The following is a 62,432-nucleotide window of genomic DNA, read 5'->3' on the forward strand; positions in this document are numbered from 1 at the left end:
CTCGACTTTCTACACTCTGGTCTACTCTACACAAACGCTTGGAAAACTGTCACCGTTTTAATTGCTTTCTGCAAAGTCCTTGATCAATTGTGGTGTAGTTTCTGTGTCTTTTTGTAGTTGCGAATGACTGTATCTGCGTTGTGCTACTGCAAGAACACACAAGTCACAGGTAAGCATTGGTGTTGGGGGCAAACACTCCGTCCAGCCTGTCCATATACTGCAAATATCGTACAACTCATCTGGATTTTGCATATCTGGTTTCTCACCGTGCAGCCCTGACGATAACTTAACAAAAAAAACAAAAAGGTTCGGCCGTGAGGAGCACACGAGAGGCGAGTGTGAATGGGCTGGCTGTAAATTCAGACAGGTCCTCTCAGATGTCTCCTTCCTGCCCTGGTGCTGTTTGGATTGGCCCCCCACTGTGACTCTAAGCCCGTGATCCCATTTTAGGTGTGCTCGAGCGAAGTGAGAAGGAGGAGAAAGAGTATCTCGCGGGAGCCATATGATCCGAATGTGTTTAATTATTCCTCATTCCTCAGTGACAGAACATGACAGGACACCTAATATGACTGCTTTGATGGGCCGCACTCCCCAAGAATGTAATACTAATCTGACTGTGTTAAAGGTGCTGGGCTATGTTGGGATGTTAGTTCATTCCTCAAACATCCAGGTTCAAAACACATATAAAAGGTAAATACCAAGACATTTCCCTTATTCCCAGAGCTGTAATTTCAAAGTTGAAGAAGTCATTGGGGTTAAAAGAAGCTGAGGCAAAACTCACATGAACATTCATTGAGAGAACGATTAACTCAAAATGGCAGCGTTACTTCTTGTGCTGACAGATGCTGTTGATACAGGAGGAGTCTTTTATTTAAAAATGTTTTGTGTCACATTTGTTGTGCCGTGGTATAATGTAGTATTTTCAGCATTTTTGAAATAATAATAACACAGATAGAGACTCAGTTGTGCTGGAAAGACACATAATCCACCAGGAAACGTCTTAAAAGAGGGAGAATGTTGCGTCTCCAGTTTTCCTCCATCAGGACGGGCTGCTGTGTCCCAGATGAAAACTCATGACTAATCAGAGCGTTCCTTCGTCAAAGTCGTCCGCCGGCCGCCGCTGATTACACATGCAGTCATTTGTTCTGCGCCGTCCAACGAGACACAACTGCGTCCATCGAGGGCCGATGACACGGTCCAGATCAAACAGAAACACTCGGCTTCATGCGGGCGACGGGCGGATTGGTCTGTATTGGGCTTTAAACTTCAACCAAGACATTTACGGGCACATTTAAGCACAAAGATTGTCAAAATATCATCTGCACATGGTCATTGAGATGTTCATTGTAACTGAATGTCAATATTTTTCACAGAATCAATACAAAGTTGCAGATGGCAAACGTGTAACACTGACACACTGGACTTACTGGGGGAACTGGCAAAGGGCTTAAGAAAACCACTCTAATCCACAGGTGATCTCCTTAAAACATGGTCCCCACCCCCTCCCCATCTGGGCCTGCTGCCCCCTGTAAACACACCGGTCACACTTCCATAGACTAGAGCAGGAGCCCAAACAATAATCAGTCTGAAAAGTCTTCCTTTTTCACAACCACAAAAATTTGGGCCGTCAGCTTGGAGATTAAAACTAGCAATTTAACTAAATTATAGCCACAGGAAGCGCCACAAGTCAGTCCCGGCATTGCAGTGAATCACGGCCGAGAGCACAGATTATAAAAGTTGTAAAAGACGAGGCAGATAATCCACTCAGAATGTGTCACCTCTTATTAAAGCGTCACTCCTCTCCTGGGATCCCAGCGCTGACAGATGCACCTGCCTTTAAAGGCCACAGCGCGGTGGTGAGGTGCTAATGTGAGTACTTACTGTAGGTGCCATTGTGTTTATTTTTAACCTATAATAACTGTGAATATTACACATATTGCTTGTTTGTTTATTAGGGTCCCTATTGGCCAATGCCTTGACAATGTCTAGACGGGATGCAACGATCGTGACAAGTCAACCATAAAAAATAATTGTAGTCATAATCTGGACTATACAGACACTTACACACAAAGATAAATGTCATAACAAAGACAGTAGCCTTATTAAATAAAGTCAAAAAGAGAAAAAAAAACAATTCCCGACAATTTACTGCATGTCCTCGCTTCTCTCTTATCCCCCATTTCACGCTGTCTTTCCTGTCTAATGAAGCCTACGGGGCAAAATCTTAGAAAAATAAATCTTAAAATAGAAATAATAATTTGACTAGTCAACTAATCAAAAAAAAAAATCATTGACTAATTAACTACGGAAATAATCTTAGGTTGGTTGCAGCCCTTCCTTGGATCTTCAAATATTATGCCAAGAAGAGAGACAGAGTTTTGAGTGAGTTAAGATAAGATATTGAAAAAGTACAGCACTTTTACACAGTTAATATTCTTGTTGTAATTGTCATTCAGCATTATACAGATTACATTTCAGTCAGCGGTGTAACCACTTCAGTTGTCAGCCTTACAGTTCGGCTGAGTTTAGGTTCAGCTTTTGAACTCAATCTTTAAAAACTGTGTGGGAGTGTGAAGGCGTGTGTGCGTGGAGTGATACAAAACAGCTCCATAAATCAGGCCTGTGGCAGAGCTTTCACTGCAGACTCAGCGCACACATCTGACGCCATCGCATGTAAAGATCCTTGTGTTTGTGAACGCTAATGACTATGATTATAAAAGCATGGCTAAGGTTTGAGCTTTGGTTGAGCCTGACACAGACACACGAGCCGAGACACACAACGCAAAGGCTCCTATAAAGGTCCACAATGACAAAATATACGATTGTGTTGTGTTCAGAATTGTGCGTCCGCCTTACCTGCATTTCTACAAACGCTACAGTCAAACATTGCAACACAAACGTACAAATGACAAACGTATTAAGGCGAAACAAATGTGAAAGTAATGGATCAAAAAGCACTGACAATCCAGGGGTTCACTTTAAGGACGCTGCTGTTTTTCTGAAGTCCATTTATTCAGACGCACCACAGACACACTTTTTATCATTGCAAGATTAAAACACAACCTTTTCTAATAAAAGGAACCTGCCAAGACCATTCACTCAGATACAATTAGGCTCAAATGTTGGAACAAGTTGCTGTGTAATGTTGTTGCAGAGAGGACATTGCCCAGACTAAATAAATCACGGAGACACTCGGGAAGTCGCAACAGGTGGCCGTCAACTTAAAGGGTCATCATCCACTTAGGCCCGGGCCACAGTCTGTCTGCCTCTGCCCAGGATTCACTAAGCAGGCCCAGGTAACAGCAGGGGCACTGACTGTGGGAGTCCTCACTGCGAGTTCAGCGGCAGGGTCAGACATCAGTGAGAGCGTCTGTCATTTACTCCGACACGGCTACAATACATGGCAAAATACACGGGATGATTTTCTAAGAACGTAGATGGCAGTTCTTTAGTAAAAGCATGTGCTGTGTCTGAATGAGGGCAGAAAGGTTCATTGCAATTGAATTGAAAGCACAATGTGAATGGAGGCAATTGGCAAATCGCAACGGCTGCAGTTTTTGAAGTACAATATTTCCCGTTATAATTAGTCTTATTCTGCTTAAAGATTGCTAACCCTCTAGTTAAGATCTGTACAAACGTGTTCTGATGCAGTTTTTAATGTCTTGTGTTGTGTCAGTTCAAACACCTATTTCAGTATTTTTGTCAATTCTCCTGGATATGATTAAAATGTGAACTTTGAACAAGATCGTATTATTATTATTAAAATAATAGTCAGACAAATCACAATTAGATTTTCCCCAAATAATGCAGCCCAAGTCTGAAAGTTCAAACTTCACGCTACAATACAAGAGAAGTTCTGAATCACAATTTGATTTTTAGTGTCTTGTCGCCCAATACGAAGAGGTAGTAATAATATTGCAATTGTTGGTCAGGAAATATGCAAATTAGAATATTGAGTATATTTTCTTAAATCCAAACTATAGGAATGACCTCAAAACAGACAGAAACGTCTCGTGTAATCTTCCAAATAAAGGTATAAAATAATACGTCTTCACTTTGGTGGTTCATTTTAGCATCGATTTGACAATTTGTGCTGACATGAACCTCAACCACTTTACAGCCACATTATAGCACATTCCTGATTCTTTGTCAAAAAGATTATCAAGATCATACAGAATATATACATTTTTACCAATATAGCCCACCCATCAAACTATTTCTAGCTCGACTACAACACTGGTGGACAATATCTATTCAAATTGGCCCAAGACAGCGTCATAAAGACTACTTTGCTGATGTAGTAATGTTTCTGCACGTTAAACACAAACACAAAACGCTTGTAGAAAGTTCAGTCTGAATTTGTGGTACTCGTATTGGCGAATAACGATTATAAAAGAAAAAAAAGAGAAAACAAAGAAATCAGAGAGTTTAGAGCTAATAGCTTTTCCAGACGCTGAGTTATTTTTGCACTTGCGGGGGCACAGTTTCCCTCATGTTCTGCGAGATCATGCAGCGCATAAAACCAAAATGAAATTACTGTCGATTTTGCCTCTAACTGTGGCGTTCCGTGCACTTTGTTTATCAATCAGACATCCAAAGTAAACAGAGAGGAAACTGACACGTCTGTTAGTGACGGATAAGCCATTTCGGGCCTAACGTTATTAAAGCTGGACTGGTATTGACTGTGTGTCGTGTGTGTCAGCACATGTGGCCCGGGAGCGCGCTGCATATGGTTTCACTCAGCTCTTTGCACTGGTTCCCTCACATTACTCAGAGACACCGGGAGGCCCAATAAAACCAAGTAACAGAACACAGTAACTCCGAAACATAAAGAAACGTGTTCAAGGCATCTGCTTACTGCCTCCGCTCTTGTTTCAGACGGCGGATCAAAGGCTGGTTGACCTCACAAACAGAGATTTACGTGCCACTGTGTAACTGATTTGCGTTGAAATAGAATGCCTGTATCAAACATTGCTGTGTTTGGGTGAGTGCGGGTCATTTTGTCGCTCACCGATGCAGGCGTGGACTCTGACTGACAGCTGGGTCCGGAGGATAATGCTGTGCTTCTTTCCTCTCCTGAAAAAGAAACAGACTTCAGGTAAACGGTGATGCTTTTCAAAGTGAGGTTATTCAATTCAAGTTCATTTTTTTAGCACATTTAAAACAAATTCTGTTGAAAGTGCTTCACATAAAAGGAGGTTAAAGGACAGTACGTAATTACACTGTACAAAGGGAAGAAAATCAAATAAAATACAGATAAAATAGCATAGATATACTACTTTGTGAATGCAGAGATTTAGAAATGTTGTCCTTTATGTTCATCTCTAATACAGACAATACATACTATGAACCGTAACCGTAGAGTTGTGGGTAAATTGGCATAATAATATATATATTTAAAACTTTTTATCAGCAGTTCAAGGCAAGTTGTGGTTGGTTCCCCTCTTGGATCATATATTTAATCATTGGCCAGTGCTATGATTAGTAACACTAAAGGGACTAAAGGGACTAAAGGGACTAAAGGGACTAAAGGGACTAAAGGGACTAAAGGGACTAAAGGGACTAAAGGGACTAAAGGGTGGCTTGTATCTCTGACCATGCATCTGACCCAAACAATAATGACTCTGCATACAGATAAATACGATTGCACTCCAAACTCTCGCTCTTTCCTCCTCCTTCTATACATATAAGTCCTTAAAATCCCAATAAAATCTAGAGCTGGGTTGAAAAAATCGATTTTCCGATTTTTAATCGATTCACATATTAATGACCGATTATTGATTCGTACGTCCAAAGATCTATTTTTTTTTTTAATATATATATATTTTTTAATATATATATATATATATATATATATATATATATATATATATATATATATATATTTTTTTTTTTTTATTAAAATTATTTTCTACATTTCCCTCAGTGAACTTTAATCTACCTTCAAGAAAGATAATTCAGGACTCCTGGATGATCTTTCTTGAAGGTAGATTGACCCTTAACCTTTTCATCAGTCTTCCATCAGTAACTACCAATACTTGTAAGATTTGCTGTTTAATATTGATATAATACTAGTTTTAATATGTTGCATACGAGAGGGTCGCGTCCCTCCGCCTTCGGGTGGGGGACAGGTCTCTCACTGTTGTGGCGGCCTACGGGCCGAACAGCAGTGCAGAGTACCCGGCCTTCTTGGAGTCCTTGGGAGGGGTACTGGACAGTGCACCGACCGGGGACTCCGTTGTTCTACTGGGGGACTTTCAACGCCCACGTGGGCAATGACAGTGACACCTGGAGAGGGGTGATCGGGAAGAACGGCTTCCCCGATCTGAACCCGAGCGGTGTTCAGTTATTGGACTTCTGTGCTAGCCACGGATTGTCCATAACGAACACCATGTTCAAGCACAAGGGTGTCCATCAGTGCACGTGGCACCAGGACACCCTAGGCCGGAGGTCAATGATCGACTTAGTTGTCGTGTCATCAGACCTCCGGCCGCGTGTCTTGGACACTCGGGTGAAGAGAGGGGCAGAGTTGTCAACCGATCACCACCTGGTGGTGAGTTGGATCCGCTGGCGGAGGAGGAAGCCGGACAGACTTGGCAGACCCAAGCGCATTGTGAGGGTCTGTTGGGAACGTCTAGTGGAGCCCTCTGTCAGTAGGGTATTCAACTCGCACCTCCGGGAGAGCTTCTCCCATGTCCCGGGGGAGGCTGGGGACATTGAGTCCGAGTGGACCATGTTCTCCGCCTCCATTGTTGATGCGGCTGCTCGGAGCTGTGGTCGCAAGGTCTCCGGTGCCTGTCGTGGCGGCAACCCCCGAACCCGGTGGTGGACACCGGAAGTAAGGGATGCCGTCAGACTAAAGAAGGAGGCCTATCAGGCCACTCTGGCTTGTAGGTCTCCGGAGGTCATCGACGGGTATCGGCAGGCCAAGCGAGCCGCGGCTCGCGCTGTCGCAGAGGCAAAAACCCGGGCCTGGGAGGAGTTCGGGGAGGCCATGGAGGAGGACTATCGGTCGGCACCAAAGAAATTCTGGCAAACCGTCCGGCGCCTCAGAAAGGGGAAGCAGTGTCTCACAAACACCGTTTACGGTGCGGGTGGAGGCCTGCTGACCTCGACTGGGGATGTCGTCGGACGGTGGAAGGAATACTTTGAGGATCTCCTTAATCCCTCAGTCACGTCTTCTGAAGAGGAAGTAGAGACCGGGGACTCGGAGGCTGGCTCATCCATCACCCAAGCTGAAGTCACTGAGGTTGTCCGCAAACTCCTCGGTGGCAGGGCTCCGGGGGTGGATGAGATCCGCCCTGAGTACCTAAAGTATCTGGACGTTGTAGGACTGTCTTGGTTGACACGTCTCTGCAACATCGCGTGGCGTTCGGGGACCGTGCCTCTGGACTGGCAGACCGGGGTGGTGGTCCCTCTGTTCAAGAAGGGGGACCGGAGGGTGTGTTCCAACTACAGAGGGATCACACTCCTCAGCCTCCCGGGTAAGGTCTATTCCAAGGTACTGGAGAGGAGAATCCGACCGATAGTCGAACCTCGGATTCAGGAGGAGCAGAGTGGTTTTCGTCCCGGTCGTGGAACACTGGACCAGCTCTATACCCTCCATCGGGTGCTCGAGGGTTCATGGGAGTTTGCCCAACCAGTCCACATGTGCTTTGTGGATCTGGAGAAGGCTTTTGACCGTGTCCCTCGGGGTGTCCTTTGGGGGGTGCTCCGGGAGTACGGGGTCCGGGGCCCTTTGCTCAGGGCTGTCCGGTCCCTGTATGACCGGAGCAGGAGCTGTGTTCGCATTGCCGGCAGTAAGTCAGACCTGTTCCCAGTGCATGTTGGACTCCGCCAGGGCTGCCCTGTGTCACCGGTTCTGTTCATAATTTTTATGGACAGAATTTCTAGGCGCAGTCAGGGGTCGGAGGGTGTCCGGTTTGGGGACCACAGGATCTCATCTCTGCTGTTTGCAGACGATGTTGTCCTGATGGCTCCATCAAACCCGGACCTGCAACATGCACTGGGACGGTTTGCAGCCGAGTGTGAAGCGGCTGGGATGAGAATCAGCACCTCCAAATCCGAGGCCATGGTTCTCGACCGGAAAAAGGTGGCTTGCCCTCTCCAGGTGGGTGGGGTGTCCTTGCCCCAAGTGGAGGAGTTCAAGTATCTCGGGGTCTTGTTCACGAGTGAGGGAAGGATGGAGCGTGAGATCGACAGGCGGATCGGTGCAGCGGCTGCAGTGATGCAGTCGCTGCATCGGACCGTTGTGGTAAAGAGGGAGCTGAGCCGAAAGGCAAAGCTCTCTATTTACCGGTCGGTCTACGTTCCTACCCTCACCTATGGTCATGAGCTTTGGGTAGTGACCGAAAGAACAAGATCGCGGATACAAGCGGTCGAAATGAGTTTCCTCCGCCGGGTGGCTGGGCGCTCCCTTAGAGATAAGGTGAGGAGCTCGGCCACACGGGGGGAGCTCGGAGTAGAGCCGCTGCTCCTCCACGTCGAGAGGAGCCAGCTGAGGTGGCTCGGGCATCTGTTCCGGATGCCTCCTGGGCGCCTCCCTCGGGAGGTGTTTCAGGCATGTCCCACCGGGAAGAGGCCCCGGGGAAGACCCAGGACACGCTGGAGAGACTATGTCTCTCGGCTGGCCTGGGAACGCCTCGGGATCCCCCCGGAGGAGTTAGAGGAAGTGTCTGGGGAGAAGGAAGTCTGGGAGTCCCTGCTCAGACTGCTGCCCCCGCGACCCGGCCCCGGATAAAGCGGCAGAAGATGGATGGATGGATGGATTAATATGTTGCTTCTCTACACAGTCATGAAGTGAAGGAAACGTTCAAATAAATTTTTCATTTTTAATAACATTAACCCCCGGATCGAATCGAAATCGGATCGAATCGGAAATCAGATCAAAATCGGAGCGAATCGGATGGAATCTGAGAAATCGGAAAAAACGTTTTTGAAACGTAAAAATCGGAATCGAATCGATTCTTGAAATTTGAATCGAAACCCAGCTCTAATAAAATCCTTATTGACTCATCAAAATCTGGATCAACTAAGACACAATGGGCAGATTAATTGACTGATGGACTCAAGGACAGATCTAACAATAAGGAAGTACAAAGCCTTGAGTCTATGAAGGGTGGGAGTGGCTCACAGGTCAGCTCCGCCGAGACCATGTGACCTCCGGTCAACAGTTCACAAAGACGTCTACAAAACGCAAAACAACAGTGACAACAGTGACAACGCTGTTATAGTCTATAATGGAAATGGCACCACTTTTCTGGTGGAGGATACGCCACCTTTTTGCCTCCACGCCAATGTTATGTCCCGCAGTGTGGCATTAAAGCTATCTTAAAGGAGACAAGTGGGTGACACAGGAGGCAAACATGATGAATGTTAATCCCACAGAGACGTGTCAAAACATGTTTTTAAACATGTTTAATTATCAGACAAATGTGAACTGTATGTAAAAATGAATCACAAAAGAGCAGAAATATAACCTTATACTCTTGTTTGAAAGTTTGGTACATAACTTTTTTCATTTTCATTTTTAATCAGCTCTTTTTATAGCATTTATTGATCTACTCTATATACAACATTTGCATACCATATCATAAACATCTTTAATCTCGCTACTACTACTGTCCTGTTACAAAGGCTGGCACACTTAGCTCTTGACAGCTCAGCAGATTGAGTTGTGTAACACTTTTAATTGGACTCACTGACAAATAGGCTTTTATTCCCTTCTTACAAAAGCTGTATGTGTCGGGCTGGATCAGGCCCAACAGAAGGCTCTCTTACTTTGTACCGCTCAGATAAGACAGCTCGAACCATCAGTAGCAGAACATTAGCATAGCATCAACGTCGCACTATTCTCATATCACAGTTCAGCATGCAGCAGATTACGTGACAGGGAAATGTGATATGCCCACTGTTCAAATCAAATGAACCAACAAGCTGAGGTGGCACCGACATGGGTATTATATGTCGGTGTCGTTATTATATGTCGAAATGAGACGTGTAACCGAAGATATTTTCCAAAATTCCTGTTATTTCTCCATTGCAACAACATTCTCCCTGTGATTAATCCAGACCTGAGTCTTCACATGCCAACATGGCCAAGGACACGGGTTACATCACGACTGCACTAATGACTGTGGATGGGTCAGAGTGCCCTGAACAAGCTCATTATATGACTTTATTCACCGTGTAACGTTTGTGATGGAGGGTCTGTCACCTGCTTTGCCTGTTCTTTAATTCCATATACAGCATATTGGCATTACATTTAACTATCTTGCATTTATTCAATTGCAGGTGGTTTATATTGATAATAAATACATTGAAAAACACGTATTCTTACTGCTAGTGAGGTCGCCTCTACACAGATCTGACCAGTGGTTGAAAGTAAAAGTACACAAGTAAATGTACTTTACTTTTACAGTGGCTACTTATTACTTTTACTTCATGATATTTGAGTGTAAGATCTGCACTTTCTACCCCTAAATATTATAAAGCACATCTATGATGACATCTTATCTGAAGGTTTTGACTTCAGTTTTGAGCAAACAAAAAAATATAAATAAAATTGTTATTGATTGATTGATTGAAAGTTATTGATTTAGTCGCTGCTGAAAATCAGAACAAATCTTCATCAAGATCACTATATTCGACTCTTAACAAAGTTTAAAAAAATGCGCAACATGCATTTACTTTTAAGTAGATTGTTACTTTAACTTAGTCGATTATTTTATGGGGAATTTTTACTTTTACTTAAGACTATTTTGCTCCTGTATCTGTACAAAACTGAGTACTTCTTCTGGATCTGACCAGTAACATGGTTGTGTCACCTGCTTGTGGCCATGGAGATAGATACATTTAACATACTGTGGAACACCAGAATAAAAAAAAACCTCTATGGAGACAAGGTGACAGACCTCCAAGTTACTTAAAATCTTTTTTCACATTTATTTGAACTGTACATTTCACCTGTAGATGCCGCTTTCTTGAGTAGAGTAAAACCTTCTGTAGTTGAAGATCTTTGCATAACTTTTCATGTGACATTTGCTTGTGGCAGTGATGACGTTGACGTTGTTTAAGTTCAAGTGCGACAGGCAAATGGAGGATGAGCACCTTAAATAGGGCGTGGCCTGCACCGAGCCAAAATATAGATCAGCAGCTTTTCCAGGGAAAGACTCAAAAACAATAATGCCAATCTCTATGAAAAGACAGTGAGCATCGAAGTATATGATGAAAACAATCGATTTTTGTTCTCATAATGTCCCTCAAGTGCACTGCATTCCTCATACAGTAAATCCTAAAGCAACATCGACTGTATCCGTGGACGTCTGCCAGCGCTGCACTCTCTGGCTTTGTCTGAGACTGCCATCCTGATCCTGTGTATAAAACTACACAAATGAGGGACCACAGAACGTGAACGCAAATAAACTAAAGCCTAACTACAGCTTACAGAGCAATTAATAGCAGACAAGAAGGCCCCACCAAGAGCCATTGAATCAGCATTTTTCTTGGTGAACACCTCTTTCCAGCATCAACGGGCACGAGAAAGAAGATGGAAAAATTAGGCACACAATTTACGGACACGTTTTATTTCCCTCGGCAGGGCTCATTCATTAACCATTTACCAGCAGCACTAAGACAACCGGTAACCAATTAAACTCAGCTATTCAATTCTGTTAATAATACACGTAAACTGCTGGGCACACACAGATACAGCGTGTTTCTCCTCGCAAAACCTTAAGCCCTGTGATGTTTGACAACTCCTCTGGTTCTTTTCAAATGCATTTTCCGTTTTTTCCACCCCCCAAAATGAAAGTCTGGTGTCTCTGCTACAATGTCCAAGTGGGTCAGAAAGATGAAAAATCCTGCAAAACTGTCCAGGGCACGAATAGATCAGCCCCAAATACCTGTGGTCTGCAGTGAAGGCGCTTTAATATACTTCTAACTGGTTGTCAGAGAACATCAAGAACACTCAATAAAGAATGAAGAGCATCTTTGACGCGACGGCTGCTGGCTTTCCTGCGTGTTTTTCACATTGTACCAAAGCAGAGGAATTTGAAAAAAAAAGTGTCTTCTGTAGTGCCAGCTGGACGTTTCACATGCGGACTCAATTAGGCAGTCAATAACATGTGATCTTCTAAAGACAAGCCGGGGATGTGTGTCCTTGAGGATTCCACTAATGATATGTCAATCAATGCCAAAGCGAAAGCAATACCCAAGCAAAAGGTGCAACTTCACACACGTATATACTGTAGATGTATAATGTTTTCTTCCTGCAAATCCAACTTTTGGTAAAGAATTCTCATCTGGCTAACACTCGCTGCTCTGTAAATGGTGCCAAATTGTGTGTGTGAAAAGTGACACTGCGCAATAAACGGTTTTTGAATTCATAAGATCTGTGTGTCTGTTTTTGAGTCAAAGATAAGTCTTCGCAAACTGAAGCTAAGAGATCTTCTTGAGTGATTCTCTGTGATTCTCGATATTCTTGCCACCAAGTATCACATTTTCGACTGAAGTTTGTTTATTTTTCAGGAGAGGAAAGAAGCACAGCGTTATTCTCCGGACCCAGCGGTCAGTCAGAGTCCACGCCCGCATCGGTGAGCAACAAACTTTACTTTTTGATCAAAATAACAGCTTCTTGTGGTTAAAATTGGCGAAAACATTTACTTCTGAACAATGAATGTCCAATGAATACATGTATGATTGAGAGGCAGTCATTTCGGCATTGTTTGCCTATTATTAGTGCAATAGGATTAGTGCGTTGGTGGAGATTTTGTGTAAATTAATTTAATTGTATCGATACTTGTCTACAGTCCTTAAAATCTGTGACTACCTGTTAGTACATTAAAAAACATCAACTTAAAGGGACTGTACACGACTTATTTTGTGTAATAAAGCAAGTAAAAATGATTCTTAGAGATGAAATGGCTGTGCGTTGTCTGTATCCAATTATAAAGAACCAGGAAGTGAGTCTTGCGCGCTGCTCTGTGGATCCTAGTTGTTTGCAGAGCTGTGACGGTGCTGAAAGTTGTCATCACGGTGAATAATTAGTGTGCTGGGAAGGCGTTAAGGAGGTGAGGAAGTTGGCAAACAGTCAAAAATGAACTAGTTCTGTTTTTAAGACGGTAAAAAATCTGTACAGCGCTTTTTAGCTGTCCAAAATGAATGTTTGAGCAGCATTTGACTAGAACGTAAACCTGGACAGACCTTCAGCCTGCTAATGTGGTGTGGAAGTGATTACGGCCCTTGAGCTCTTATGACATGGATCTCTTCTGGCTCTGTGACGGTCTGTCAGTGGATTACACCATAATCTGATTGTACAGACACCAGGTATGACACAGGCACCTCAGGAATGTAATCTGTCATTAATATCAATTACAAGCGCAGCCCATGGCCAGTGATCAGGAGAGGGCAGGAACGCAGACCGCTCATAATATGTTTTCCTGTGGATCAGGGCTAAGATTACAGGAAAACCCAGGAGACCACCGCTTGAATAACACGGTTCAAGAAATGTGATGGAGGTATGACTGCTGTGGACAGTTGTGTAAAAAGAGCCAAACATCAAAGAATGATGTGTTTGGACCTCACATCCTTTGGAAATCTTATGAGCGGTAAATCAATGGTAAACAAAATGGACGGTGTCTAAGCAACACTTAAGTTTATTTACCATTGGTATTAAGAACCGTTATTAAGCATCCTTAAGGGAGGAGCTAAATTCAAATAAATGTAGTTTGGACTGATGGTTCTGCTACACCTTAAATATAAAAAGTAACCTTTGGGCAAACAGCTGAGATTTATTCAGAGGTTTATAATGTTATTATGTAGCGCAGCGCTCTAACACAACTGAGTTATGGACCAGTTTTGAATTTGTTTATTTATTCCTGTTTTATGAATTTATGAATAAATGGCAAACATTTAAAAAAATCTATGTTTTAACATTCAAATGATCACTTGAAATTTGTATTTTCCTGTTTTTGTTTTGTTTGATTTTAAGGGTCAGTAGATCCACCTTGTTCCTCAAACCAACCTCCTTTATTTCCAATTGATTTTAGTCATGAGGGCATTATTCTGCTTTCCTGTTGGATTAAAAAAAACATTTGAAAAAAACATTAAATGAGCAAAATAAATACATTTGTGTAATGTGTTACTACTAGTATCAGGGTTTAATATTCAAGCACCCACATTGTGCAAAAAACAACATTTCCACAACATGTACTATCCAGGTCCATAAAAGAGAGCGTCGTCTGTCATGATTCGTTGCCTCTGAAAATATCTTAATAAACAATATTATTGAGCACAGCATTTTATACTGCTAATGCAATAATTCTAGGCAATATTCTCTACTTGCATCAAGAAAAAATATAACAATTAAATAACTTTTGAACTAACCCTAACCCAACTTTTGAACTGAACTAAATTGCTGTAACAACTGTACACAATAAACTTTCAGTCCAGTCTGAGAAAACATATTGTATTGCTTTTTAAAAAGTTGATTTGAGGTCAAATGTAAAGCTGACACGTGAATTCAAACTCGGAATGGGCTTTTTGAAAGTTTAGGTGCAATTATATTTTATGCAAACGTTTCATCAACTGTATTTATACTGCTTTTTGTTTTATTTGCATTTTTATCATGTGTTTCTTTGTTTTGTTGTTTCTATGTTTATTTGACAGGCCACCAATGAAAATGAGAGGTTCTCTCATTTGGTTTTCCCCTGTTTAAAAAAGAAAAAAGACAAGGCCCATTGAGAAATCATAATATGATTTCTCAATGGGCCTTGTCTTTTTTCTTTTTCACAATTTCCATTCAAACTCATACTCACTCATCTTGGACAAATTAATTAGAACAAATAACTGGAGGGAAGTGTCAAACACACAACATTACAGAGGATTCATTTGTCTAATGTCTGCTCTCATCTGCTTCTTTTGAAGTAAACTACGAGCAGAGCTGAGGACAGGAATAAGATCATGATTTCGCACAGCCCTAAATGCATGTATTATATATATATATATATATATATATATATATATATATATATATATATATATATATATATATATATATATATACACAATATCAAACTTTAGAGTTACAATCATTCTGAGAGGATTTAACGACTTATTCACACACGACGAGAAATACCTTTAACTGTCATTTGATCAGCATTCTGGTGATAATGTTACTGTGACATAAATACCACGTTAAAAGAATAGCTTTACATCTAGGTTTACTTTATTGAGCATAGATTGAACTGATCATTTATTTTACTTCAGAATTGTTACATAATGTGTATGAGGGCTGTGCAATTAATTGAATTTCAACTAAACGTATGATTATTGCTCGAATTGTTTCCAAAATTGCATAATTGAGTAATCAAGATTAAAAGCACACGTGAAACTTGCTCGTGGATTGAGTTACATTACTACTTGTCTAGATCATAATATTACAACATTTCTGTGAGAGATGCCACTCCTTTAATTTCATTTGTTTGTTCTCCTCATTTTAGGATTCCCCAGGAATGGAGCTCATCCCTGGGACGATATGCTATTCTCTTGATTGTTATATCTCAGTGTTCTCGCAGAGGGGTTTTAGCATGCCCAAAAGATACCGCCAGGTATTAAGATCACCGCGCAAGTACTTTTCGCGAGCGCCGCCTTCATCCTTCAACTTCAGCCCAGCGAGAAGAACATCTTGACTCAGTGTTTTTCTATTTGTGCTCAAACACAGGCACTTTTTCCACCCACTATTGGTCAGCCACTGCAAACTCTGAGTGTTGTCACAATACTAATATGTACTCTAAACTAAGGAAAAGGCTCGATATTCTCAGTATGTATATTACAACGGCTTACAATAGCTTCATCAATCTTAGCCAGTAATTCCATTAGTAAAAGCATATTTAAATCTGAATATAAACAGCATGACTACTACAGCTAAAAGATTACCGGTACTGGTAATGTTATATTTTGATAAAAAGTGCACCCAAAAGTTACTTATTAAGTTGTTTTAAAATAACAACTTTCCATTTTATTAGCTCCATAATCATCACATCAATAGTACGGAGCCCGAGGGGGTCTAATCTCGAGCACACCAGCGCCAGAATCCACCAAACACAACTGCCCTAGTTCTACAGAATAATTGGCTAACCACCTTCGCCCCGGCCTCGGTAGAACGGCCTGTATGGGTTTAATGACACACATCCATACCTGCCTGTGCCAGCTGGCAGCCCGCACGGCCCGACCAGAGAAGAAGTGGACTCTAACCTCAATAAGCACCTCACAATTTCACATGGAGAGAACTAAGGACACATCTCCACTGTCCAATACAAACATCATACCAGAGAACAACGTATGAACTCCAAGTTGGACAAATAAAGCTTTTCGTGTTTGTGGTACAGCCAACAAGACGCGCTCATGCCAGCTTCGGGGAAGGAGAATTCAAAATAAAAATTGTGATATGTGAGATCACTGTACATGCGAAAAACATGTGGGGTTGATAAAACAATTGGCGAGCACATGTGTATGAGAGTAAAACATTTTAAGGCTTTCTTTTCTCGGTCCAGATCCACTTATGTGAGGTCTAAATCATACTATAAGCAATTTACCCACGTCTGACGCGACGGCTCTGCTCGGGCTGCATCTGATGAGGACACGGCAGTGAGAGGAGAGTGATTACTTACGAGATATGTCTACAGCTCATAAGTGGCCGCATGACTTCACTGTTGCTTCAGGGTCGGGTATTTCAAGGGTCACCAGTGAGCACGAGCCATGGAAATGCAACAAGTGGTGAGAATGTGGAGCACCATTCCTTTCATAGGGCCGACAAACATAGCAGGCTTTTTGAATTGATTGGGTTAATAACCATCATGCCGACATACCAACATTTGTCAGTGTGTTTTGAATGATAGTAATCCATGTATTATCATATTTTTTGGGCCCGTTAGCTTTACTAGACAGTGTAGCGTGAAATGGGGTGGAGAGAGAAGGGAGGACGGGCAGCAAATTGTCAGAGATTCAAACTCAGGACACTGGACCACCGGGCAGCACTGTCATCATGTTTTCATTGCATAGGTTATTTCCTTACCCTCCGTCTTCCTGAAACCCTTCCAGTTCATCTCGCTGCTCTGCCAGGGTCGACTCCAAATCAAGGTAGCTTCCATTATGGGACAACTGCAGGGCACAGTCGTCGGGCTAAAAATACAGAGGATAAATGTTAAAACATAGCTCTATTAAAGCAATATAACCTAATTAACATACACGACTACAATAACATACATCAATGTTAGATGGGAAATGGAGGACTGTTTTGTGGTCATGTGATTGGTTGAACTTAAAGAATGTTAAATGTATGTGGAAAAGCTGTGTTTTGTTGTCATTCTGCCCACTTTATGTACTTTCCGTTACAACTGATACATTATAGCATGCCATGTATTAAGTTACTTGTGAGTTATTTTATATAGTAGAATAACAAAGGTTTCTCCATCCCAGTTTCTCCAATGTCAAAAGACAACTAGATAATATGCAATGGCTGAACAACTGTCAAAAGTAATAGCACACGTAATACTGTGAAAGCGATCGTAATGAGGTGTAACCTGTTGAAATCGGTTAAAGCGTTAAAGCGTTAAGGAGTTGAAACGCACGATATACGCAGACACTCAATTAACTTATCAAAACACTGACAGAGTAATCAGCCTGCACTCCTAATTACACTGACAGTGCAAATCCAGCTTTAGTGATACAAATAAAAGTCCTTAAATCCAGGAAACAGATTATCAGGAGAAGCAGCTCTGCTCAGGCCATGAACCCAACATGTCTTTGTGAAGGCCAAGTCCAGAGACCAGACCACAAGTCTCTCACACCGAGGTCTGGCCTCTCCCTTCATCCCGTGGTGCACTGACCGGGTGGTAGTCAGAGATCAGACTAAAAATAAACAGCACACCATTTCCAATTGATTTTCAACTCAAAATACATCAATAATCTGATGACAAGAAAATGTCACCAATAGCAGAATTGGTCTGGAATTGTGATTCTTTGGTCTGTTTAGGACTGAATTTGCACTTTTAATCACACTGTACATGTAGAGGAGCAGTGGCTCTACTCCAAGCTCTCTGCTTGTCTTTGGTCCATGTCTCTATGACGTGTCAAGCCAAAAAAGGATGTCGTCAGTACTGTCTCAATTTAAAAGCAGAAAAAAGCAGTGCCAAATAACTAATAATTTTGCTCCTTTTCTGTGTACATTATTTATCTATTAAAAACACTCCTGAACAGCATTAATCAGGTTTAACTTTAATACAATGAACCCAGAGGCATAAGCTTATCCCTGAATGCAGTGGGATGTAACTTATGGCCCTCTGCTGAGACACTCAGATGCACTGACCAGCAAAACCTCAGCTCTGCATAACAATGTGCAAAAGAATTTAAAGGAGTCCCAAAAGGCACCAAGAAGGAACCTGTACTTTACGGCGTTTAGCATAACTTCTCATTATGGGACTCTGTAATTCCTGATGGAGAGAAATACAAGAAAACACAGCAAACAAAGATGGTTAAAGAGAGTCCACTCCCAGAACTTTCTCCCATCCTTGAATTTACATTGCAGAAGCCTCAAGGCCACTAAGCCAAAAGCTGCAGACACAGGCCAAGTTTATTCATCTAAATGTGAATGTCAAACTGAAATGTATGAAATAAAGTATATAAATATTGAATACCAGTATCCCGTTGATAAATGGTGCATGCGTTATAACACAAATAGCAGTATAAACAATAGAAGAGAAACACCATGATTTTTTCTTTGTTTATAGGGTCCAAACAGTAATACTTAGTAATGCTTGTTGATACTTACTAACGTGTTATTCTACAATTCTACAATTCCAACAAGTGAAACATTCAGGTAATCAGTGTCTGAGAGGTCAAATGTACAGAAATATTGACGTAACAATAAAACTAACATCCCAGGACAGTGAACCCCAGCCTCCTCCACAGTGGAACTGACAGCGACAGACCAGAGCATGCGTAAGCTGTTTGGACTCCCTCTGCACCATGTGTTAGCAGTGAGCTATTTATACTGGGCCAACCTGGGCATCCACTGAGACAGCCCTGAGACACCGGGTTTGTTTTTTGTGGCATTTAGAGGGTCGCACTAAAGTCACAGCTGCTCAGAATTTTAATTTGTCAGTCCAAACTACATGCAGGTGATCAAGTGCAGCTATTGTTGTGAAAAGCTAATGGAAAAGGTGCTGGAGATTCACTGCTAAACTTGCTCTGGCCTGAACCTGGATGTGTTTGTGTTTTTAATTCCACCCATTTCTTCCCCAAACAGTAGTAAGTGCTACCATCCCGCCCTGCTGCTCTGTCTGAGTGGCCACCAGAATAGAAGCCAGGCTTGTGGTGATCCACAACATCCTGAGGCTGCCGTGACTTATCCAGCTAACTAAACTCAGGACACTGCACCACAGATGAGATGCAGTGAAGAAAGAGCTCAAGTGACAGTGATAAATGGTAACAACAAAAACAACAATGGATTAGGACAAAACTTTGCATCACACAGTTCAAAACATTTAAAGTGAAAACTCATCTTCCAAATGTTTCACATTAACTTTGACATTTGCATAGACACGAGAGCTCATATAGAAACTGACATCCATTATCATTATTATTACCACCACACATTATCTCATTTCTAATTATGTCTACTGTTATTATTAGAGTCAAGTACAATTTGTATTAGCCACATCAGCAACTTCAACTTGAATGCAGACCAGTGGACAACTTGAGAGGCAAAAATAAATAAATAAATGACATTTAAATCAAATACATTGATGGGTTTGCGTACCTTCTGTGGAGCCTTGAGCAGCCTGTGGACTCCAGAGACCTGATTGATCAGAGGGATGTCCTCCCTGAAGGTGTACAGAGGGGGTCTGGTCGGCTCGGGGAAATTGGTGCTGTTGAATGGATCAGTATCATCTAAGAACTGGACCCTGCTCACAAAAGTCGCCATACTGTATCCATGCACCGTCAGACCATCAGAATACCAGACACGCCAGACAGACTCAGCTCCTGCAGAAGCACGACCGCGCAGCCCGGGTTATCCTTGGACTTTCTCCATCGGCTCAACGCAGTGCACGATCCTGCAGACAGTGACTACAACAGTTCAAAACAATGGCCTTGTCCAACCCGGCGCGGAGCAAGTTAAGTGAGAGCGCACACGCACGCTGCCGCAGTGTCCAAGGGCATCGCGGGCGGAGCGGAGGGACTCTGCCGACGGGACAGCTACACTTGGCGCCTGTACTGAGCGCGATGTGTGAGCAGCGGCGCGCTCCTCTCGCTCAAACTCAGCCAGAGGACCCGGAGCCAGAGGGGCTCGGATTACAGGCGCTCTGGCGGCCTCTGGTGGCGCAACAGGGGAGTGCCCCCATTCAAGAGCTTATGGATTACTTTTATTATCATCATCAAAGTAGGATTTCCACATTTAGGCTACCTGTTTGAATTCTGATCAGTAAACAGTGGATTTATGCTGCTAGTGTACAAATTGTGCTCAACAAATAAGCTGTGCCATGCTGTACAATATGATAAGATAAAATAAGATATTCCTTTTTTGTCCCACATGGGGAAATTTCATTGTTGCAACGCAGGTAGATACAGAGGTAGATACAGAAGAAAAGAACAGATCACTTATAGGAAGTTTGAAAAACACTCTCAGTAGAAGATCTCCTATAAACAAAAACTCCCAAAGACAAAACCTCCCATCACCCAACAAGGGATGGAGGGGAACAAATAATAAAGATAAAAATAAATAAATACATAAATACCATTGCATGTGATCACGACAGTAATTGCACATGAATATGTGTCACGACGGCACATGGATTGCACATGAATTTCACAGTATATATTTTGCACTGTGCTTCCGAAGAGTGCACACGCTTTTTTGCTCGCTCCGCTTGCTATCGCTGTTTTCCTTATTTATTTTGCTTTTTAATCAGTTTTTGTCTTCCAAACATTTTTGCTTTAGACTTTTTCAAGTAAACCAAGGATTTTAAGAACATTTTTCCAGTTTTAACGACATATCTGACGCCAGCGACATGTCCGGGAGAAGAAGGGAGAAAGACTGTGAACGCTGTCGGAAATATCAACAAGAAATTAATGAGCTGAAAACACGGATATTTGTTTTGGAATCTGAAAAAGTTCTTCACGATACCATTCCTGTGTCAACCGATGGTAAGAAGACCACACTTTTTACAAGAAAAACTGCTACTTTCAACCTAAACCGCAGTGACTCTGTCGTTTCCAAAACTGTCTAAAAACCAGAAAGACCAGGCTGTTTCTTGGAACAAACTTGGAGCAAAGCCTAAACGATACAAAGATAACCTGAAGTCGCCTAAAATACAGCTCACCAACAGATTTTTACCACTTTCAGAGATGGAATTAAATGAAAAAAGGAAAGATGATGTGGCCAAAATACAGCGAGGAGGATCTGTGCCAGGAGATTGTTTTAGTTGGGGACGGCACGATAAGTCACGTGACGCATGAAAAGATAAACACACATTCTTTTCCAAGCGCCACTGTTTCTGAGATAACGTCACTCCTTCCAAATATTATGGCTAAGCATGGAGGAGCTAAACAGCTGATTGTGCACGTGGGTGCAGTGGACATGCGGCGGGAACAGACTGAAGTTTTGAAAAAAGACTTCTTGAAGTTATTCGACGTGCTTGATAAAATGGAAATCAAAACATTCATAAGTGGACCTCTTCCAAACATCGACAGGAGGATAAACAAGTTTAGCCGGCTTCTTCAGCTGAACACATGGCTGTCCAAAGAGTGTTCCCCGAGAGGACTACACTACATTGAGAACTTCTATCCATTCTGGAAACGAGAGGACCTGTTTAAGAGAAATGGCCCCCACCTATGCAGAGGTGGAGTGAGGGTGCTGACAGAGAACCTGCTCCACGCTCTGAGGCATTGGACTGGGCCTGGACAGGGTCCTGAGCAGATAGTTAGAGAAGAGAGGAATGAGAGAAGAATTCCTGCTCCATCAACCAGAGACCGAGCCAATGTTTCAACATCAAAAGCACCACAACCTCAGCCTCCACCAAAGGATTCATCAGCAGCTGCTCCACCACCACCAGCAAAGGATTCAGCTCCAGCTGCTCCGCATTCACCTCCACCGCCTCCAGCAAAGGAACAATCTTCAAAGGCCTTGGACCCATCTGTGACAAGCCCAACAACATCCCTGTCATCGCCCCTGCCTTCACACCAGCCCTGGGTTCCCCCTGCAACATCTACTCCCACTAAAGATTCATCATTCTCCTTCTCATCTCCACTCTCACCCATGGGCCTTCCCAGCCATTTTGAAAGTCTGATCAAATCAGGCATTAAGATGGCTCCACTCACGCCCAATATAGCAAGGGCTATGTCTTCCCTACACAAGCCGACTACACCAACAAAAGCCCCACCACCCATCCCCCCTCGCCTCTCACCTGGTCCCAAACTCTCCTTGGCTACAAAAGCCCCACCACCCATCCAACCTCGCCTTTCACCTGGTATCTCCCATAGCTAGGATGCACTGGGTCTCAGCGTTGTCGGGACTTATTGTCACATTAAAAATCAAACCAACCCGGGGCCCTATGTAAAAAGAGCCCCCCCTAGTGCTATTTCTGTAGTCACATCATCACAGAGATGGAAAAACAAAATGCGAGTCGGCCCAATCTGAGAAATGTGATTCATATTCCCTGTGAAAAGATAAAGCCCAGTCTCACTGAAACTAGTCTGAAACTTGCTGTGCTAAATGTCAGATCCTTATGTAACAAATCTCTCTTAATTAATAATTTTATTTCTTCTTATAATCTTGATTTTATGTTTTTAACTGAAACATGGCTTGACAAAAACACAGGAAATGTAGTTCTGATAGAATCTGCTCCACCCAACTTTAAGTTTGAATCTGAAACACGAGAAAACAAAAAAGGGGGTGGAGTCTGTGCTGTCTTTAGAGATGAAATAATTACCCGCAGGTTGTCTTTTGGGGTGTTTTCATCATTTGAGTATGTATCCTTTAAAATGGAGCTAAAACGGTCTCCATCTATTCTCTTCATTGTTTTATACAAGCCTCCCCAGCACTGCCAAAGTTGTATTGATGATTTTACTGAGATGCTTTCAGTTGTATGCACAGACTTTGATGGTTTGGTCATTACAGGTGATTTCAATGTGCATGTTGATAATATTTGTGACAGAAACGCTAAAGAGCTTGATGCTGTCCTTGAAACCTTCAGTCTTACTCAGCATGTGAGAGGCCCCACCCACAGCAAAGGACACACTCTAGATCTCATAATTACAAAGGGGGTAAATATTTCAAATGTTAATGTGATCGATGTTGCTCTGTCTGATCATTTCTGTGTCTTCTTTGACCTGTCTGTTTCTCCCCAACCTCCGGTTGGTCCTGCAGTTGTTCAGAGGAGACACATAAGTGATGGCACAGGTGCACTGTTTATGGAAATGATAAACTTTGAAAATGTCTCATGTTCTAATGTAAATGATTTGTTGAACTCTGTTACATCTAGTGTTTTGAATGTTCTGGACACCATCGCCCCTATAAAGGCTAAAATGGTTAAAAATAAGCAGAAGGCGCCGTGGAGAAATGATGATTCGGTCAGGGCACAGAAAAGGGAGTGCCGCAGGGCCGAACGGAAATGGCGCAAGTCAAAGCTCCAGGTTCAAAAAGAGATTTACAAAGAAAAGCTGAACATGTACAACCTAATCTTATGTAGAACTAGGGAAAGATATTTTTCTGAAATAATTGGAAGCTGCAGTAACAACTTGCGTGTCCTGTTTGCCACAGTAAACAGATTAACAAACCCTCCAGCTCAGCTGCCGTTAGAACTCATTTCCACATCCAAGTGTAATGAGTTTGCATTATTCTTTAATGACAAAGTTCAGGGCATTAAAAATGCTATAAATCCCACAATGCAAAAAATTACCCTAAAACCACCAAGACACTTAGAGCTAACTCACTTTGCACCAGTAACTGACAAAACTGTCCATGAGATCATCACCAGTCTGAGTTCATCTACATGCTGCCTTGATGTGTTACCCACCAAATTTCTCAAGTCTGTGCTGAACAGTTTGTTAGCACCATTCACTCACATAGTTAACATGTCGCTTCAATCTGGAACATTCCCAATGTCTTTGAAAACTGCGGTCATAAAGCCTCTCCTAAAGAAGAGCAGTCTTGATGCCGCAGTACTGAGTCATTACCGGCCCATCTCTAATCTACCATTTTGGGGCAAAGTCCTTGAAAAGGTTGTTTACCAACAGCTCACAGATTTCCTCTTAATAAACAACTCATTTGATGTTTTTCAGTCAGGTTTTAGACCTCATCACAGCACTGAGACTGCTCTTGTCAAGGTGACAAATGACATCCGCCTGAACACTGACACGGGCAAAGCCTCAGTCTTAATTCTGTTAGATCTGAGTGCTGCTTTTGACACTGTCGATCATGGGATCCTCTTACAGAGACTAGAGGACTGGGTGGGCATCAGTGGCACTGCCCTAAACTGGTTAAGGTCCTATCTGGAAGACAGGAAGTACTTTGTTGAAATTGGTAGCTGTGTCTCAGACCACATGACCCTGACCTGTGGAGTGCCCCAAGGGTCAGTCCTGGGTCCCCTTCTGTTCAACCTCTACATGCTGCCGTTGGGTCAGTTGATACGCAGTGAAAATGTGTCCTATCACAATTATGCAGACGACACTCAGATCTATGTTTCACTATCGGCAGGTGACTATGGACCAGTAGATTCACTCTGTCACTGCATCCAACAGATCAGTTTTTGGATGCAAAAAAACTTTCTCCAGCTGAACTCAGACAAGACTGAAATAATCGTTTTTGGCCCACAGAAACAAAGAGAAAGTGTTAGCGGTCACCTCCAGAGTCTCGCTCTAAAACCTACAAACCAAATTAGAAACCTGGGGGTAATAATGGACTCAGACTTGAACTTTAATAGCCACGTCAAATCAATAACATCAGCAGCTTTTTACCATCTAAAAAACATTGCCAAAATCAAAAATATACTGTCAAAACCAGATTTAGAGAGACTTATCCACGCGTTTGTCTCCAGTAGATTAGACTACTGTAACGGCTGCTCACTGGTCTCTCCAAACGAGCTGTAAAACAGCTGCAGTACATCCAGAACGCTGCTGCTCGGGTCCTGACCAGAACCAGGAAGTATGAGCACATTAGTCCTGTTCTCAGGTCTCTGCACTGGCTCCCTGTGGCTCAGAGAATAGACTTTAAAGCAGCTCTGCTTGTGTACAAGTCTCTCCATGGCCTAGCACCAAAGTACATCTTGGATATGTTAGTGCCATATGAACCATCTCGGACTCTGAGGACCTCAGGGACCGGCCTCCTGCTGGTGCCCAGAGTCAGGACAAAACATGGGGAATCTGCGTTTCAGTTTTATGCAGCTAAAATCTGGAACATTCTTCCTGAAGATGTGAGACAGGCTTCTACTCTGACAATGTTCAAATCTAAGCTAAAAACAGTTTTGTTTAGCTGCGCATATGACTAAAAGGATTTTTTCTTTGCACTCTTCTCTTTTGTTTGTGATTTTATTAGTTTAGAAAACCAGTTGGATTGATAATTTTTAATTTAGTTAATTTTATTGTATTTCTGTAATTTCTTTGTGATTTGAATGCATTTTTCCTGCTGTGTGAAGCACTTTGAATTGCCTTGTGTATGAAATGTGCTCTACAAATAAACTTGCCTTGCCTTGCCACAGTAATAATTGCACATGAATCACGACAGTAATTGCACATATGACGGAATTGCACATTGTTAAGTCAGTATTGCGAGTGTTCAGGACTAACAGTGTTTGTTATAAAGTCTGACAGCAGCAGGAAGGAAAGATTATTCTTGAACACACAAGAATAAGGCCCATTTCTTATTTTATTTAACAGGAGTTTCAAGATACATTATGATGGATAAATCATGAATACAATTGACTATATAAGTATCTAAATCATGTTTCTAAATTAAAAGGCTAACTGATGTTAGCCATCGTAAGGACCAGATTCCCCAACACTGACCAATGTGCCTTGATACAATCCTGTCTCTGGGGTTCATGGCTTGGTTTGTGCAGTTAAGGGTGGGACCTTACATAGACAGTTGGGTGCTTTTCCAAATCATGTCCAATCAACTGAATATACTACAGTTGGACTCTAATCAAGTTGTAGAAGCACCTCAAGTCTGATAAGTGGAAACAAAGTATGTACTCGAGCTGAATTTTGATTTGTTTTTAAGTAGATTTGAATACATTTGCAAGGAATGCGATCTTCTTTCACTTTGTCATTGTGGGGTATTGTTTGGCTGTAACATAACAAAATGTGGAAAAAGTGAAGCAATGTGAACACATACTGGATGCACTGGATGTGCTTTGGACTTTTCATAAAACTGCTCTTGTCATACTCAGCAAAGGTTCGACAGACCCTATGCCTGACGCCAATAACGTGTGGCACTAAAAGTTGTCAATCTATTACAGAGATCCTTCAGCTGGGACAGTGAGTGCCTCCTGTGGTTTGACGAGAGCTACCGTTATAGATTATGAAGCTTCAGCTCCCAAATCCGGGCCTGGAGGACAGAATCTTGTCCCATGAACAACTGGAGCACCTGGAGAAGGAAGAGGCGGGCGACCGACCCAAGTGGGACAACAAGGCGCAGTACATGCTGACCTGTGTGGGCTTCTGCGTCGGGCTGGGAAATGTGTGGCGCTTCCCCTATCTCTGCCAGAGTCACGGAGGAGGTATGTTATTATCAATATCATTAACATTATCATTATTATGTAGCCAAAAGGTGATGTTACTTTAAAATAATATAATTCCAGTAGAAGTACAAAGTAGATGTCAAAATACTCAAGAATATAATGCGCAACAAAGTCTAATTGTAAGAGTAACTGTCTGGACATAACAACTGATTCATAATCTGGAAACATCTGGTATTTCAAGTAAATGGCTTGAGTAAATGTAATGAATTACTAGCCACTTTGGTTATCCTGAAAGATTATTTAAAAAAGCCTACATTTAGAAATTACAGGTAATAAATATAGCTTGCAGGTTATCTATTGACGAGGGCCCTTGATGATTGACTAATGATTGACTTGTATGTGACGGTCGTCAGGAGTGTTGTATTTGCACTGAAACACAGCACGCTTTCTTTTACACCGTAGGAGCGTTTATGATTCCATTTTTGATTCTGTTGGTCCTGGAGGGAATCCCACTTCTGCATCTGGAGTTTGCAATCGGTCAACGTTTAAGAAGAGCCAGTTTAGGAATGTGGACAGCTATTAATCCCTATCTAACTGGCATCGGTATGTTGACCTTTCTCAGGAAAAAGGACACAAATACAACTGAAAAACAGGATGGATAACGTCTTCAAAACAATTTTCAGGTATTGCATCTATGGGCGTGTCTCTAACAATCAGCCTGTACTATAACACAATCATTGCATGGATTCTGTGGTACCTGTTCAATTCTTTTCAAGATAGTCTGCCTTGGAGTCAGTGTCCGATAAACTCAAACCTAACAGGTAACAGGACATAATGAGTGCAATGACAGACAAACTGCAGGGATGACATATGCACATTGATATTCGACAGGTCCAGTAGCTGAGTGTGAGAGGAGCTCCTCTGTGGACAACTTCTGGTACAGACAGACCCTGAACATAACTCCAGACATTGAGGAGGACGGCGGGCTGCAGTGGTGGATGCTGCTGTGCCACATCTGCGCGTGGGCTGTGCTGTATCTGTGCATCATACGAGGGATAGAGACGACTGGAAAAGTATTGCACATTCAAGCCTAATAACAATGGAAGTTATTTACCCAAACTGTAACATCCGTGAATGTGTTCTTAGGCTGTGTATGTGACTTCGACACTTCCTTATGTTGTGCTGACAGTCTTTCTGATCAGAGGACTCACACTGAAGGGATCCTTGAATGGAATAAAGTTCCTCTTTACCCCCGAGGTAAGTTGTACACAAGTAATATACTTTACACTGGATTATTTGGAAAACTATTTAAAAAAAGGCCCAAAATGGCGAAACTTATAGAAACTTCTGTGATTCTGTGATTATATATTAGATGTTTATCATGCTGAGCCACAGTCAACATCTGTCAACAACATATTTTGGCGTGACATGTTTCCATATATGACACATCATGTCCCTCTAGCTGTCAGAGCTGTCAAAACCATCCACGTGGCTTGACGCAGGTGCACAGGTTTTCTACTCTTTCTCGTTGGCGTTCGGTGGGCTCATTTCTTTCTCCAGCTACAACCCAGTGCAGTAAGTTTGATCACATATTTAATATATGAACAGTCAAATCTTAACACATATTAACCTTTTCTTGTTAGTAACAACTGTGAACAGGATGCAGTGATTATCTCCATCATCAATGGCCTCACTTCTGTTTACGCTGCAACTGTGATTTATTCCATCATAGGCTTCAGAGCCACCGACAGATTCGACACCTGTTTAAGCGGGTACTTTCAAACTACTTTTACTTCTTATTTTTTAAGCGGGAAAATGTTGTAATGTATGATTTGAATTCAAACTGTTGTGTGTGCATGTGTGTGTTTTAGGAATATATTGGCAATAATAAACACATTTGATCTTGCTGAGGGTGAGATCACTCCCAGTAACTACACTGAGGCCGTTCAGTATCTCAATACAACAAATCCCGATGTCATTCAAGCTCTGGATCTCAAGACTTGTGACCTGAACACGTTTCTTAGTGAGGTAAAACGTCTGTATCTATGTGAACACTCTCTTGAAACATTGTGAGAATGATTTCCCCCCATATTGTAGGGAGTGGAAGGCACGGGGCTTGCGTTCATTGTCTTTACTGAAGCCATCACTAAGATGCCGATATCCCCCCTGTGGTCTGTGCTCTTCTTCATCATGCTCTTCTGCCTCGGACTGTCCTCCATGTTCGGAAACATTGAGGGAGTTTTAGTGCCACTCCAGGATCTGAAGGTTTTTCCCAAGACGTGGCCAAAAGAGGCTGTGACTGGTAACTTAATGCAATTGTCAAATTTCTAGTTAAGACATTTTTTGTCACAACAAATCATCAGCAACATCTTCTCTGTTGTCTCTCACACCATCTGTCTTCATGCCACTCATTCTTCACAAATACATCCATACATTTCCTTCAGCCTCTAACAAATAAATGTTATCTATTATAGGCGGCAATACTAACACTAATAATAGTTCAATATGATGTAGAAATAGATGAATCTCCAAAACATCAAATTTTCACTCTCACTGATTCTTCTGTTCTCAGCACCAAAGCTCATTCCTCAGAGTTCCACCATTTGTCAACTTTTGGGGTTCCCAATTTTCTCAGAGGCAAAACATATAAAATCAGGTTTAATATATTTGTTCTGTGTCTTGTGTCATGACCTCATTTAACAAAAAAATACATTAGATACATATTTTCAAATAACAAATGAAAAAATATATTGCAATAATCGCGGGGGACCAAGATCAGCTCTTCCCAACCCCCCAAACCCCAATTTTATATTTGTATTCAGTTGCCCTTTCTCTCATCTACAACATCTGCATTATTTGTATTATTGTACATTATTGTATTATGTAATTGGATTTAACATAGTGTAATATGTGTTTATTCCTATGTCTTCAGGTGTGACATGCCTCTTCTGCTGCTTAGTGGGTCTAATCTTTATCCAAGGTTCTGGAAACTACTGGCTGTCTCTTTTTGACACTTATGGAGGATCCATCCCACTGCTGGTGGTGGCATTCTGTGAGATGTTCTCTGTTGTGTACATTTATGGCATAGACAGGTAAATAAGCACACATCTGACTGTCACTATTACTGTCTCATTTTAATGTATCTTCTGTTCTACTCCAGGTTCAATGACGATATAGAGTTTATGATTGGGCACAAACCCAACTTCTTCTGGCAAATAACTTGGAGATTTATCAGCCCAGTCATTATGTTCTTAATCTTGGTGTTTTACTTTGTCACTAAAGTTTCAGAAAAGCTTCTCTACAAAACGTGGGACCCTGAATCGGTAAAATGTGTTCTGATTCCTCTGTATTGGACATTGCACAAGTGTAAATTCCTTTTTTCTCACAGGACAAATTCCCGACACTGGTTGAAAAGACGTACCCATCGTGGACCTATGTCGTGGTCTTTGTTCTGGCGGGGATTCCTTGCCTTGCTATTCCTTTGGCTGCAGTTGTGAGATGCTTCAAGACAAGAAAACAGAAGAAGTCACATCTCAGCACTTTCTCTCTGAACTCAACACAAACATGAGTCCTGCATTAGATAAATAAGAACTTTTCTAAATGAGAGCAATTATAGTGTTCTCTAACAAATTATGTGTGATTACTTTATTTGCATTTTTTGCTTAATGATTAAATATTATGAACTTGCTAAATATTTGTTTTGAGTCTCAATGTTGTATTTTATTTTCTACATTTAAACAGTGGAAATGGTTCTCACTGAAATATTGCTCACAAAAGTCATCCAGTTTGTTCCACAGAACCTGGCATGATTTGTATTGTAAAATATGACACGTGTTAAGACACTTCTACTTTTATACATGAGGGAGTTATGTTTATATGAAGAGAGACGGGGTTAAATACAGTCTTAAGAGTCATTATTCGTTTGTTTGTCATTCTTATCAAAAGCATACAGCAGCAGCTCAACACTTTCTCCACAGAAGGGTCACTGTGAGAGTTAGTTTGGCTTCACACGGAGGGTTTAAAAGTGCATATATACAGAAAAAACATAATGGACGGTGAAGATGGATGTGATATTCAGACGGTTTGTGGAGAAGCTGATGACTCAGACGAAAGGCCAAAATGGGATAATAAAGTCCAGTACTTGTTGACTTGTATAGGATTCGCCGTGGGCCTCGGGAATGTTTGGAGATTCCCATATTTGTGCCAAGTGTACGGCGGAGGTAAGAATGCATATGATTATTTTTATGGATTTTTTTTTAAACTAAATTAACTAAATAAATGATTACTTAAGAAAAAAATATATATAACCACTAATGCTAACTACCCGGTAATAGCGACTGCTTACTGAAGTACTCTCCTGAAACTATGAATCAATAAAATATACGTTTAACTGAGCAAAGCAACTTTGTACAAATGTTATATGTGCATTAAAATCAGAAAAGTGTGAGTAACATGCTGTTGGTTGTACTGAAGTTTCATTGTTTGTGTGTCTAAGTCAAAATGAAGCTCTCTTTTGTTTGCTGTAGGGGCCTTTCTCATCCCGTATGCCATCGCCCTGGTGTTTGAGGGGCTTCCTCTGTTGTACTTAGAGCTGGCCATTGGTCAGAGGCTCCGAACAGGAAGTATTGGAGTGTGGACCTTCATTTCACCATATATGGGAGGTTTAGGTAAAAAATAACAATAATAATAATTTAATTCATATTAGATAATTCAATCAAATGAAACACAGTTAGAGTAGGGCTGAGAAATTAATCAAATTTGAATTGTGTCAGTGTAATCCCTCATTTGTCAAGGAGTGTTCCATTGTAGAAAAAGGTTCAGAAACTGAGTCCAGATGACTACAACTGAACCTTTTTCTCAAATTTGAATTGTGTTTTTTAATCAAGAAGTCTAGGGCCAATCAGAGTTGAGACTTTATTTGGATAATTTGCTATTTTTGTGTTAGTGGCACTGATTTAAAGTTTGTATCATTAATGTTCATGAAATACATTCCTCAAAGACATTTTCATTTTGTTTTTGAAATGACCAACTACGATGAAACACATTGTGAGTGTGTGTTTTGTGGGTCTGAAGGTGTGGCTTCTTTACTTGTATCATTCCTGGTGGGCCTTTTTTACAACATGATTCTCGCCTGGATACTTTGGTACTTTTTCCACTCGTTCCAAAACCCCCTTCCATGGACTGACTGCCCCTTGAACCACAACCGCACAGGTACGATCACCTCCATCTCCATCTGCTTTTGTTCACACACACACACACACACACACACATCTCTGACGCAGGCGGTGTGCGGGAGTGTGAGGAGAGCTCGCCGGTGAGCTACTTCTGGTACCGGCAGACGCTGAACATCACGGCTGACATGGAGACCAGCGGAGGTTTGCAGTGGTGGTTAGTGATGTGTTTGGCCTCTGCTTGGTGCTTGGTGTACATCTGCTTCATCAGAGGAATCGAAACCATCGGGAAGGCCATTTATGTCACGGCCACGTTCCCATATCTGGTGCTGACCGTTTTCTTAGTTCAATCTTTAACGCTACCTGGAGCCGCTGATGGCTTAAAGCACCTCTTCACTCCAAATGTGAGTGTTTTTTGTGACAAATGTAAAGGTGACAGATGTAAAGGCTAATTAATTGTGCTTAAACGATCATTTGTTTGTGTTATTACAGTGGGAAACATTGAAAAACCCTCAGGTCTGGCTGGATGCTGCCACTCAGATATTCTTTTCACTGTCTTTGGCATTTGGAGGTCTTATCGCTTTTTCCAGCTATAATCCACAAAAGTAAGATGTACGACACGCGTAATTTGATCAATTTAAGGTGTAATATGAAATCATCTTTTACAGGAATGACTGTGAAAGAGACGCATTAATCGTCGGATGCGTCAACAGCTTTACTTCTATATTTGCATCAATTCCCATTTTTGCGATTCTTGGATTTTTAGCCAATGAAGATTACATCGACTGTCAAAACAGGTAGAATCAAACATGATCCAATATACTATACCACACTACTATTATTTCCTATGGTTTTGATACAGCAACATCCTCACACTGACCAACGTCTTTAATATCGGTAATGAAAACATAACTCGGCAAAACTATGAAGAATGGTTGAGATATTTGAACCTCAGTGATCATTCTAAAGTGGAAAGCCTCCATCTGAAAACCTGTGACTTGCAAACTTATCTTGATCAGGTAAAACACGTGAAATGAGGCCGAGCGGTGATATATATGACAAAATGATGCTCTCACTGCCCTCAGAGTGCGTCGGGGACCGGACTGGCCTTCATCGTGTTCACTGAAGCGGTGATCAGAATGCCCGGGTCCCAGGTCTGGTCTGTGCTGTTCTTCGTGATGCTGTTCATGCTCGGCCTCTCCTCCATGTTTGGGAACCTCCAGGGCGTTCTCACTCCTTTGCTGGACCTTCATGTGGTGCCAGCTTGGATCCCAAAGGAGCTGTTTACAGGTATAAGAGCAAAGAGAGGGGTCACAAACGCTTCGCTGTTAAGAGATGTTTGTAGAGGAGTCAAAATGCAAAATGTGCACTCAAGTAAGAGTAATGTCATGTTGAACTAGTGGTGTAATTGTAGAAGAAAAAAAATACTCAGATAAGAGGAACAGAGCAACAGTAAAATGTATTTAAAATCTGATTTAAAGTAAACAGACTGGAATTATTATTTTTTTTATTTCCAAAGTACAGACACAAAGAACAAAATAATGTTTTAGCTTTTTATTTATTTATTTAAGGAAATAGCATTTACGAACCAGATGCAATGTTTTAAGTGTATGTAGCAGAATATGCTAATTTTCAACACCTGTCCATTGGGCCAATTTAGAGTTGCCAATGTTTACCTAACACATGCATGTCCGAACAATGTCACTTTTTACTTACTCACAATTAGAAAAGTAACCAAACGTTTTACTCAAGTACGAGTATTGTTACTTCAAACTAAATATTAATCACGTATAAGGAAAAGTAATGGGTCAAAAACTGCTCTGAAAAGACAAATTGTTATCAAAAAGTTACTCAAGTAAATGTATTACCTTCCTGTGAATTTCCCTGTGAATCTTGTATTATAAATATATTGTGTGATTTGTTTCATTCGCAGGCTTCATTTGTCTCTGCTCATTTTGCGCTGGGCTGATCTTCACTTTAGGATCTGGAAACTACTGGCTGGAGATTTTCAACAGCTTCGTGGGGTCGCTGCCTCTGCTCATTATAGCCTTCTTTGAGATGATTAGTGTGGCCTATATCTACGGCATAAAAAGGTGAAAACTGAACTCATATTCTCTCACAGCTGCCGTGTCGTCTGTGCACAGTTGGCTCAAGGACTCACGTTTCTTATTAAACAGCACAAAAAACAACGCTCTGCATGTATTTCTCAAAATCAATCAAATGTTTTTTTTCTAAATGGCGTAGAACTTGATCTAGTTCTGGAATTGAAATACATTGAAGGTACTCTGGATCCAACTTGTCATTCATATATGCAAAAAAAGAAAATAAAAGGCCCAAGTTATTCAATTTGATAACAGCACTTATTCAGAACAAATTAGTGCCGCTAAAACATACTTTTAGTCCCTGATTATAGCTCATATTGATTATTGTTGAACTAGTTGGTCCCTTGCTGTCCCATAACACTTACAATTTAATGTTTTTTTTTTCCGTTTTGCTTTTGTTTCCACCATCACTGCCAGGCTCTAAAAAACAAGACTATTGGATCTTAATAACATGGAGCGTGTCTGATTTACAATATCATACACTCCCTTGCACCTCCACTGTTGAAGCAGTATATTAGATGTAAAACAAATGTTAAAAAAAAACTTCAGAAAGGACCACACTAAACATGCACTAATTTATAGCGGCAATTTGATCATTTAAAGAGGCGTCTCAGGAAGGTGTTTGTGTGTAAAGTGGACAAGGAAATCACTGAACACAAAGATACACCCTGTAACTTTTCTGCTGGAGGTATCTGCTCGTATCCATGGAGATGATGTTGCTGTGACCGGAATGTTCTATAGTGTGGCATTAAATTGGTTGTTTTAGTGGCTCGAAAATCCCTTGAGAAACATGTATTGTGCCTGTCCGCAGGGTCATCCCTCCACATCTGGGATCGAATCAATAAAGCGTTTAAGATTGTGATCAATAAAAATACATACTTTACATAAAAATGAGCAATCTGGTGCGTTCAGAGATGAGGCAGAAGGAGATTTGTGCTCAGTGAGGCTAGAAGAGACACTTTTAGTAAGAATGTCACTCCTAAACCTGTAACTTGGCCCGGTTGCGTCTCCTTGGAGATAGATAGGTTTAATGACATTCTGTGGAACATTCCAGGAAAAGCAGTAACATCTACAGAGTCAAGCAGCTGATGGACCCTCCACCAGGAAAGTTGCACATTGCACCTTTGATAACGATATAAAACAGTGTGTTTGTGAATCCACAGGTTTAACGCAGACATTGAGTGGATGACAGGCAGAAGACCAAACCTGTTCTGGCAGATGAGCTGGTGCTTTATCAGCCCCCTCATGCTTCTAGTGGTTTTTCTGGCTTACATTTTTGTGGAATCAGAAACTACACTCTCATATCAAGCCTGGAACCCGGATTATGTATGTTTAATCAATAGCACAAACATTTTTAAGCGAGTGAATTGACTCTGACCTTGGGTTGCAGGTTCATTTCCCCGTGGCTGAGGCTCGTTACTATCCAGAATCAGTTGCTGCTTTCTGCGTTCTCTTATCTGTGCTCCCTGTGGTGTCCATTCCTCTTGTGGCTCTGTACAAATGTATAATATATGTGAAGACGTACATCCAAAACAGACCATAATAAAACTGCTCTAGTCATTTTACTTATGTTTAATCTTGTAGCATGTAGCTGTTTATTGTATAGAAATAGCTATCAAAATTCAACTTAACAAATGACTCTGTATTGCATGATTTGTTGCTCCTAAAAATAAACATAGTGAATTTATTTGAGTGGTTTGTGAGTTGTGCAGAGTTCAAAGTGTGCACTGTTGACGAGCAGCGCAGGGCAGAAGCCTGACCTCTTCATGTGGGTACAAGCACAGCCTCACTGTCCATACGTTATGTTGTGCATGTGTATATTTTCAGTCATACCAGTTACACAGTTGTCCTTTTTGTGGCGTGAGTGAACGCGGATATTGTCTGTCCAGGACCACGTGCTTTGGAATATGCTGGCTGCCTTTGTTTTCCCACTGCTTGTTCTGCTTTTCTGGCGTTTTCATACAATGGTGCACCTCTGGTGCAACACTGTGATGTTATTAAGCCTTTCAAGCTACTATTGCCTGAATTCCAGCCTTTAGGAAACAGCAACATCCCAAACGAGGATACATGGATACAGTGTCTAAAGCCAAACTGATTAATTAAAACATCAGGGTCAAGGTAAGACTGGCTTGTATTTATGCTTCATTTTGGACAGTGCTATTATATATTCTCAGGCAATGAGACTTGCTTATAACTTAAAATAGACAATGGTTGTAGAAGGTTAAACATGATGCTTGTGACTGTTATGAGCAAATGGTTGAATTGTGTTTGTAATCCCATAGAAAGCGATGTCGCACCGAGCAGAAGAATCTGCATGTGGAAGGGGTGTGATGAAGTTTGAGTTGGAAAATGATAGATCAAACAGAGACAAAAAAGCCAGCAGTATATCAGGTTGTACTATGATAAATATAACTTTAATTTATTTATATATATTTTTACATTTCACAACCCAATGTAAAGTGTAGTCTATTTTTCTTGAAGGTTCAGCTCTTATTTACCTCGGAGGCCCTAAATTCCTCATCTATGTCAGTGGAGCACTATCTATGTGGGTAAGGTTTTTCATCCTCTCCTCCAAACCCATGGCTAACATGACAAGTGGTCAGATTCAAAACAAGTTGAATGTGTTACTCAGGGTGACCGCATGTGGCACTTTGCGATCTCAGTGTTTCTGATCGAACTGTATGGCCGAAACCTGCTCCTGACTGCAGTGTTTGGACTGGTGCTGGCCGGGTCAGTGCTTTTACTCGGAGCTCTGATCGGCGACTGGGTCGACCGCAACCCCAGGAATAAAGGTGAGCACCTCTTAATAATCTAGTATTTATTTATATCTTTAATGGTATTTTTTACGTCTTTCCATTTTAGTTGCACATGCATCACTCTTTATCCAGAACATCTCTGTGACCATTTGTAGCATTGTCCTTATGTTGGTGTTCTCCTATAAGAGTTGGATTGAGCAGATCTGGGATGGATGGCTCACTGTGAGTAGACTCTTAACATGAGGCCTAATTACTTAAAACCCTTTGGATTTGACATTTTCTTTGATGCACCACTTCTGCTGTTCTTTTTGTTGTGTGGTCCTGATGCCTCTGAGCTTGTGGCTACTCTGTGCTGTCATAGTAACCTGTTGCATCACAAAACTTACACAAGGTGGTTTGTTATACGGTGGTGATCATCCTGGCAGATGTGGCAAACCTTGCGAGCACCGCACTGACCATTGCCATTCAGAGGGACTGGATTGTTGTAATCACAGGGTACAACCGGGGTCACTTAGCCGGTGAGAGAAAAAGAACAGAGTGTTTGTATAAAAAAGGCATAGAAAAGACATACTACTCCAGTCCTTCCAGTGCGTTAACTGTGTTTTTAATCAGGGATGAATGCCACCATGAGGAGGATCGACCAAGTGACCAACATCCTTGCCCCCCTGGCAGTGGGGCAGGTCATGACCCTGGCCTCTAATGTAGTGGGCTGTGGTTTTATCCTGGGCTGGAACTTGGTGTCTCTCATTGTGGAGTTTTTCTTCCTATCAAGAGTATATCGAATTGTGCCGGCACTTTCAGTCAAACCACCGACTGAGGAGGTAGACGTGGCTTATCTGCAGAGCGGAAGGGCACAAGGCAAGTAAAGCGAATCATTTTTCAAATATTATGTCACTCACTCATTTTAAAACAATATATATAACACATATTTTCTTTGGAATATCATTGTCAGCAGTGATGATGTAATAAAGACTTGAAGTATTTATTTTCTTTTATCAGCACTGGACAATGGGACTCAACCCCCTCCTACAACAGAGGAGCCCTGTAATACTGGTCTGAAACATCGGGGGGAGCTTTCTTTGGGTTTCCGGAGACTGCAGTGCCTCGTGAGCACCTGTAAAGACGGCTGGAGGGCCTACTACCGCCAGCCTGTGTTTCTGGCTGGTATGGGCTTGGCCTTCCTCTACACCACAGTACTGGGCTTTGACTGCATCACTACGGGCTACGCCTACACTCAGGGCATCAGCGGCTCACTGCTCAGTATCCTGATGGGTGTGTCTGCTATCACTGGGCTCATGGGGACTGTGTTGTTCACCAGACTGAGGAAATCCTTTGGACTGGTCAACACAGGCATCATCTCCAGCTGCCTTCACCTGGGCTGCTTGTTGCTCTGCGTCAGCTCTGTCTTTGCTCCTGGCAGCCCCATGGACATGAGCCTTCTGAGGCCATTCACTGACTCCAACTCCTCTGAGCTGGGAGGAATGACAAGCCAGAGTCAAAAACACGCTTATCCTCTGAGGAGCGGCGCTAACCAGCCCCTGTTACCGGACCGCTCCTCCATACACTGGACCAACAACACGGTGCTCTTTGACAATGTGCCCACTGGTACAGAGCCTGAGTCGTACATCTCCATTATTCTGCTGTTTCTGGGCGTCATTACAGCACGTATAGGTAAGTCTATCAGAGAAGATTGTATTTGTGAAGATAATAAGAAATGATTAGGCCATTGTGGTGTGTCTGGTTTCAGGCCTGTGGTCCTTCGACCTGACAGTGACGCAGCTGCTGCAGGAGAACATCTCAGAGTCGGAGCGTGGGGTGGTCAATGGGGTGCAAAGCTCCATGAATTACTTGATGGATCTGCTTCACTTCATCATGGTCATCTCTGCTCCACAGCCACAGCACTTTGGATACCTTGTCATCATTTCTGTATTATTCATTGCCACAGGACATATTATGTACTTCATCTACGCTCACAAAACCAAGAGAAAACACACTTTAAATACATAGGAATCTCAGTGTACAGATGTGCCGCACATGTAGATGACATACAGGGCAATCCTTCACTTGACACCTGTGAAATGAATGTCTCCCTCCAGTTCTTTCAGCATCCACTCGTGACATCATTTAAACACATCACAGCTTGTGTCTGTCCCAACAGCTGCTTATAACTCAGGTAAAGAAGAGCCTCTCCCTCTGGGAAAGCCATGTTAAAAATTGCACAACAGGGCAGACAGAGCAAACTAGAGCATCCTAGTGTCTGATGCCGAGAAGAGAAGAAACTTTCACTTCAAACTACTGTTTTGAGAAGACGATTTAGATGTTACTGATCCGTCCACTTGGAAATATTCCAGGATGTCCAAAAGGAAGATAAAGGGAACTCAGCTCTCTTTGATGGACATGAGTGAAAGTGTTCCCCTGGTTTGTTTCTCTGTGGATGAATCAAACATTTAGCTAAATGTCTTTATAAAAACAACGCTGAGACCATATATTCTAGCCTAGAGAAAAGTATTTTCATTCACTTACAGACTGCGAGTAGTGTTTTTTGATGACTTTCCATCTAGTTGTATTTTCAGAGTTGATACACGTATTGTATTGTATTACAGTAGTATCACTTTTTTCTGTACTTTTGTTGAGTTAAACAGCTTACCTCAACCAGTGAATATCTTCATAGGAATGACAACAGTCTTTTAAATTTTGAACAAGATCTTTTTTGTACTTGATTGTCTGTGAGATAAAATAAAAGAATAAAACCTTCATAACCTTTTTTTATTTATTTTAAAATAATATCCCTTAAGTAATTCACTAAACATGGCCAATGGTCCTACTGGCTGACGGTCAAAAAAGCAAAGTACCAAGCACTTGTAGTACATAAATTGTCCAGTAGAGGTCCATAATGTGCCATATTGCCACGTCAGTAAAAGTAGGCTCCTCCTGATATGAGGCTCTGCGTCCGTCAAACTTGTGGAAGAAGAATTATTTCATTTTAATAATGCAAAATAAATCTTATGATAATTTCACTGAGACAACACGAGATAAAGAGAAAAACAGACTCACCAATGTGAAAACAGTAAGTTGTCAGTAATACACTTCCTGTCGATAAATTAATCTGAAGAATGCGTGACAGATAGATCTATGGTGGTCTCCTTTAGCCTAACAGATAGATCTATGGTGAGCTCCTTTAGCCTAACAGATAGATCTATGGTGGTCTCCTTTAGCCTAACAGATAGATCTATGGTGAGCTCCTTTAGCCTAACAGATAGATCTATGGTGAGCTCCTTTAGGCTAACAGATAGATCCATGATGAGCTTCTTTAGCCTAACATAAAGATCTATGATGAGCTCCTTTAGCCTAACAGATAGATATATGATGAGCTCCTTTAGCCTAACAGATCTATGATGAGCTTATTTAGCCTAACAGATAGATCTATGGTGGTCTCCTTTTGCCTAACAGATAGATCTATGGTGGTCTCCGTTAGCCTAACAGATAGATCTATGGTGGTCTCCTTTTGCCTAACAGATAGATCTATGGTGGTCTCCTTTAGCCTAACAGATAGATCTATGGTGAACTCCTTTAGCCTAACAGATAGATCTATGGTGAACTCCTTTAGCCTAACAGATGGATCTATGGTGAGCTCCTTTAGGCTAACAGATAGATCTATGATGAGCTTCTTTAGCCTAACATAAAGATCTATGATGAGCTCCTTTAGCCTAACAGATAGATCTATGTGAGCTCCTTTAGCCTAACAGATAGATCTATGATGAGCTCCTTTAGCCTAACAGATAGATCTATGATGAGCTCCTTTAGCCTAACAGATATATCTATGTGAGCTCCTTTAGCCTAACAGATAGATCCATGGTGAGCTCCTTTAGCCTAACAGATAGATCTATGGTGAACTCCTTTAGCCTAACAGATAGATCTATGGTGAACTCCTTTAGCCTAACAGATAGATCTATGGTGAACTCCTTTAGCCTAACAGATAGATCTATGGTGAGCTCCTTTAGGCTAACAGATATATCTATGATGAGCTTCTTTAGCCTAACAGATAGATCTATGGTGGTCTCCTTTAGCCTAACAGATAGATCTATGGTGAGCTCCTTTAGCCTAACAGATAGATCTATGATGAGCTCCTTTAGCCTAACAGATAGATCTATGGTGAGCTCCTTTAGCCTAACAGATAGATCTATGGTGAACTCCTTTAGCCTAACAGATAGATCTATGATGAGCTCCTTTAGCCTAACATATAGATCTATGGTGGTCTCCTTTAGCCTAACAGATAGATCTATGGTGAGCTCCTTTAGCCTAACAGATAGATCTATGGTGGTCTCCTTTAGCCTAACAGATAGATCTATGGTGAGCTCCTTTAGCCTAACAGATAGATCTATGGTGAGCTCCTTTAGCCTAACAGATAGATCTATGGTGGTCTCCTTTAGCCTAACAGATAGATCTATGGTGAGCTCCTTTAGCCTAACAGATAGATCTATGGTGGTCTCCTTTAACCTAACAGATAGATCTATGGTGAGCTCCTTTAGCCTAACAGATAGATCTATGGTGAGCTCCTTTAGCCTAACAGATAGATCTATGGTGAGCTCCTTTAGCCTAACAGATAGATCTATGGTGAACTCCTTTAGCCTAACAGATAGATCTATGGTGAACTCCTTTAGCCTAACAGATAGATCTATGGTGAACTCCTTTAGCCTAACAGATAGATCTATGGTGAGCTCCTTTAGGCTAACAGATAGATCCACGATGAGCTTCTTTAGCCTAACATAAAGATCTATGATGAGCTCCTTTAGCCTAACAGATAGATATATGATGAGCTCCTTTAGCCTAACAGATAGATCTATGATGAGCTTATTTAGCCTAACAGATAGATCTATGGTGGTCTCCTTTTGCCTAACAGATAGATCTATGGTGGTCTCCGTTAGCCTAACAGATAGATCTATGGTGGTCTCCTTTTGCCTAACAGATAGATCTATGGTGGTCTCCTTTTGCCTAACAGATAGATCTATGGTGAACTCCTTTAGCCTAACAGATAGAACTATGGTGAACTCCTTTAGCCTAACAGATGGATCTATGGTGAGCTCCTTTAGGCTAACAGATAGATCTATGATGAGCTTCTTTAGCCTAACATAAAGATCTATGATGAGCTCCTTTAGCCTAACAGATAGATCTATGTGAGCTCCTTTAGCCTAACAGATAGATCTATGATGAGCTCCTTTAGCCTAACAGATAGATCTATGATGAGCTCCTTTAGCCTAACAGATAGATCTATGTGAGCTCCTTTAGCCTAACAGATAGATCCATGGTGAGCTCCTTTAGCCTAACAGATAGATCTATGGTGGTCTCCTTTAGCCTAACAGATAGATCTATGATGAGCTCCTTTAGCCTAACAGATAGATATATGATGAGCTCCTTTAGCCTAACAGATAGATCTATGGTGAGCTCCTTTAGCCTAACAGATAGATATATGGTGAGCTCCTTTAGCCTAACAGATAGATCTATGATGAGCTCCTTTAGCCTAACAGATAGATCTATGGTGAGCTCCTTTAGCCTAACAGATAGATCTATGATGAGCTCCTTTAGCCTAACAGATAGATCTATGGTGAGCTCCTTTAGCCTAACAGATAGATCTATGGTGAGCTCCTTTAGCCTAACAGATAGATCTATGGTGAGCTCCTTTAGCCTAACAGATAGATCTATGATGAGCTCCTTTAGCCTAACAGATAGATCTATGGTGAGCTCCTTTAGCCTAACAGATAGATCTATGATGAGCTCCTTTAGCCTAACAGATAGATCTATGGTGAGCTCCTTTAGCCTAACAGATAGATCTATGATGAGCTCCTTTAGCCTAACAGATAGATCTATGGTGAGCTCCTTTAGCCTAACAGATAGATCTATGGTGAGCTCCTTTAGCCTAACAGATAGATCTATGATGAGCTCCTTTAGCCTAACAGATAGATCTATGGTGAGCTCCTTTAGCCTAACAGATAGATCTATGATGAGCTCCTTTAGCCTAACAGATAGATCTATGGTGAGCTCCTTTAGCCTAACAGATAGATCTATGATGAGCTCCTTTAGCCTAACAGATAGATCTATGGTGAGCTCCTTTAGCCTAACAGATAGATCTATGATGAGCTCCTTTAGCCTAACAGATAGATCTATGGTGAGCTCCTTTAGCCTAACAGATAGATCTATGGTGAGCTCCTTTAGCCTAACAGATAGATCTATGATGAGCTCCTTTAGCCTAACAGATAGATCTATGGTGAGCTCCTTTAGCCTAACAGATAGATCTATGGTGAGCTCCTTTAGCCTAACAGATAGATCTATGATGAGCTCCTTTAGCCTAACAGATAGATCTATGGTGAGCTCCTTTAGCCTAACAGATAGATCTATGGTGAACGTCCTGTTCATGGATGGATCTGTTCATCTAAACTGGTCCCAGACATGAGAAACCTGTGAGCAAAGGATTGTCTAATATTACCTTTAATTATACAGGTTAATCCATGTTATGTTGCAGAATAACTAAATCTTATTGAGAACAGGGTGGACTTAATTTTTTTATTTAAAGGATAGCCCCTTGAGATGTAGCATCTCGTTTGCGAGAGTAAAGTATAATTTCAAAAAAATAGAGAGGGCAAGAGATAAAAAATAAAAAAATAAGCAGATTACAGATGGTTAAGATACTGTGTTGTTGAGGTTACTGTAACACACTGTGTAAAGTGTCATCTCGAGTGCCACAGGCGTACAGTGGCTGTGTAAAATCCCTTGGCTCTTGCCATAGTCTTCCAAGACACCAGCACCGGAAGGTCTGACTTTAGGCATTTTCACTTTGCAATTCCTTTAGTTAAAAAGTGGGTCAGTGAAAGCCCCGTTAAAGCCTTTGCTTTTTGAACAAAGTGGTGCTCAGCGGAGCGAGAGAGTTATAATTATTATTTTGCATTATTAAAAGAGTTGATCGTCGTAGCCTACTGTTCTAGTCTTGCCTAAAGAAGCTGCTGATGGAGACAGAGATCTTGCTCATTCCACTCTCTGCTGCTGTGTCAGCAGTTTACAGTCTCTGCACCGTAGAATGGACTCACTGGACCATCACAATGCAGACAATGGAGTAAAGGACGCAACAATAAAACATAGTACCACTGATCTCCTTGTACATACACACTGCTGTAAAGATCATGCACAATATTGCTGGGTTTCAGATGACATCTCAACACTGTGCCTATAATTGAAAAGACATGGGGGGTTAGCAAATTACTATTGTTTATATGCAAATTATCTTTGATGAGGATTTATTTTTCTTGATTTTTCGTTTGGAGATTTTTAAAAGTGATCCCGCTTATTTTCAAGGAGATGTTCTAGTTTTCCCCGGAATGTTTCACAATATGGCATTAAACGTATATTTCTAGACCGTATTCAGTTATTTATTGTTAAAAGATAATCTTGAAAATCATTTTACTTTACTTTACTTTACTTACTTGAGCTAGTACACCATTCCACAGAACTGACCTGGAGATGTGGGTAAGTTAAATGCCATTCTGAGAAACCTTTCAGATAAAGCAATAACATATCAGGTGAAATAAGCTGGTGGCAGACCCTCCAGAAAAGTGACGCAGTGTTCCTTTAAAGACATGAAAATAATAAACTGTGATTTGAGAATATGACATTGTTGCTTTCTAGAAACAAGCCACACATAATATCACGATCAGATCAAGTTTGAGTCTACGGTGTGAAGTGAACCCCATGAAGCCACACGGGTCCCAGGTGTTTATAAAGTGAGGGTTTCTAAGACTTAACACTTTTACCAAACTGCAGGACCACCCTTTGTACTGTGCCCTTTCTCCGGTCCGCACAGGATTTTGAAACTTCCTTTCTGGGACTGTCCTGCACTCCAGATGTTTCCTGAACCCACCTAACGTACGGTACTCCCATTCTGGCGGTTAAGAACGACAGGGAACAAGTCAAATCCCTCACTGAAGCCAAGAACACTGTTGTACCAAGAACAAGACTGGAACAGGTGGACTTTCATGACATAAAGGGACCAAGAATGGTGAGTATGTTTGTTATTTTAGGAGAGCCTTATTTACACTGACACTGAGCTGCTTTTTTCTGGTACAGTGCAAAGTTTACAGGTTTGATGTTGTTTTACAGGATGAAAAGAATGAAACGGGCAAACAGGCAGTGATGTGGGACTGTGGGCTAAGACACATGTTTGGTGCCCCTCCTGCCCTGCACCCCAGCAGCACATGCATCATACCGTGCAAGGAGGACCTGTCCAGGCTGGAGATGGTTCACAAACTGGCCAAGGATGGATGCCGTCTTTTACAAATCCACGGGAGGGGCCAAGAGAAAATAAAAGAGGTTAGTCACAACAATAGTTCTTATATTTATGCTTCTCAATGCTTCATTCTTCCATTGAGGTGTTGTTATTTTCCTGGAATGTTCCACAATATGGTGTTTTATCGCTAAGAAATACACCTTAAAAGCATGAAACTTACTGTGGGTGTGCGTGGAAATAGATCAGTCTAATGCATTGCTCTGAAACAATTCCTGGCAAAACACAAATAGTTCAATGGAGATGCACACTAACATTACATGGAGAACAGGCTTAATTTATATTCAGATGATAATCAAATGTTCTAAAATTATACCGTTTTGGAGTATTTTAAGTCACTGTCATCACTGTGATACTGGAATTAAACTACACCGAAAATACAGGACGTCGTGAATGTTGTGGCTGGAAATGATAGATATTGTTACCGTCATGACATAATAATGGTGTGAACGTGCTGAAAAATGCATAGACTAATGACTGAGTGGGAATTGTGGATGGCTTTATACTATTTTGCACCTGATTTATTCATGGTCTAAGTTGAGGTTTAGCTCATGGATCATGAAAAGTGTTGATTTATCACTTCTCATGATGCCACACGACTGTAACGGCGACTACAGGACCGTAATGTCAATTTCTTCATGTTTTGTACATCCGTTTTTTGTTTTTTTGTGGCGCAAAAATGACTTGCTCGATTTTGCTAGAATGAAATCACGTTGGCGCTCCTCTGTGAATGGAAGGCGTCCTGTGTGGTTCTGGACAAAGCTACAGTCTGACCTTCCAAGTGGCATACGCACAAAGTCTCCCAAGGATAGAATAATAACGTCAAAGTTAGCTTAGGAACAGTGCCAGAACAAACTGCGAGCTCGTCCCTCCCTGATTGCGCCTTTCCTCTATTTTGAAACATCACACCTGTCATTGTGCTCTAACTGAAGCGTCTGATTGGCCGACCTTCTGGGCTTTTCCCTTCCTGCCAGCTGCATTTAGAAGCAGCATCGGTCGACAAAGGCAGGAAGACTTGACGCAGAAGAACTGGACCAAGCCTCACGCCATTGTGTTTGAGAGCAGAGGTCAGATTCTAGTACAGTAGGGCTTTGACCTTTTCCCTTAACCGTGGACACCCTTTCTTTTCCCTTCTTACTGAAAAAAATATTGTATTATATTCCAGCCTGTCTAATGGAATCATTTTGAAGAGGCAGAAAGTGTAACTATTTGCGTGATTGGACGTGGATGTGTCGTCTCACGTACAAGTGCATTTGAAATGCAGGAGTATATCATGGCTAATCCTAATGGTCGGATATTACAACCTTTAGCTTAATGCGGATCTGGAAATCGAGCTCAGATGAGATTATCTGAGAGCATTTTGAGTTTTTTGCATGTTTTAATCTACATCATAATCCAGTATTAGTGCAGTACAAAGCACACTTTACATGATGCACTGTATGTATGAATATAAGACATCAAAGAGCTTTGAGGAATCCAAACGAAACCCCATCTGGAGGAAACACTTGTTTAATATACCATGAATATACATATGTAAAATGGATGATGCACATTGAAGCTATGGAAATGATGCAATACTGAAAGTGGATATGAATTGTGCTAATTTGTCTAATGCTCAGTTGAGTTGAGAACATGAAAATGCTTCTGGTGGAGTTCTCTGCCAGTACATCAGTGAAAATGGGAGGAACTCGGAGGATAATGTAACTCTGTTCTGTGCAAAGACGTCATTTCACTGGTATTGGTACTGAGATTTTTGTTTGACATTTGATGCATTTACAACACTGGCTAATTTACTTGGAACATTACAACAGCCAATCCATGTTATGTTCTTCCTGGTCTGGCCTGATATAAGTCTGTGCTTCCTTTCAGTGTAGAAGAAGTCTGCTAAAGATATAAACATCACAACTGATTTCCCCATTACATTGTACAGGCCAATAAACCACATCAAGGAAGAGGCCTGCTGCAAACATTTCCATTAATGGTCTCGTCTGGGTTTGATCCCTGCTGTTCGGAGACGCAACTCAGCTGTGTAATGTTCATATTCTCACAAGGTCCAAACTCAAATCTCTGTTTAATGATGTTCAATACAAGAGAAGCATTTTAGAGACTTGATTAACATTTTATTACCAATATCTATGCTGCTGTTACTGCAAAAACACTAATAAAGTAAGTCTGTCTTGGAGTTCATGAATAAAAAGCTCTAGGTGGCTGTTCATCAAAGGAAACCAATGTAAAATAACCGGCCCTGCACAAAGGCTGCCGTTGCTTTGAGGAGGGGAGGTAAAGGGGGGATGCAGGATGCGTGCACCACACGGTCAGCTCCTCATTAGGGCTATTATCCCTGCCAGACCCTCCTCTGTCAAGCAACAACCGGCATCCTTTTTTCAACCAAATACTACTGTCATTTAAAGACAGTTAAGACCTTTATTATAAAAGATATACTATCACAATTGTCAGTCACAGCTTACATAATAATGCTGAATCGTTCTTCCCCCCTTTACCAGACAGTTGAACAGCATACAGAGATTAAAACATGCTATATTTGATGTAGCTCTGACCATCACAGTGAGTCTACTCCCTACACAAGATACTGTAATTGTAATTAAAATATGTATGAGTCCACTATGTTAATCTATGAATGGGGACCACCGATAAGCACTGAATAAAGGCTCTGAAATAGGCTTTCATTTCCAGTGGCGGCTTAGACAGAGCATTAATATGGAAATGAGAGACGGTTTGTGTGGGAGGCAGTACAGGGGAATCTCCTCAGTGATAACAGCCCACCTCCTCTGTGTTTCCAGCCCCACAGTGACGAGGCAGTCCGCGTGAGTGTGAGCGAGCACGGCCGTGATGTGCTCGTGCTCCGGGCTCTCAGAGGATGTTTGAGAGGAGGGGCCACTGAGGAGGCGAGGTAAGCCCGCTCCCTCCCTGACTCCACCATGGTCCCCTCTGTCAGCCGCTGTCTCCGGCGCGCTTACATCACTACACTCTACACATAATTGGCATTGGACACATACAAGTGAGCAGCATGGGACTGTGATCAAAGCGCTGCTGCTGCCTCCTGCACCTCCAGGAGCATCCAGGAGCTCTCAGCCGTGAAGACAGCCGATCCCCCGCGTCTGAGCAGCGCTGGACACTGTTACCAGCAGCTGGTGGATGGACGGCAGGACAAAAGCGGAATGCGTTTGTAGCTCCGGGGCAGAGGCGGTGTGAGGGCACCAGGACTCTGCACACGAGGATGGGCTCTCGAGCTCAGCCCTGTGTGCTGCAGGAGGAGGGCAGGCTGCTGCAAGCCGCGCTGGTGGAGCAGGAGGAAGATGAGGACGAAGACGAGGGCTCAGAGCTGAGCTGCACCAGTGACAGTACTGGTCGTGTGGAGCCCCTCACCTTGCCCACGTTTGATGTCCCGTACTTTCGCTACATAGACGATGAAGGGACAGAGGGAGAGGAGGACTGGAGCAGCCGCTCACTGTCCTCTATCGAGGAGGACTCGTCCACTGACTCTGCTCTGTCTGACAGGTACGTGGTGGTGTCAGGGACCCCCGAAAAGATCCTGGAGCATCTGTTAAACGACCTGAGAGTGGAGGATGACCATAGGAACACACAGAGCGAAGGTCAGTGTAAACCCTTTACTTGCTTGACCTCAAAACAGAAGTTACAGAACGTTTATGTTGAACTTAAGAAACAATGAATATAATACTAATGACAAGTAAAAGTAAGTGCTTGACTTTCTATGGAGCTTTCATTTTCACCCCCTCCCTGTGCCGTGAAGGCTGGGACAGCAGAGCAGACAGCCCTCCCCTTCTCACTGGGTTAATCATCTACAGGCAATTCCCAAAGGATTTGAGCCCTGCTCTTTTACAAGAATTGGTTTTATTGTTATTGGTGCAAATAGGTTTGAAACAAGTCCAGAACAACAGCAAAAACAAATCAACACGTCCCATCTTCCCTGCAGGTTCATGCAAGTGTGACACTGTTGCCAAGGCAAATGCAGCCTGTTCGTGGCTCGTGCTGGATCTGTCTTTATGGGAAATGATGATTGAGAGCAAGGCACGGAAAGACATGAGACAGAGAAATGAAAAGAACTAGTGAGGGATACAAGGTGAGACGTGAGACGTTGAGAGGTTTGTCAAGAAAATAGAGCTGACAGCTGATCATTCATCAGGATGGAGCCAGCTAAGCCCACTACAGTTGATTTCTCATGCTGACGAGCAACAGCAAGAACGTGATCTAGATGAGATCAGGAGAAGTAGGAATTGTATATTATTACTGCTTGTGCATGTAGTATGTATTTATTAAACCATAATGTTACTGATTTCAGTTACTGTACATAATCCAAAATGTCAAATAAACAGAATTTTCATAGATTATATTTTCAAGATGTTCTTATTAAATTAATAGCGTAAAATATACTGAATTTATGTCATAATCATAAACCACTTTGTGTGGATCCCAGGTTTGGATATTGCATCTCAGTATCTTTAGGAATATGCCAAAATGCAAAGTGCTGCCGGGTTGGATAGTTATGAGAGACAAAACAGAAAAGATGTACAATGGAGCATATTCCAGCGGGATGGAAATAACCAATAACTTTCATTTAAGGTAAAACAGGTCATCTATGAGCGTTCACTACTCGTTGATGGATCCTTCCCCATTGCATCACATTGCTCTGGCTCCATTAACAGAGTCTCCACAAGGAGCGCACAGGAGCACGAGGCTGAGCGATGTCCCAGGGTCAAAGAGCACAGACCTGATCAGGGCAAAGTCCCAACACACATTGATCTGAACTCAGCTCTGTTTAATTGTGAGGCTCCTTCTGGCCTTGCAGCGCTGCCTGAATACTGACACCATGGAACACACAGGGTGCCCTTGGAGCCTGAACAGCTGGATAACCATGACAGATTGTTGAATTCACTGGAAGGAGTTGTTGGTGAGGTTAGTGCTGCGTGACTGGCCTTCATGCGATGCACATCCACAAGACAATTTCATAGGATCATTATTGGACTTCCAATTGTGCAAGCAACATTAGAGATGCAGAGCAGCTTGCACAGTTTTCTGCAAGAGATTGCACATTTGAACGAAACCAAAGGCATGTTGGCAAAACCTATAGTAGATGGTGTATAATCTGGCTGCATTGCATCGAAAATGGAACAGATTATTCAGATTAATGTGAAGCAGTTTAGAATGAAGATGAATTATTTTAATTCAGGTTTAAATGCTTTGTTCATTGTTGGCCTTTAAAAGCCACAATGGTGCATTTGCTAAGTATTAATCTTTTCTGATTTGGTTCCATTTTAGACCATATCTGTGTATCACCAGACTATAAAATAACTATACTCTTTGATATTGGCAGTACGTTTGATTGTGCAACGACTAAATGATTGTCTTTTATGACGATAAATGCTTATGGCACATGCTTATTTCAACGACAAGCTCAGATCAATTTTACAAACACGTACTGAAATGCAAAAGGAATTGGCAGGTTGATGGATTTCACGGCCAATGGATGCGGAATCAATGAATCCATTATACACTTCCTCCAACACAGAGCGCATTTGGATTTGCTCTGAGTGCCAGGTAGATTACATAAAACACTGGCAAATCTTTGGGGTATTTATTGTATTGTTGCTGCTGTATGAAAAATGATAAACTTTCCTAGCGGACTCTGAGATAAAATATTGAGAATGTTTTCTGCCTTATAAAACATACATACTGGGGAGTTGCACATGTACTGCAGCTCGTGTGAGACCAGCAGTGGAAGAGGAGCTCAGTGTTTGTTATTTATCATCTCGGTCTGACAGTTTGTGGCTGTATTCTGTATTTTAGCTCTGAGCTAATTGGCATAAACGGTAAGTGATGAGTTCACAGCTGCTGTATATGGATTAGCATAATTGTAACAGGGATTTCTGCAGACCACAAAAGACTCTGGAGCCACACTCTGACGCTTTCACAAGAGCTTTGCCTTAATAGGATTTGTCCAGCACTTTCTTCCAGTGTCGCACTCTGTCAAAAGCAGTTTGTGTGCCAGATTCTAAAATACACGTAAAACTGTTTATTCAATCAGCAAGTTGTATACCATGGACTATTCTTTGCAGGAATGACATATTATTGCTCAGTAATATTTAATGGAACAGGCGATATATCTGTTTTTGAGATGTAGATGTTTTTGTTGTAGTGTAGAAATATCATCCAGTTGTGTCTTTAGTCCAATTGAAGAGTCATTTCTGAAGTGCTGAACTTGGGAATTAAATAAATAATACAGAAATTCAAAATACTAGTAAACTAGTATTTTACTAGTAAATTGCTCTATCCACTAAGCTTTGTTAAGGTTTAATATTTGTGGATGTTTTATTAATCTTTGTTTTTATTGTCAGATTCATGGCATGTGGTCAAGAGGCAGTTTTTTCTCACTGATTGCATAGCAGTTTCAAAAAAATATCCAGAAGGAAAACCTGAAAATGAAACTGCTATACTTGTGTTTTTAGACCTATGATCACACTATACCACAGCAGTGTTTGATTGTTCTGCTTTCGTCCCAATCAAAGATGACAGCTCCATAGAATGAGACCGACATGACGTAATCCCCTCAGAAACCCACCTTTGTTTTTTATATTTTGCTTGATATAACTTGGGTAGATACTGTACTGTTATTGAAAGGATTTAATGGTGAATTGGCAGCTTCAAACACATTAGGCTGAAAGAGCAGGTGATGTGACTGAGACCCAGAGCAAACAGAGGTCACGTCACGTCAGCTGCTGCATTTACATTATTGGCTGATCTGCCGTGATACACATTTCACTGTTTACCCTCCTTTTCATTGGTCCAAGAAACAGAAACAAATCATCTTTGTTGTTTAATTGAGAAAATAAGCAGAAGAGATTGGATAATTGATACAACAATAACCATACAAAGAGTTAATTTCTTTGTTGCAGCATTAATCAAACCAATTAACATATAATTCAACAATGCCCGTCGGGAGAAGTGGAAACACATGGCTTTTATTATCTCTTGTGTTTATGTCAGCAATACGCCTGCAAATATATGCGATAAGATTAATTGTATAAGAGATTTTCTAAACCTCCAGTGGTTCTTCTTGTTTTCTAGACACTCTTCTGGATGACTTCCTGCTCACTTATCCAGTCTTCATGTCAACCAGTGATTTGTGTCAAGCTCTACTCGGACAATATCCTTTTTATGCTTTACTCTGAACTCAAAACCACATTCGAATCCCACACTGATATCACTATTCTGCACTTCTGCTCGTGTTGATTTCCCCCCTGGTCAGTACTGTATGGAATGCAGTATCTGAAGTTAGCATGCACTCTCCATATTACTATGCTCTCTCTGGGTGATTTTATTCCCTCCCAGGCAGGTTTTATGTCTATATGTATAATGTGAAAGTGTATGGTACGTCACATTAACATTACTTAATCGTTCAGAAAGTTAAATTTCTTAAAGTTGGTCAATCTTGAGGAATCTTAAAGACAATGTGACTGAAATTCAGTCTACTGAATTCTACTGAATTCAGGATTTCACTGTTGTTTGGTATTCATGAATAACTATAAAACTGTAATATTCCTTCTCACAATAATCGCAGTTATAACACTAAAATGTAATATACTTGTGACTATTGAGTGTGGCCCACTTACCCCTTTGTTGCTATAGCGTTTGGAGCAAAAAAAACATCTAAAAACATATTCTTTGGATCCTGCCTCTCCAGTTATAGACGTTTTAGGGACAGTCTCTCGCCACAGTTTCACACATTCTCAGTCTCCTGCGGGTTTTCGGGTCCTATAATAACCTCCATCTACAGCCTTAACCAAACCTCACCTTCTGCACCAAGCGATCTCGGGGGAAAGAGGACAGGAAAACGGTGCTGCAGAGGAAACAGAAAGTCCTTCACTTGGTTTTACAGTGGATGACTCTGTGCAAAAGCTTCCTGAAGGAGGACCAGCACGTCAAAGTGTTTCTGAAGGTACGGCACGTTACTGGGACGGGCAGTGGAGCACGACGGTGACCACTCCGAGGGTCCAGAAGTAAAGTTCACACTCATTTTTCCTACAGACTTTTGAAAATATGTTTCGGAAACTTTATAAATCGCCAAGTTATTAAAACATGATGGTGTTTTTGGGACTGAAAACAAGGACATTATTTACCTCATAGCTGCTTAGCCTCCATCACACCTGTACAAATTATAATAAAATATAGTTTATTTGAATAACTTTAAAATAATTGTTATTTTAATATAGTTTATTTTATTAACTTTTAACTTTGAATAACTAAATTTGAATCTCTTGAAAAGTATATTGGAAAAATGTATGGAAATGTTACTTCTAGAACCTCGGTGGGCTTCAAAGTGGGCAAGACTGTTTAGCTCAATGTTAAAATTATAAGAAATAAATCAAATATAAATTTTAAAAATGGTTACGGTTAAAATGAGTGGAGAGTTGAACACCAAGATTCTGTTATTTACATTTTTGATCACTTCTTTCTGTCACAGTTTACCCATCGTATACTTAGTCTAAAGAACAGATCTGGTTAGCGTACATATTTTGGATAATATATCACCCTCATCCACAGTGTTTACTAGTAAAAGGAAGATTACAGGCTTTTGCTTCTTCCTTTTCAGACCTTGTACCGTTATGCATTAGGAGACTTGTATGAACATCCAGCTCTGGAGAAGGATTTGAGGGAACTGCAGGAAATCTACCAGCAGCATCGTCGAAAGTGAGTGAGACAGTCTCACTGAGACTACACGAGCTACTACAGCACGAGCAGAGCGAGCGGCTGATGCCAGCGCACAAAGACACGACTCTGATTCTTCTCCAAGCTTTATTTAGCTCCCGTGTCAATGATCCCATTCAACCAGATTCCAGTGTTCTGGGCCTGGTTCTGGGCCTGGCTGAAAGGAAGACATCAAGAGACACTAGAACAAGGCTGAAATGTTAAGAAATGAAAGAAAAACATCTTAATTATTAAGTAGAGCAGAATCCTTACCCTCTAATCACCAAGGGAACAGACAATTAGGCTAATTTGGGAATACGCCTTCCTCTTTAAATTGGGTTTGATGTGACAATAAAGGTTCCTTATGAATCAAATTAAAAAATGTGTCATTTTTATTCAGGACTGGGTAATGTGGGAAAAGAATGAGTTATATATATATATATATATATATATATATGTATATATTATATTTCATATCACATTGTTTTCAGATAAACATCAGCATAAACAACAGATAAAGTGTCATTTAAACACACAAAACAAAGTATTATTTTTTTTCCTCCATAGACTAAACCCTGCTTTAATCAACAAACTTTTAAGTCAAACCAAAATCCTTTCAAATAACAAAATCACCATTTGATGAAAAGTCAATGAGAAATCTGATTTGAGATGTGACTGATTGCACAGCCCTATTTTCTTGCATGATTTGTGTCCAATGTTTTCTCAAGATTCTTCACCCTCAGCCAGCATCGTACAGCTCAGAAGCTACTTAAATATTTATTGTGTCTGTGGAGTGGATGACAAACAGCAGAATACACCACTTTATCTGTTCCTACACTTGTAATCTCGTTGTACTGTGGGCGTTACCGTCGACAGATGATGTGCCACTCGGCTTCATTTTCGTGTTCTTGATCAAACCAGACACTACTGGCCTCTTCGCCACACAAACCGCCCCAGTCAGCAGACAAATCGCCACACCCGAGTGCGCCCGTCCTGTCCGTCCCTCCCTCCCTCCCAGCCCCCAAACACTCCTCTGTCCCGGGGGAGGCCGCAACCTGCCGCCCATCACCAACATGTGCAGACAACAATCACTTATTCATGTTTCCACCCAGGGAGACTCCAGCTCTCTCCCTTAAAAAAAGAAAAGAAAAAGAGAACGTTTTGTGGGTGTTGCTACCTGACGTGCTCTAATATTTATGAGGCTTCACCATTATCTTGGGGGAGGACTGCGTCGACTGCTTTGTGACAATCTGTCGGCGAAAAGCATTTTTTAGACATCTCATCAATGCCACACCCCGTCTAAGGCTTTTGAGCTGAGGGTAATCTTGGGTCATGTGTTTGTTGAAAAGGCCAGCTCTTGTCCTCACTTTGCCCGGTACAAGAGCAGGAACAGATTGCAAAAGAACACACGGTTCGAGAGGACAGTGAGCTTCAGGTTTTTCATTAGGCCGTGCTTTCTTCTGCTGCTGCTTGTGGACAGTGTGGAGCGTTCCCCCGGGGCAGGCTTTGTGCCAACATGTTTATTGTGATCCTGCACCAGGAAAACCACTGGGACTATCCATCATGCTTTACAGGCCTAAGTGATGAGAAGAGCCTGATTAAACTAAAGGACCTGGCTGGACAGTTAAAAATCTACAAAGCACTCTAAACCTATTGGGACGCTGTTCTGAATAATGGGTTGTTCATGCATTTAATTTACTTTGATAACAGACTAATCAAATATTCTGTTTCTTCTTTTATTCTTCAGGACAAGCGGTGATTATTCTCCACACAGAAAGGTTGGTTTAAATTGCCAAGGATTGATGCGCAGCCGACAATACTAAGCATATTATTCTGTTTCAACGGCGTTTTGAAATATTTAAACCGTTTTTTTTTTTTTTGTCTTCCTAGAGCAAAGCATTGTTCCACCAGACGAGTTTCAAAGACAATGGCGTCCAGCCCAGAGCCACACACAGGGAAACCAAAGAGGGTGAGAGACATGCGCTGTTACTAAACTTAAGACTGGACAATGGAGAGGACTTTAGGGGACCGCTGCAGTCTGGGGAAGTACAAATTCCTCTGCCGTGACTCAGCTGCCGTGGCCTTTTTAGGATGCATTTGAATGTTTTGCAAAGTTGCCACTGAAGTAGTAAACAGGACGAGGGACTTGCTTCAGATAAGAGAGTGCTGACATGAAACAGTTAAACACTCAGGGCTGACCTTCGCTGCAGAGGAGCGGAGCAGCTGCAGCAACACACTCCTTCATTTGTCTTTCTTATGGCTGCCTCAGCTCTTGTGTGAGACCGTTCTCGTCTTTGCTCGAGCTGTTTCGCACAGACCGTGCCAACGTGCTGTTCACTTTGAGTCAGCAGTGTTGACTAGAGCCATGTGTTAGTTGTATAGTAACCAGCTGGATTGATAGCAAAAGAAAAAAACAAGTATTAACCACATTTGCAGTAAAATAAAATGGTCCATGAGCGAGACCAAAAGTGAATGATTACATAAAACATAATTCTTGATAATGTTAATGTTAATAATGTATTGCTTCATCTTTCTACAGACCTAAATGAAAATGTTAAAGACTTGTTTTAACTCTGTAGTGCTGTGCCATGTGTACATCTCCATGGATTCTTACCTGAGCATCAGGACCAGAGCGGGCATCGGGGCCCAGGAGCTGCTGCAGGAGGTGGCTGAGAGGATGGATGTGCCTCTGGGGGATCTGGTACTGGTGGCTATCACTTACCCTGGAGGTAAATACAAGACAATGCACCATCATTCTTAACTACTACTCTGCACGAAAAGGCCAAATGTGTTGTTCAGCAGCAGATTAATGCTGTGACAAACATTGTTTAAGTAAAATGTGTGTCTACGCTGTGTCCCTTGTTTGCCTCATATGCACATGCAGTGTCTCATGATTATGCACATTCATTAGCAGTGTTCCACACAAGGATATTGTATCTCAAGGTCACTCTTCATTGGTTGACTCCCACTGTGTAGTCTGATCTATCTGCTGAATGCTGTCATACTCTTGACAGGTTTGAATCGAGCTGTCATTTGTGTCTGCAGGTCGTCTGCTTCTTCAGCCTCAGGACAAAGTCTTCTCTGAGTCGTTACGACCAATAGGGCGGCTGCATGTGTGCAGGAAGGATCTCTGTGATGTGCTGGTATGGACACTCTGCAAATGTAGTATTGATACATTTAATGTGCATATTATTGTCTTACTTTTCTTTTTTTCATCAGAACCCATTCACCGATAACTCTGAGCTGCAGCAGAGGACCACTCACATGCTGAGTCTGAACACATGGGACGTGACTGTGGCGCTCACAAACTTAGACTGGGCCCTTTTTGACTCCATCCATGAGGTTTGTCTACAGAGTAAACCACATTTAAATACAGGAATCCCTGTGCTGAATCACCTTTTTTAAACAGCAACAGCTGATCTACTTCACCTTCAGCCGCATGGCCAGCAGTGCTCACACTGTGATGCTGGAGCTTCTGCTCAAGCGCTGTAATGAAGTGCAGTTGTGGGTCATGACTGAGGTGCTGCTGTGTCCAACACTGTGCAAACGAGTGCAGCTCATCAAGAAATTCATCAAGATTGCAGCTCAGTAATTATAATTTTTAGTTCCACCTTTAACGAGTGAAAGAAACGAAAGCTTAAATGCTGGTATGGCGCTCTCTTGTGGCATCTGTTGTAAACTACATTTTCTTTCTGTCCTTTCCAGCTGTAAAGCTCAGAAAAACTTCAACTGTTTCTTCGCTGTTATCATGGGTCTGAACTCTGCAGCTGTGAGCCGCCTCACTCAGACATGGGAGGTAAAGACTTTCATTCTGCTCATATTTGAAATATTTGGAGCACAACTTATATTTGATATATTTTGTTTCTTTCTCATTTTAGAAAATACCAGGGAAATTTAAAAAACTGTTTTCAGAGCTGGAGACTACAACAGTAAGTGGGAAACAGAAAACACTTACACACAATAGTACAATAGCACACAATAAATATGCCTTTCATTGGTGCCTTTTGTAAAAAGTGTTCCAAGTTCTAATAATATAACTTGCTGTGTTAAAATATGAACAGTATTTATATCTATTATATTTGAGATAAAGATTCGTTTCACACAAATTAAAAAAATAATCATGTTGAAATACAATATGTCTCTAACAGAACATGTACACACTTGTTTAACTAATCCTAGAGGATTAGACTAATTAATTTGAGAAATGTCTTGACAGGATCCCTCTCTGAACCACAAAGCCTACAGAGAGTCTTTTAAAAAGATGAAAGCACCAAAGATCCCCTTTCTTCCTCTGCTACTCAAAGGTACTCTTCATTTTGGCACTTGACTTGTACTATATAAAGACTTTTATATAATATAGTTGTCTGTTCTAGATATCACGTTTATTCATGAAGGGAACAAGACATTTCATGATAATCTGGTCAATTTTGAAAAGTTGGTGAGTTTGTATTATTCATATTAGTACCAATGGATGTTAATATTAGCATCTAATGCAAATGTGTAACTCTCCTGCAGCACATGATAGCAGAGGCTGTGCGAGTCATTCGACAGTGTCAAAACGACATGATGGGTAAGTATTCTTATGAACGAGCGTCCATTGTCATGGAGATTCATTAGTGACTATTATACTATTTCAGGAAACGGCATCACACAAAAAAGCAGCTCAGAAGTACGAGCGTACGTGGACTTTCTTCACATCATTGACAATCAACAGACTCTTTTCGAGCTCTCAGTTAAGCTGGAGCCACGTACTTAAAGGCATCCTCTACTGTTCTACTGTCCAAGGATTAAATAATAAACTGCTACTGTTACTCAGGACTCTGCATTTAGTGCACTCCCCTTTCTGACCACAAGAGGGAGCCACCCTACCAGAATAATGAATACACTGGACCATGAGAGACCACTGTAGAGTTCAACTACATTATTGACTTGCCTTTGAAGGGAAAGAATACAGATGATCCTGAATTGGCCTTTCTGTAAAATGAAGGCTCACCTGCAGTAAAAGGCAACAACAGCCAATCAGAGCTGTACAATACTAGGACATCAGTTCAGTTTGTTTTCACTTCATCTAAAAGAATGGTCTGGTGGGATGTGTCCAGCAGGGACAGCAGCTTCATGTAGAGGTGTGCGGTCAACTCTTTTGTCCAAATAGAGAATCATCTTCCCTGTTTCTGACCTTTACTTTAATGTTTCTGAGACGTGTGTCAGAAGCGAGTGACTGCAGAGCATTCTTCAGATGTGGGTCAGGAGTACATGCAGGAGTACATGCAGGAGTACATGCAGGAGTACATGCAGGAGTACATGCAGGAGTGCATACAGGAGTACATACAGGAGTACATGCAGGAGTACATGCAGGAGTACATACAGGAGTACATGCAGGAGTACATGCAGGAGTACATGCAGGAGTACATGCAGGAGTACATACAGGAGTACATGCAGGAGTACATGCAGGAGTACATGCAGTACATGCAGGAGTACATGCAGGAGTACATGCAGGAGTACATGCAGGAGTACATGCAGGAGTACATACAGGAGTACATGCAGGAGTACATACAGGAGTACATACAGGAGTACATACAGGAGTACATACAGGAGTACATACAGGAGTACATGCAGGAGTACATACAGGAGTACATGCAGGAGTACATGCAGGAGTACATGCAGGAGTACATGCAGGAGTACATGCAGGAGTACATGCAGGAGTACATGCAGTACATGCAGGAGTACATGCAGGAGTACATGCAGGAGTACATGCAGGAGTACATACAGGAGTACATGCAGGAGTACATACAGGAGTACATACAGGAGTACATACAGGAGTACATGCAGGAGTACATGCAGGAGTACATGCAGGAGTACATGCAGGAGTACATACAGGAGTACATGCAGGAGTGCATACAGGAGTACATACAGGAGTACATACAGGAGTACATGCAGGAGTACATGCAGGAGTGCATACAGGAGTACATACAGGAGTACATGCAGGAGTACATGCAGGAGTACATACAGGAGTACATGCAGGAGTACATGCAGGAGTACATGCAGGAGTACATACAGGAGTACATGCAGGAGTACATGCAGGAGTACATGCAGGAGTACATGCAGGAGTACATGCAGGAGTACATACAGGAGTACATGCAGGAGTACATGCAGGAGTACATGCAGTACATGCAGGAGTACATGCAGGAGTACATGCAGGAGTACATGCAGGAGTACATGCAGTACATGCAGGAGTACATGCAGGAGTACATGCAGGAGTACATGCAGGAGTACATGCAGGAGTACATGCAGGAGTACATACAGGAGTACATGCAGGAGTACATACAGGAGTACATACAGGAGTACATACAGGAGTACATGCAGGAATACATACAGGAGTACATACAGGAGTACATGCAGGAGTACATACAGGAGTACATGCAGGAGTACATGCAGGAGTACATACAGGAGTACATGCAGGAGTACATGCAGGAGTGCATACAGGAGTACATACAGGAGTACATGCAGGAGTACATACAGGAGTACATGCAGGAGTACATGCAGGAGTGCATACAGGAGTACATACAGGAGTACATGAAGGAGTACATGCAGGAGTACATGCAGGAGTACATGCAGGAGTACATGCAGGAGTACATGCAGGAGTACATGAAGGAGTACATGCAGGAGTACATGCAGGAGTACATGCAGGAGTACATACAGGAGTGCATACAGGAGTACATGCAGGAGTACATGCAGGAGTACATGCAGGAGTACATACAGGAGTACATGCAGGAGTACATGCAGGAGTACATGCAGGAGTACATGCAGGAGTACATGCAGTACATGCAGGAGTACATGCAGGAGTGCATACAGGAGTACATGCAGGAGTACATACAGGAGTACATGCAGGAGTACATACAGGAGTACATGCAGGAGTACATGCAGGAGTACATACAGGAGTGCATACAGGAGTACATACAGGAGTACATGCAGGAGTACATGCAGGAGTACATGCAGGAGTACATGCAGGAGTACATACAGGAGTACATGCAGGAGTACATGCAGGAGTACATGCAGGAGTACATGCAGGAGTACATACAGGAGTACATACAGGAGTACATGCAGGAGTACATACAGGAGTACATGCAGGAGTACATGCAGGAGTACATATAGTAGGTATTCCCTGTGCAGGGAAACATCAGGGTCATCCTGAAGATACACACGCTGTGACGCTCTGAGCTGTGGAGATTCTAACAAGATTAGATTGATTTAATCTATTTTTTGCTACAAAAATGGGAACAAAACCAAGGATTTATTTAAGTATGAAGGAATAATCACCAGATGAGATAGTAATTATTTTTTAAGGCAATAGAGTTTTATAGTTAGCCAAAATATTTAAAGTAAATATTTCCCATAAACTTATATCCCCATGAACAAAAATCATCTTATACTTTACCATCTTTTATGAGTAAGTTAACGGACTGCAGGAAATTAGTGCTAATAAGTATATGAACCTCTGTGTGTGATTTACAATCATGTATTTTGGTGCCAAGTGTGGTAAAATATCAGATAACTTGTGATAGGATTGATTTGCTGTTATAGTGTGAACAATCAGTGAAATAATGCAACATCTGTGTATTGTTGATTGACATTTTATCTACGACACAACTGTAGCTGCAGTTATAGCTGATGGAATATGGACATTACATGAAAACATTTAATGTATTTGACCAGGTGTCGTGAAATTGTAGATGGACTTTTGTACAATGCTTTTCCGAATGTACTTGCTTCAGAATGTGTTTACTTAGGTTTTGTATTTTAAGTATGTACCGTGTACTTTATTTTGTAAATATCCAATAATTCTGCATTGTCTTATTTATTTCAGAATTATCATCCATAAACTTAAATTGATCGAATTGAATGTAAGTTATGTGCACAGTGTTGGCTGGTCTGCATGACGCAAACCACAGATTGTCCTCTGTCATTTGGTCAACTGTGTATGCAATAAAATATTGCTTTTCTTTAGCACAGCCTTATTACTGAGGTAAGATAATCAAAACTCTTGTTCCATAGAGGAACGTTGTTTTGGGAGACAGTGCCACTTAACCCTTGTATGGTGTTCGGGTCTGTGGGACCCGTTTTCAGTTTTCATCAAAAGAAAAATAATACAACGCAATATTTTTTCAAACTCAGACTCCTTGGCCTTGGCTCATTTTCGTGTGTGTGTGTGTGTGTGTGTGTGTACGTGTGTGTGTGTGTGTGTACGTGTGTGTGTACGTGTGTGTGTGTGTGTGTGTGTGTGTGTGTGTGTATGTGTGTACGTGTGTGTGTACGTGTGTGTGTGTGTGTGTGTGTGTGTGTGTGTGTGTGTGTGTACGTGTGTGTGTGTGTGTGTACGTGTGTGTGTACGTGTGTGTGTGTGTGTGTGTACGTGTGTGTGTGTGTGTGTGTACGTGTGTGTGTACGTGTGTGTGTGTGTGTACGTGTGTACGTGTGTACGTGTGTGTGTACGTGTGTGTGTGTGTGTGTGTGTGTGTGTGTGTGTATGTGTGTACGTGTGTGTGTACGTGTGTGTGTGTGTGTGTGTGTGTGTGTGTGTGTGTACGTGTGTGTGTGTGTGTGTACGTGTGTGTGTA

At 41.7% G+C, this 62,432-nt stretch overlaps 5 protein-coding genes across 8 annotated transcripts in view; 4 read left to right on the plus strand and 1 right to left on the minus strand.

The window, feature by feature from the left end:
• Positions 1 to 20,301, minus strand: part of fhod3b (formin homology 2 domain containing 3b) — an 88,353-nt gene extending 68,052 nt beyond the window's left edge. For 2 of the 4 annotated variants that reach the window (XM_072460569.1, XM_072460568.1), the window contains exons 1-3: positions 19,820 to 20,301; positions 17,075 to 17,181; positions 5,012 to 5,076 (exon numbers count right to left, since the gene is read on the minus strand). In XM_072460569.1, coding sequence (XP_072316670.1) covers positions 5,012 to 5,076; positions 17,075 to 17,181; positions 19,820 to 19,984 — 337 coding nt within the window. In that variant the 5' untranslated portion in view covers positions 19,985 to 20,301. The remainder of the gene's footprint in view (positions 1 to 5,011; positions 5,077 to 17,074; positions 17,182 to 19,819) is intronic. The other 2 variants (XM_072460571.1, XM_072460570.1) reach the window with 1 other exon arrangement.
• Positions 20,302 to 26,539: 6,238 nt separating this feature from the next.
• On the plus strand, positions 26,540 to 30,322 carry slc6a19b (solute carrier family 6 member 19b). The gene is made up of 12 exons (XM_072460343.1): positions 26,540 to 26,774; positions 27,198 to 27,338; positions 27,419 to 27,556; positions 27,627 to 27,808; positions 27,882 to 27,992; positions 28,198 to 28,310; positions 28,379 to 28,507; positions 28,607 to 28,763; positions 28,833 to 29,037; positions 29,668 to 29,827; positions 29,896 to 30,058; positions 30,124 to 30,322. Exons 1-12 carry the CDS (start codon positions 26,576 to 26,578, stop codon positions 30,301 to 30,303), a joined length of 1,878 nt encoding a protein of 625 aa, XP_072316444.1. The 5' UTR covers positions 26,540 to 26,575; the 3' UTR covers positions 30,304 to 30,322.
• A 461-nt stretch (positions 30,323 to 30,783) lies between these two features.
• Positions 30,784 to 35,551, plus strand: LOC140373713 (sodium-dependent neutral amino acid transporter B(0)AT3-like). The gene is made up of 11 exons (XM_072460344.1): positions 30,784 to 30,955; positions 31,262 to 31,402; positions 31,809 to 31,946; positions 32,018 to 32,310; positions 32,399 to 32,511; positions 32,575 to 32,703; positions 32,769 to 32,925; positions 32,992 to 33,196; positions 33,840 to 33,999; positions 35,172 to 35,334; positions 35,399 to 35,551. The coding sequence occupies exons 1-11, from the start codon at positions 30,784 to 30,786 to the stop codon at positions 35,549 to 35,551; spliced, it is 1,824 nt and encodes a 607-aa protein (XP_072316445.1).
• Positions 35,552 to 35,818: 267 nt separating this feature from the next.
• LOC140373714 (ferroportin) lies at positions 35,819 to 39,459 on the plus strand. The gene is given in 9 exon segments (XM_072460345.1): positions 35,819 to 36,126; positions 36,291 to 36,399; positions 36,490 to 36,557; positions 36,641 to 36,800; positions 36,871 to 36,986; positions 37,156 to 37,282; positions 37,377 to 37,626; positions 37,720 to 38,435; positions 38,512 to 39,459. Coding segments are annotated over 8 exon segments (1,800 nt in total). The 5' UTR covers positions 35,819 to 36,126; positions 36,291 to 36,296; the 3' UTR covers positions 38,772 to 39,459.
• A 5,210-nt stretch (positions 39,460 to 44,669) lies between these two features.
• On the plus strand, positions 44,670 to 59,056 carry LOC140373971 (rap guanine nucleotide exchange factor 5-like). Its single transcript, XM_072460730.1, has 19 exons — positions 44,670 to 44,808; positions 44,910 to 45,119; positions 47,895 to 48,004; positions 48,613 to 48,707; positions 52,198 to 52,276; positions 52,924 to 53,068; positions 53,723 to 53,820; positions 55,565 to 55,595; positions 55,708 to 55,786; positions 56,397 to 56,546; positions 56,863 to 56,960; positions 57,037 to 57,159; positions 57,227 to 57,405; positions 57,523 to 57,613; positions 57,696 to 57,746; positions 58,034 to 58,121; positions 58,191 to 58,255; positions 58,333 to 58,387; positions 58,455 to 59,056. The coding sequence occupies exons 1-19, from the start codon at positions 44,806 to 44,808 to the stop codon at positions 58,571 to 58,573; spliced, it is 1,869 nt and encodes a 622-aa protein (XP_072316831.1). The 5' UTR covers positions 44,670 to 44,805; the 3' UTR covers positions 58,574 to 59,056.
• Positions 59,057 to 62,432: the final 3,376 nt, after the last annotated feature.

The sequence above is a fragment of the Eucyclogobius newberryi genome, unplaced genomic scaffold (assembly GCF_026437365.1).
Source record: "Eucyclogobius newberryi isolate DKJ021-1_F unplaced genomic scaffold, fEucNew1.0.hap1 SCAF_3, whole genome shotgun sequence".
In the NCBI taxonomy this organism is placed as follows: Eukaryota; Metazoa; Chordata; class Actinopteri; order Gobiiformes; family Gobiidae; genus Eucyclogobius; species Eucyclogobius newberryi.

What these genes read in the sequence shown, in the direction of transcription:
- slc6a19b (XM_072460343.1), top strand. Translation starts at nt 26,576, where the DNA reads ATGAAGCTTCAGCTCCCAAATCCGGGCCTGGAGGACAGAATCTTGTCC. An exon ending in AGTTCCTCTTTACCCCCGAG is followed by an intron (nt 27,993 to 28,197) that starts GTAAGTTGTACA and finishes ATGTCCCTCTAG; the next exon opens with CTGTCAGAGCTGTCAAAACC. An exon ending in GCCAAAAGAGGCTGTGACTG is followed by an intron (nt 29,038 to 29,667) that starts GTAACTTAATGC and finishes CTATGTCTTCAG; the next exon opens with GTGTGACATGCCTCTTCTGC.
- LOC140373713 (XM_072460344.1), top strand. Translation starts at nt 30,784, where the DNA reads ATGGACGGTGAAGATGGATGTGATATTCAGACGGTTTGTGGAGAAGCT. An exon ending in TACATCGACTGTCAAAACAG is followed by an intron (nt 32,704 to 32,768) that starts GTAGAATCAAAC and finishes GTTTTGATACAG; the next exon opens with CAACATCCTCACACTGACCA. An exon ending in TGCAAACTTATCTTGATCAG is followed by an intron (nt 32,926 to 32,991) that starts GTAAAACACGTG and finishes CACTGCCCTCAG; the next exon opens with AGTGCGTCGGGGACCGGACT.
- LOC140373971 (XM_072460730.1), top strand. An exon ending in ACGTCAAAGTGTTTCTGAAG is followed by an intron (nt 53,069 to 53,722) that starts GTACGGCACGTT and finishes CTTCCTTTTCAG; the next exon opens with ACCTTGTACCGTTATGCATT. An exon ending in ATTATTCTCCACACAGAAAG is followed by an intron (nt 55,596 to 55,707) that starts GTTGGTTTAAAT and finishes TTGTCTTCCTAG; the next exon opens with AGCAAAGCATTGTTCCACCA.